Below are 72,089 nucleotides of genomic sequence, written 5' to 3'. Positions count from 1 at the left end.
GGGTTTTTTCACTTACTTACCCATATTGGTAGACTCTTCTTGCATTCTTTTCAGTGCACACCCAGAGGCACCAATGACTAGGAAGAAGAAAGAGCATAAATGTCACAAATTACCATATCCCACCTCTGGATATGACTACAGTTCTTTATAATAAATTCCTGTCTCTTTTTTAGGCTGCCCTCCTGTGATGGCATTTGCTTAGCCTAAACATTCCGGTCAATTAAAATAGAATGCTTTGTTTGGGTTGGATTTTTTTACTGGGGGAGTTTAATCTCAAAATTTCATTTAGTGTAAAGCTAAATATCACATTTTTCTTATTTTGGGAGAGGGAATAAAATATGTTTGCTTTGTTGAATCATGTTTGCTTTTATCTTTTCTGAAGCTATTTATCAAATGCATTAAGATAATAAATCAATATGTTTTGTGGGCTTAAAAGCCTTTCTCATGAAATGTTTTGGCTTGATCTAATTACAGCATCATTTAGTTTCTTCTAGAATCACAATGCTCTGACTAATTTCATTTAGTCTCAAACATAACTTTCCTTATTTTTCTCTCCATCATTCCCTCCTATAATTTTATGACTTGCTTTTCGTGTCTGCATGTGAAAATCACATTACGCTGTTGGGCCCCCTCAGTCAAAAACTCCAATGTTTTGTTTGCACATAGTTGGCAAAGGTTTAAATATAGTAAGAAACCTTGATTAAACCTTTTCTAGAAACCACTAAAAATAATCAATGATATCACTCAAACAGATCAGGACTGCATCCGTGATTTCTGTACATCCCTAAAATACAGAAGCAAATCCAACTTGAATAAAATCAGTTTGGGAAAAGAAGGGGAAATGTTTGCATTATAAAATAATCCTTGCAGCATCTACTTGAAAAGCTCTAAAATAAAACAAGTTATAACATTGACCTAAAAATCTCACTAAAAATACTTTCCATGTGAATTTTGTCTTTGGTGAAATTTGTTTTGCTTTTTTGAGGTTTATGGTATTAATACAATAGAACTAGCATGACTCCTAAAAATAAGAAAACTAGGAAAAACATCCAAAAGAAATCCACAGAAAGTGATAGTGAGAAGAGAAAGCAAACATTTGCTCCTGCTGAAAGATGAACTTTTTTTAATTAAGTCTACTTCATTCTTTCTCTTCTACTTTGAAATGCATTATTATATTACATACCATATATTATTATCTAACTGCAAATACCTGTTGCAGTATTTTGTGTATGAAAGGCTTTATTGCAATGCCTTCCATTGTAAAAACCACACAGAAACAAAACATTAACATTCCAAGATGAAAGTATTACACATTATGAACTGAACAAACCTGTTGTTTACACCCCACCAACTTGCACACCTATCCCAGTTAATGGCAACAGAATTATGCCAGGGATGATTTAGGGATTTAGGTCCAGTGTATATCAATTTAGTGGCCTCAGTGAAACTGGATACTTACAAAGTTTCTCACTCACTTTGAGGGGGACAATAATTTTTTGAAGTTGATGGGAATGGGACAAGGAATACAAGGGACAGGGACTGAACTTACAGAGAAATGGGGAAGGAGATGTCTTTCTACTTAGGAGTCTGAGTTATGTAAATAACTAGTCTCCCCTATCTCCCTGTACGATTAATTTGGACATCCTAACACTCATCTAATCTGTACACATCGAAAAACTCAAAACAAATGAAAAGTAGTTGTTCAAATGTCATTTTGCATAGAGATGGAGGGATCATTCAGGAGCTCTGTGAAGGAAGACCTGGCAGATCAATCAGTCTTTAACTCAGTTTTCACTACTAGGTATTCCTGTGAAAGACAGAAGGAAAATCACTACTGACACTGGAGTAGGTTGGCACCTCTCTATGTGAAAACCTGTGATTTCTTCCTACTCAAAAAGCATGCTCAGTTAAAGTAATTTCTGTATATTCATGCTGATATTTACAATGATGCTAAAAGATTCTAGGACAGCAATGCTGTCAGCAAGACAGTGCAGCATTTTCAAGTTCCTTGCCTGAATGTGAGAAGAAGTATTTAGTCTTTCCAATAAGCATAAATGTGAAGGAAAACCTGCAGCCTGAATGATTTTCCTAGTCAGAGATGATTAAAACACAGTATGAGCTCACAGCCATTAGCATTGGCAGAACAGGTGTTCATCTTTGTTTAAAAACACAAAACAATGGGAAGATACAATGAGACTGCAAAAGATGACCCCGGAATTAGGAAACAATAGCAGGAGCTTGGCCACAAGACATGGATTAAGTCCTACACCAAAAAGATGGGATGCTATTCCAAAAAGAAATCCTAAACTCTGTCACATACTAGGTCTCCATGCAACTATTAAGAAAGCCTTTTCCCAAGTAGCATATGCACTTTGCTATTGCTTGGTAATACCTCTCTAGTCTTTTACTCTGAATGAATGGGGTTTTTAATTTTACTGACATCCTTCACATAGCTCTTGGCACACAGGGCTGAAGGCTTTCCTCACCCAAGTTCACTACAGATGTTTGCCTTCCTGTAATCCCTTCCACAGCAGAAATCACCCTGTTTCTCTGACCATTTTATTATTTTTTTCTGTACAGTTTGAATGGCTCTTCAACAGCCGCTGTATATTTTGATCAACCCTGCAACAGGTCCTTTAAAGAGTCGCAGATTTTAACAGCTAATTTTAAGTGAGATCTAATCTATCACAGGTACCAAGAAGCCACAAACCACAGAGAAAAACATCCATTTGTGGCATCTGGCTAGGACCTTTGTTGACCTCCTTCCTATGGACTGAAGTTGCTCCTGAAGTGCTCCAACGTGGGTTTGTGCACACAGCACAGTCCTTCAGGAACAGACTGCTCCAGTGTGGGTTCTCTACAGTCCATAGTTCCTTCCAGCAAACCTGCTCTGCGTGGGCTCCACCTGGGCTGCAGCTTCCTTTATGGCATAAGCACTTCCTCCAGCCTGGGATCCTCCATGGGCTGCAGTTTGCAGCACATCTGCTCCACCCATGTGTCCCACGGGCTGCAGGGGCTTAACCTGCATTACCGTGTTCCAGTCCTTGGGATGCAGGGGGATCTCTGCTCTGACACCTGTTAACACCTACTCCCCTTCCTACACTGACCTTGGTGTCTGCAGGGTTGTTTCAACATTTTTTTCTCATGTCTCAGTCCTCTTTTCCACAGCTGCTGTGCAGCATTTTTTACACTTTCAAAAGTACATTTACACAGAGACACCACAACGTGGCTGTTCTGATCAGCTTTGACTAGTGGTGGGTCCATTTCAGAGCAAAAACTGACTCTGAGCAACACGGGGACAGCCAGAGGCTGTTCTCACAGAAGACACCTTTAAACAGCCCAAATCCTCATCCCACTGTGTACCAAGATGTGCTTTGCCCTGTTTATAACCTAGACTCTTTCTGAAAGTCACTTGGAATGTCTAATTGTTTTCTCAACTGTTGCATCTACAGATGCATTTAGAAATGAAAAAACAGTAGCAAACAAAACCTGGATAATTTTAGCAAGGCAAGGGAGCAAAATGCGTTTTGCAGGATAAACAATGAGCTAAGTTTTTACTGTAAAAAACAGGAAGTAAATTGTTAAAGAGCTGACAGGTCCTGACAAGTATGAATCTTGCTAAGAGTGAATGAAAACTGGGATAGACAAGATTGTAGGACTTCTTAATGGTAAACTGTTCTCATTTGATATTGAGAATCTATCATCAATATAAAAGTAGTAAGTAGGCATTTTTCTTCAAGTATTTTATGCATTAAAAATTATCCTTCATTTCAAAACTATCTGGTTATGGGAACTGATCAAAAATTGAATTAATGGAAATACAAATAAAAATACGTTTGACGCCTATAATCAAGAAAACCGAGCAGAAATGTTCATCTAATTGTAATTCTCAGCTGCATCCCTGTGTCTGCTCAGAAAGTCATCCTCAGCGAACTAAGCTGGATGTCACACATTTTCACATGAATATATAACAGTATTACTATAGCCAAACCCATATTTTAATATTGACTAAGAGTGAGAAGCTTGGGAGAAAAAATAAATAATAACAAACCAACACAAGTGAATGAAGCGTACAGGGAATAGTTTCCCACAGTGTGCTGCAGTTTTATACCTGCTTTGCTTTCAGCTGGATTTACAGTGAAAAGAGTGGAAGACAGCCTCCTTCTGTATTTTTCTCTTCTTTTAATTTCCCTAGCACTCTAAACAAGAACAGTGTCTCACCTTCAAATAATCACTCGGAGTCTAACCATCTCCAGCAGAGCACAAGGATGTGTTTTGCCATGGAAGTGGCAGCGCAGGAACCAGTTTTCAAAGGTGATAAAATGAGGTGGGCAACAAAAGAATAAAGTCACAGTTTACAACAAAGACAGAACCCAGGTTACCTGACAAGGAAGAAAATGTAGCTCCTATGAAAATTCAATGGCAAGGTATTGAGACAAATATCATAGGGGACAAAGCAAGGCAAATTACATTGTGTGCATTTCAAAGGTTTTACTTTATGAAGCTCACGAAGTAGGCAAGAAGAATACATTTCTTGTACTTGTCATGATGGGAGTTGGTCCTGAGGCAGGATTAACATTGCAAACTGATATCAAATACACACAAGAAATCATGAATATTTATGATAATGTATTTCATAAACACATAGAGCCAATAACTGCAATCCTAGATAACCTGGTGCTAAATCTAATCCTTACTTGGATGTTACAAAGAAACTGATGCAGCACTCCTATGTAAAATACCAAATGACATATTCAAATAAGCTGTAAGAGCTATTGTATCAGGTACAGAAAGTAAATTAAATAACTGTCACTCATTACAAAAGATTTGCTAATGTTTCAGCATCAGACTTCTGTGTCCTCTCAGAGAAAAACAGGAATTACCTTGAATGGTGGAAGAAAGCACAGTCTAAAACTTTGAGCAATAAACAGAAAATAAAGCACCACACAGTCATGTCACCAAATAACCACCAAACAGGTAAATAAATCAATAAGAAATGCTGGGTAGAAAAGATAAAATAAAGATAGAACATCTGAACAAAGTAAAGCTTTAGAGGCTGTCAGGATTTGTGAAGGAAACATGTAAAAATGAAAAATTAGCTCTAAAGGAAGAGTTAAATTTAGAAAGGGAAGGATAGTAGGTGACCAGTAAGGAGGTAGGTGAAAACCCTGACCTTTAGAAGAACCATGCCCAGAATCATGCATTCTGGAGAGGCTGCCACATACTCAAGACTTTGGGAAATCTAACCGAGAAGGAGAAATAAGTAAATATGCAAAGCAGGCAGAGTTTTCCGTGCCCCATTGGAACAAAACCAGCACCAAAGCAACCCAGAACCCTGACTCTGCCAGTGCTTCACTCCCTGCCCCAGCAGGGCAAGCCCAGAACAGAGGCAGCAGGAGAAAACAAAAAGTGTTCATTAAGCAGGGGGAAGAATCAACAGCAACCACAGTGCTAAAATATTAACTCCCTAGAACAGAAGAAATTGACCGAAATGAACAAAAACATCTACTACAATATAAAAGTGCTTATAATTCCAGGATTTCAGTTTCAAATTCTTCAATACTACAATGCTACTACAGTACCTACTTTCTCTGTCAGAACTTGGGGAGGCACCAAAGGCCTACAGTGCAAAACTATCTATAGTTTTCTTAGCACAGCATGACATGTTGTGACATCTCAGCTGCTCAAAGGAAGATGTTGATTTCTACAGCTCCACCCTATGTTTATTTTGTATTTTGTTCTGCATGAACACCATCCGAAAAATATTTGCAGCAAAATTTCCCTTCCTCTTAGGTCATTAAACTTTTGAAGTGTTTAAATATATCAGGAAGGCATAAATCATCACTCCTCCAAATCACTGCATTTAAGCACTTTTAACATAAAGCATGAAGTATTGTTCAAATAATGGAAGTATGTTAGATGACTTTATCTGCAATTGTTGACCAACTGCACTGAGCCCACAGAGTGAATTTCCACCAAAAACAAAACACAACTTGCTTTCTGCTGCCATAGTGATTAATGATTAATTTTTTATAGAATCTTAGGATGGTTTCCAAACAAATTTCCTAGACTAACCAGTACTTTGATTTTCTAAACCTCTTGGCTATACCTCATGGCAGGAATTTTTTATAATGTTTCACACATTCAGTGTCTATCTTATATGTACATATAGCCAAATGGTTTCCACCTAAACAATAAATGAACATGACACAGTTATTTTGAATTAGTATATGCTACCAAAAAAAAAGAAAAAGAAACTAAGCTAAAGTAACAAGCCAAAGTTTCAGTAAGTAACACGTAAGAATATGCACACTAACATACCTTTGATTAAGTAACTTCAGTACATTTAGCTGCAGTTCTCAACAGAGTCAAACAAAACCTTGAGGTTTTCAGCAATTTAATCTATTCCAAAGACTGCATAAGTGTAATGTGGCAGTTGCTATAGTAACCACATTTTTCCTTGGAACTCAGAGTAGATACAAGTGTAAGTGATTTCTCCATCTCACTGTCTAAGTTACTGCTGTACTATGACTCTAAGCAGCAACTCTACCCTAGAAACTATCCCACTTGCTAGTTATTTAAAATACATTTAACATTTTCTAAAATATCCCTTTCTGACTGCTTAATTCTACCCTATACTAGTCTGACTTCGCACCCTTTCATAAATCCTCTAGATGACAATTCAGAAAAATGAAAAAAATTTCAAGAATTGGAAAAAATAGTAAATAGATCAATTTATAATTTATTAATTATATTTAAATTATAATTTCCATATATAATATATAGAAATCTGTCAACACTTATTCTTAAAATTTCTGCTTAGAGCATTCTTTGAAGTATGTCTCGGTGGCAATGAATCCAAATGAACTGGAATTTTTTTTTAAAAAGTCATTACTTATTGATGGTTTCTGCGAAGCATTTTTCTTTTGTGCCACATTTTTACTTCATTCCTTCACAATCAAAACACTCCAGCCTTGAAACCAGGTTGGTATTTTACACCTCTGTAAATGCATTACAGATTCTGCTGGTTTGACTCCTGGCTTCCTGGTGTAAAAGGTGGAAGCATCATTCTACTTGCACTTAGTTGCCAAAGACTAAACCTGCTAAATATGCTAGAGGTCAAAACATACAGTAGAACAGGAATGTTTTTGTTAGCCAATACATCACCATAATAATGAGCAAAAATGTAGAGGACTATGCACTAAAAACTGTGTTGTAATAAAAAGAACAATCTGAACACACATCAGGGATTTCAGGGGTGCTGAGCATCTGCAGTTCCAAGTGAAAAGAATGGGAATTGACATCAGTGGAATTATACCAGCTTCCAGCACCTGTGAATTTGGCCTCAAGGTGACCTAATACGCCCTTTCCATCTTTCATTTCTGTTTGATAGCTACAGCACAAACAAAATATTTTCTCCACTTTACAATTAAACTAACCAAATAAGCTATGTAGAGCAGAGCATTCAATGCATTGAGGCAATCTCCTATGTAAGAATTTTCTTTTAAATATAATTATCTAGATTTTCAGCTATTCAAATTCTATTTAAAATTCCCATAAAATCCTCCCAGCAAACAAGAACATTTAAAACTCAGATAGTGAACAATCATTTCAGAGTCCACTGCTTGTATTTCATCTGTGGGCGAGTTAGTACAGATCTTCAACTACAATTTTTGGTCCCTGTATTTCCAATTATAAATTAATAATATCTCTTCTGCAAAGTGTCTTTTAATTTCAAGCTTGTCAGATGTACTAGCTTGGAACACTAGACCTGTAGTAGCAGGTAAAGTAGCTAAAGCTAAAAATCTGAGTACCATTCTTACCAGGTCTCAGTGCAATTGTTTGATGCAGATTGGGAGGGTTGGTCCCAAATTCTCAATGTCCCAAGGAGTTTCATGGGCTTCATCTGGAAAAGCTGGCCATGACTTCAAAGATATTATATGTATGTTTCATGTCAGCTGAGATTGTTTTCTACAAAGCACTCCCTCTGACACAAGAAATGCCTTCCTTTATATAATAATAATAATACAACTGATAGTGTCATGAGCTGTCATGGAGTGGGAAAAATTATCTTCATGTTCTTCACATTTTCAGATTATCCTTATCCCTGGAAGATCTCTTACAGAAGAGAAATGGACATTTTACCACTTCTGTTTAAACCAAACCAGTCTCCAGAAAATAATTCAAGTAGAAAAAACAAAAATGTAATTATTGCCTTTAAAACTCTAATTTTCAATTTTACCCATGGCAAAAATGATGGTGTTGGAAATGTTGAAAATAATGATCTATTTCACAGATTTATGACAAGGAATAATTAATTAATGTTTATACAGTATTTCAGAGGTAGCAAATAATGTTGGTAGGATATATGCATAAATACAGAGCCAGAACAGTCTCTCAAAGTTTTCCTACTTCTGGAAAATGAGGGTGTACTGATCATGCACAGTGTGACAAAACACTGTTAGTCCCAATGAATGATGGATAAGATAGATGTCTTTTTCTACTATGAAGACTGGTTGTGCATCCTTCCTAGCTACCAGTCTGAATTAAAATGCATTTTGTAATTTATTCATATGTGCAGTGAAAAGAGTAGTTATTTCTTATGTTTCTCAACTATGGCAAACCACCTGTCATCTTTTTTCTATTTGAGTTACTAGATAACAGCTTCTAACTGCACCAGACCTTTTGACAATTTCCTTTAAGTAAATTTGCTATTTCTTATCTAATCCAAATAGCAATAATTGATCACCATACCCATCCTATCATACTTAAAGTGTGGGGCCACTATTGTCAAACAGCATCTTGAGTTCCATGTAGGCAGAACTGTTTCTTGGTATAGAATTTCCATTCAGGAAGCTGCCTGTTTCCATTACTCACAGGTAAAGCTCAGATTCCATGTTGCTAGTCAGTCTCTCATTTAGGGCTCATTTAGGGCTTTTCCCTCTCTTCCTCTAGCTTCTTTCTCCTACTCCCAGTATACATGTATCTATTGAAGATTAAAAACCAACAGTAAAAAAACATTGCTTTGTTTCTTGTGAAGAACTTGGAGATACTGACAGATGAGTTAAAATTGAGCTGTCAGAACATTTGTTTTCCGCTTGAACCCAGGTCAGTTTTTCCCTTAACTTGAAATAGTATTTCTATAACTCAGGCCATTGTGGTAAATCCTAAGGAAATCACCAAGCAAGTACAACCAACATCCTAATGCAGCTTAAGTGCTTGTAAATGGATTTCTTCTGTGTCCTAAATTAAATTGAAGTGTAAAGATTTATAGCATTACCCTGTGACAACAGTCAGTAAATTAGATGTTCCATTATCCATTAAGCTCTAAAGATTTTATTTATATTGCTTTGTTTTTTAGAATTATATGATGACCTCAAACAGTAAATAAGTATTATGTCACCATAATGGATTCCACATGTAAATTGCAATTCTATCTTTAATACAGCTTTATCCAGTGTGCCCAGTTTTAGTCAAATAAATATTCTTACTAAAACAAGTAGGTTGTTCTTCTTGCTAAACTTGAAGATGGATTAAAAATTCAGATACCTTGAATGTGAATCTCTTTGTCACATTATGCTAATAGTTTCTGACATCCTCAGGGCCCACTGTTAAAGTTTTTAGGCTCCCACATGAATTTAGGGAATTTAGGGCTTTATTACATTTCAAAATTTATCCAGGCATATAGATCAGATTCATATGGCGTCGGTAGAAAGATTTTTGGTTCTGTCTTTTTTCACAATTTATAGAAACACCGGTTCAATCTCTACATATTTAAAAGCAACTGTGACAGAGATTTAGAGCTCCAACTTGGAAATCAAGAAGTTGTCAAATGGATAATTTTGTAGCAGAAAGAAAAAGAAGAAGAAGAAAGGAAATGGAAGGCAGGACTGATAGGTACATACATAATAACCACATTGGCACTGGCACTTCTCTGCACTGAGAGGATAGTTTCACCAAGCTATTTGTTGTGCTATTTGTCCTCTACTGCATTTTTCTCAGTTTGCAAACATAGGCAATGTAGAATTAGTAAATATGGATTTGTTTCAGAGTCCAGTGCAAATCAAAGATTAAATGCCATTACATTTTCTCACTCCTTTGTCAGAATGAATACAATGTGCTAGTAACTCAACACAGGAGCTGCTGTATTCTGATGTACATGTTACAGGGAAGTCACAAAGTGTTACCTCCAGCCTGGGAGTGTAACACTCAATGTCCGTAGCTTACTTTTTTAACCTTTTCAGCTTTTAATGAATGGAGAGTTCTGAATTTATGGAAGGTTTTTTGAGGTTTCTTCTCTTTCTAAATAGTAGTGTGAGCATTGAGGGATTTTAATTTCTTTTTTGCTTTAGTAAACCACATATATTACATTATCATCTCCAAGTAAATAAAACAAGAAGACTATGGGTATGATGATGCTTTTACAGAAGTTCTACTTTAGTTAGAGTGATATCATTAGTCAATTTGAATGCATATGTATTAATTGCCTCACAACTTGATTTTATGACGTCAAGCTGATTTGTAGGGGATCCCCATACACACAGAACAACAAAGGAATCATTTTGGTTTTTTAGAGGGTTATAGTGGTTGCCATCAACACCATACACAATACCATTTGGAATGATCTATCTGCTACTTCCTGATCATTAAGAGTCCAAAATTACATATAAGGTCCTTACACCACAAATTCAATATCAGTGTTTAAGCCATCTTACAGGCACTGCAGAGCATTTTGAATAGCAAGTCTGATTCTGATGTAAATGCATCTGTTTTAAATATCTCATGGCATTTACTTCAGTACACTTCATCCCAGCATGACCTGTTGGATGATATCAGAATCTATGCTTAACATAAAAGTAGAAGGTTTTGATTTAATTTTTCTGCCTTTTTCCCTCAAGTACTGCCACAGAATCAGCATCAACAGCAGAGAATTTTTTAAAATATATGATTTTTCAAACTGACATAAAATTTACTTTGAGATTGCTGTTTACAGACTATATTGCCTAAACCCTATCATTGTGATAGCTTGTTAAATCTCCCCGGTCATGTTTCTTGACTTTTCATTACCATTGGTTTTCTGGTTTCTTATTCCAGTATCACATTTTGGTTTTCATTCAGCAGGATTCTGATTTCACTCCATCACCTGCTAACAGCCAAAACAATGTTTTACTGATTGAAAAATAAAATTAAAAGACAAAAAGGCAACAAGGAGGGAAAGGAAAGGGCATTGACTGCTGGTCTCCCTAAATTCCTCTATAAGGCCTTTCTGGTTTGGATGTGTAAGAAAATCACAAAGTTACCATCCTTCTAGAAAGACATGAGCATACCCACTCAACCAAATTCGGCATGAATACACATTAGCACTACTTTGATTTCGGAAGACAATGGCCTGATAAAATCATACAATTGTAGTTGCATGATTTAGGTGATATTATGCAAAAACAAGGCATCATGCAGCAGTTGAGGGAAAAGCAATTACAAATCTAAATGCACCATCACACAATAACAGCGCAGAGAAATGTTTACTTAATTAGTGAAACACTCCGTGGCATTAGAAAACACTTCATTGTTTGGTTTCCTAACTGCCAAGGCTGTGACTACCAAACATCTTTGCTGTGTGTTTCTGGGAACAGTGAGAGAAGACTGCCTGACACAGCCTGATTCTAACACTACTGATATACCAGTCAATAATCCCAAACTTCCTTCTGTATGTGAGAGAAATACTAGCAAAAGTTCCACCGTTACACCTATGCAACCTTTGCTGATAAATATTTAAACTTCATCGTAAGATTTCATATGCATACCAATGCAAACTACTGCTCAAGGGTCCTGCAAATGAATTGGCAATATGAACAGAGAAGAAAGATTTCAAAGAGAAATTCATACCTGACTGTGGTTTTCAAACCTGCCAAAATGCAGAAGGCAAGACGCAGATAGAGAGGATTAAATCCAAGCCCATTTTGAAGAATTATTTTATCATGAAACTGCAGAGAAAAGAAAAAGAAAGAAAAAATACTAACAAGGATGAATCAGGGATAAAGAATACAGGAATATTTCTCTTTCAACTTTAATCCTACAAACTGCATACAAACATACAAAGCTTTGCAGTCAGACATAAGATTAAATTTCCTATATAATTGCATTCCAGACTATGTTTTTCTTTTCTCTCAGGTATTCATCCCCTAATTAGGCCTAGGAAGATGACTAAACATGTTTTTATTTCTATTACCACTGACTACATGTTGTTAACCACAGATCTTGTCAGAGCCATCCAACAAAAAATGTGTAGCTTACTTAAATTCTGATCTACACTTTTTTATTTTGTAAGTTATGTGGTGCAATTTAGTGTTCTGGAAATTTTCCATGTTTATTCATTTTATAAAAGATAAATTTAGATGTAATGTACAAATTCTCATTGATGGCCAATTAGTCTTAAAGCCATTTTCCTATGCTACAAATCAGCACAGGAATAAACAATCTGCATGTGCCACTTAAAATTGTTAAAAACATACAAAAGCCATGAGAAATCACTGTGATTGAAACTTATTTCAAACTTTTTTCTTTTCCAATGAGTTTTAATGGAAATGCAATGTTTCTTTGTGTAGAGATATGCAATAATGTAGTTCTAACACAACTTGGTATTTAACTCTTTGAAACAAAAAATTCTCTTTGGCATTCCAATTTCATAATTGTGGCTGTCAAATCAAAGCTGCTGAGCTGCTGTCTCAGACAGGAACAGCACAGAAATAAGGAAATAAAACAATTTTCCAATCAAAAATTCAGATTCTATTTCATTTAACACCATCTCCTCATGTACTTACCATTACCAGTTGACATCATGAGCAGCAGGGATTCAGACATAACTGTATCCTGTGTAAAAACTCTGGAAATTCCGGACAAACAGATCAAAGCACTCAGAAATCAAATAATATGCAAACAGACTTTTTAAATTCTAAATAAAAAATAATCAGCCATTAGGATAGGATTCTGAAGCATCTCATACTGCTTAGAACAAGACAGAACACTCACAGAATATATAATATGTTGGATTTCTCATTAAATCATTGAAGTTAGAATATACTTCTCTGTATTAACTTGGAATGTTAGTTGCAAGTGCTATAAATACACTGGTTTCTTTATTTTTGTATGTTCACAAAAAATAGTCACATTATTCCTATGGATTGCATGCAAAACCACACACAACAGCAGCCAGTCACTGCTGAGGGCACTGCATGTCTCTTCCAAGGTGCACATCTGTAAACTCAGCTCAGAGCATTGCAAAAAGACCTGGCCAGCACAGACAGAGAGCACAATGCTGCTGTGTTTATAACTGCACTGAATCTTACATTGTGTGCTGAGAAGCACTCATTAACCTTGATAGTGCCATGCTAACACAGATACTTTGCTTTCACAGTCCTTGACAGGATGCTCAAGTCTCACTGCAGCCTCTCTCTGCAGCTCTGTGCTGTGCCATACAAACACAGTCAGGAAGGAAACTTCACAAATCAGTGCCATTGTTCATTTTGGGCAGCTGTTTTCATTACAGTGCATGGCCAAACTTCTCCTTTGGCAGAGGTTAATCCTCTATATCACTCTACTTTCTACTAAAATCAAATGATATTACATGATATCTTGAATATTTCTCTTGATGGCATGTTGAGGAGCTTTGGTAATCATCACCTTTCTCTAATAACTTCCTTAAATTTCAAAATTATGCCTCTTTGACTGATGTAGAGTAAATAGGACTCTCTTCATGTGTAAAATAATCCCCCAAGTATTACAGCTCTTCTCAAACACTTAATTACCACTTTAAAACCCTCTTAAAGAGTCAGGTGAATTCTGAAGTGTTCTGTTTGCAGAAAATTATTCATTTTGACTATTTTTTGAATTATTTAAACAGTCCTTAACCTACACAACTGCAGTATCTCACTTTTATAAAAGTAGTTTAGCTCATAAACCTTTTCTTCACAATTTCAAAAAAAAACACCTATACAGTGCCCTTCAGTGCATGTTTACCAGTCTGTTTAGGTTCCTTCCAAAGTTATTTAACCATTGCCCAGCTAGAACACGTATGACCAAGGAGGTATCAAATTCTTCTCTTCCCCCTAATTTCTATGAGAATGTGCAGCAGAGTAGAGGATAGTTTGTGTTAATTTCCCAACTTATAAAAATAATAAATTTGACCTCTCATTCATTAACACTTGTGATCATCCTACAAGTACAGCCCCTCATGCTTATTTGTCGGTGCTGCTCGAGTGTGAGCACACATCCACAGAGGTGCTCACCTTCAAGACTTCACAAGAGCCAGGTCCTATTGCCACTGCTCATCCAACTACTTATTTTCTTAGAAAACTGTCTCACACAAATGCTGGCTTATGTTGAATATTCTTTACTAGAATATACTATGATATTCATAATATTGTAAGTAGAAGTATGAACCTAGAACTGTTTCATACTATTTATTGCTGCATATTTTGTGAGTGAACATAAAGATAAATAGACTCATTTTCCAAACTGAATGCATCTGATGAAAGATCCATGGTGAAATGCCAATACAGACAAATTGCAGGCTGACAAGCAACATATTCATTTCATTTTCTTTCTTTGTGGCTTCTAGGCATTGTATGAATACAACATCACCAGTTAAGAGAGCAAAATCCACTGATGACAGACTGTGACAACATAAGGCAGTAAAACATTTCAGCATCTGCTCTTTTTCTGTATGGCTGCTAAGGGTGATGTGTTAGGCTCTATCTCTCCCTTGCCCAGCAAAGTGAGTCAAGAGGGTGACTTCAGTGTAGGACAAAGGGAACTTACTTTGGATGCCATCTCCTCTGATATCTGAAAAACAGCTCACAAAGTCCCAACTGATCAATTTCACTGGTTTTCTGTTTGATTTGGAGTCTGCCAATCTTCTTACCTGCAACAGTTAAGTATATGAGACAAACAAAAGAAATTCTGATTTACCAATAACAGCACAGGTACTCCCAGCCCCAGCCACAGCTCAGTATTCCCCTTTGGATTCCCAGTCGCTCTTCCTACACCCAGGGAGCTCCTGACTCTTGGCAGGTATTGACACACTACAAAGAATTTTGTGTGATTTTCATTCTCCAGATCTGAAAGTTGAAAGAAAAATCTGAACTCTGCAGAGTTTCCACTGATCTGATGAAAGCCATTGTCACATCAATCTGACCTGGGCTTTAGAGTCTCACAGAAAGAGTATAAAGGTGTAGCAAACAGGGTCCCTTGGAAAGATATGCTGCCAGTAGGAAAAGCATGTCAGGTAGAGGAATCACTGTCAATGGATAATTTCAGCTGGTTGGGGCTGTCCCAAGGAACAGTGTAAACATTTCAGTACAGCAGTGAGTCAGGGAGTAAGTCTGCTGTGCTGATTCTAATGGCCTACAGACAAAATGGTGTTCTAGCTGATTCACAGTACTTAGAGAAAAAAGCTCACATTTCTGAATGTCTTTAAGGTTTTCCAAACAGTTTTTGATCTCAAGAGAATCAGGAAAAAAGGAAAGTTCCTTCCCTAGTCTGACAAGTGATTGGAGTGGAAAAAAATATTTTCAGCTGAAGAGTGAGCTCCATAATTTACAGGAGAAAAAAAAAATCAATTTTAACTATATTTAGTTTCTGTTTACAAGAAGAAATATTTGCTTTGCTTTACTAAATTATATTTGTGCAAGCCAAACATCATTACATGGCTTTGAATAACTCAGAAAACTATTTCCATAGCACTGAATGAATTAAGGAAATAATATCATCAGGATATTAAATACTTTTTTTCCTCTATTGATATAGCTTTTTTATTCTGTCCTTGCTGAACTTTTTGGTCATTCTTTATTCAGGTCATGTCAAACAAGAGAACAGAATGGACTGGTGAGTAGAAGCACTCTAACAAGCAAGATTAGATGCTCCATCACTTTGTGATTAAATATTCAAACACACTGCCCACTGGTATCAACTTAGTCATGACTGATTTAAATGATACACTCAAAAATGTGCTTTAATCTTCCATATAATAAGTTTTAAAAAATTAAAAGTGAAACCACAGTTTGAAGAAAAAGCTACCAGACACTTCAGTCATCATTTACTTGACTGTATGTTTTCTGCTGTTAAAGTGGCTGGTTTCATTAAAGAAGTGAATTCAGCTGCAAGTGCAATGCAGATTATGATCTAGAGTCAATAATTTGTGAGCTATTGAATGTCTTGGTGGATATTGACATCAGTACACTTTACATTAAACAAATTAATGTTCTTCCCAGTAATTTTTTGCCTGTGAAGAGCCTTAGAATGGTTTGGGTTGGAAAGGATCTTAAAAGTCATGTAGTTCCAACTCCCCTGCCACAAGCAGGGAGGCCTTCCACTAGACCAGGCTGCCCCAGGGACAGGGCATCCACAGCTTGTCTGGGCAACCTGTTCCAGTGCTTCACCACTCTCACAGGGAAGATTTTTTCCTTTATATCTAATCTAAAACTGCCTTCTTTCAGTCTAAAGCCATCACCCCTTGTCCTGCCACTACATCCCCTTCTAAAAAGGGGGCCTACCTTTAGGTAGTACGAGGCTGTCAACACCTTGCCAACGAAACTGAAAAAAGCAGTTAACCTGTTCTCTACCACTTCAAGCATCTTTCTCTAAAGCTTAAGTGAGAATATTCAGAATTAACAATAATGATTCAAAATACTATACCTAACTTAGAATACTTTCTGCCACTTTATTGTATTTCTGCAATATATACTCAGAATTACTTCTTTACCACAGGTTTAATCAATGACAATAGAAAAATATGAATTTAAAGAATTACAGCACATAGACAAGATAACTACATATGGAACTGATTTTTCAAACAGCCTTTTTTCTCTATGAAATATTTCCATTTTAATGAGAATTTTTGATTCCTGTTTAATAATCCATTCTTTTTCTCCCCAGCTATAGTGAAAGCAGAGAGAAGTTAACTGTGAAATTCACTGTGATGCTGGGAGAAAATTGATAGACCTTACTTGACAATTTATCAATGAGTATGTTAATTTCTCCAACCTCACTTATTTTTTGTTATTTAGGTGGATGATTTGAATATTTTTTTAAAGCATACATTTATGGGGACAACAATTAGAATTTACCTGCCTGCATTACACCACTGGTATACATAGATTCTTCCTTTCTTGATGAAAATTAGGATTCATCTTCAAGAATCAGTCAAATGAAAAAAAAAATCATTTATTCAAGCATGGAACTGTCAGACAGAAATTTGGAAGTTATGAGTTAATCCCATAACTTTCATCTGCTCATTGATTTATTAAAATTTCATAATAAGGACAAAAAATCTTCTTAGTATAAGACCCACAAAGCTCAACACTGTCTTCCTTAGAAAGTAAGTCACAATAATTTATTTTGTACTTGATTTTCCAAATACAAAAGAGAAACTACATCACAACTATGAATAGCCATTTCACAAATCAATAAAACCAAGGGCATGAAAACTAAGGGAATCCTACAGGTGTACAGAGCTTTTCAGTGCTACCTTTGCCAGCTAGTCTCAGGTAGGACTGACTGAAAGCTGTTTACCCAGAGCAATCACACCTATGAACATGAATTCAACTGGGAGTCTCTTTCAATTGTCCTTCCAGTACTTAGAAATACTGCCATGTATTTGGTATCCACACTAGTAATGGATGCAGACAGAGAAATCAAGGGCTGAAGAGGTGGAGTTTTATCTGATTCCACACATCCAAGTTAAAACAGGCTGAGTAAAAAAGTTGGTCTTCTGATTTCTTAAAGCAGCTCTGCACACATTAACACTGTTCCATGTTTAAATTACAAAACCTGTTTCTATAATCTTCTATAATCTTCTATAATCAGAAAGTTTTTTCATCCTTCCAATTAGAAGAGATTTTTTTTAAAAAATATGCTATCCCAGATCATTACAGTCACAGTAATATTACTACCTAAAATAGATCAAAACATTGTCAGAAAGTACATGAAGTTATTTGCCTTGGCAATACCAAGTTTTTTAGGTGAAAGGGACTCCATTTTCCGAATCTTAGACACTGACTTTACTTAAAGTGTGAATAGAAAAACGCAGTCTAAACCTCATATAACTTTGTGGATTTCACTTATATTTTCTTTCTGAAGGATAGTGACAGGTAAACAACTTGTGAAAGGCATAAGATAACAACAAAAATTCTCCAAGTGTGCCTTTCTGAAAAATCCATTGCAGATTTGACACAAGGGGTTTCCTTTCTTATTTTATCTGAATGTCTGTTTTCTTTGTGTATTAAATGCTCAACTATACTTAAAACTGTGTTTTCAATTATGTGATTATGCATTTGTGTAGACCCATTGAGCTTCATAGGATTACTCAAGCAGAGCAAAATTTGCAGAATTACCACTCCGGTTTGTCGATAAGAGTTTTTTCAGTTAAAAAAACAGACTTTGTTTCACAGTTAGTTCATTCATTGAGGAATATGTAGTTGCAAGTATTTAAGTTTTTTAATTACAGTACATTATACAATAGAAAAGATAATTTTTCCCTAGAAACAGTGTTTATCTCTATTCTTTAATTTTACAAGGATAGAAATGTCACTGTCTCTACTACAAGATTAGCCCTTCTGAATTGGTTTCCATGAAAGTAATCATTGAACATTACTCTGAATCACAACTTGAAGTAAATCATGCATTAAAATAAGCCCCAAAGTTTCTCTGAACAAAACACAGAAACACATAATGATTTTGCAATTTCTGCAGGTACAAAAACAATTTCACTTTCAGGAAATGCATTTTCCTTCTCATGGTGAAAACATAAGTTTTAATTTTTTTTAAAAAGGCATATTTTGTGAACAGTTTAATTTTTTTTTTTTAATTTTTGCCATTATTTAAACAGAGTTTCCCACAGAAGTCAGTCAAAAAATGATCTGACAAATTACTGTATAAGTTATAGTATTTTCTAATTTACAGATGTAACACAAATACAGACAACAAAGAAAAAGTGGTTATACCATAAATACTAACAATAAGAATAAGCTAAAACAAAAGGCAAATACTAGAATACATTCATTCTCTCAAACTAATTTTGGAAGCTAGGTAAATCAGTAACTACATAATTTTGTCCCAATCATGTTTCAAGCTGGAATCATATCCTACATTTTGTTCATGCAACTAGGGTAATTTGATCTTGATACAGAAACATGAGAATTTCTTTGAACTAAGTTCTGTCCCAAGACATAAGCAAGAATGTTTTTGCGTCCCCCTGCTTTCTTTTTGATCTGCTACTTGCAGGTTTATCTATCTATGCTCCAGCATGAACTCCAACAAAATTGACTGTTCTGGTATTGATAAATCTGCTACAAATAGTTCATTAAGCTTGAGATCACACTTAAACTCATAAAGGAAGCATATATTAAAAGTGGGAAGAACTTCCCTTTAATTTGAAACACACCGGACCAAAACTCAGATTTGTGTTTGTTCCTGACTCTGACAGATATCTTTTGAGTAATTTAATCTTTCTGAGTCTGAGATCTCCAAGTCTAATACATCTATTTATAATTCTTATCTGGAAGGCAAAGTTCCTTACCTCCAGGCTTGCTCCTTACTTTCTGTATGTACAAAAATTTTATACCACATTCTTGTCTGGTTGTTCCATACACTACCATAAGAAAAAAAGTACTTTTGTTCTCAGAAACAACATATAAAAATCTTGGTTTATTTACCTTTCATATGACCTCACATTTTAGGCACTGGATAAAATGTTTTCTTCTCTGAAGTTAATGGTTAAGCTACTCTTGCCTACAACAGAATGCATAATTTCACTGATCATGTTTGCAAAAGATCAATTTACTGGATTTTTCATGTTTTTCTCTTCTCATCTTAATTTGCCTGCAGTAGCTGTAGCACTGCTATTTCTGCATCAAGAGAGTTTGGACTTGCTCCTGCTTGCACTGAGCCAAGTCTCTGAAGTGGCCCAGTGGGAACAAAACAAATCCATTGTCAAATTCAAGCTAGGAAACTAATGATGAATCGTTATTAAGAGCTACATGCAGACACATCAGCAGGAAAAAAACAACTCCATTTTCAGACTGATTTAAAGAACAGTCCCTAACAAGGCTACCCTAATGACTGACAATTCACTTTATCAGTTAAAACTAAAGTAGGAATCATTATACCTGAGCATGATCATTAAGTGACAGTGATTGTCAGACTGGCACAATGTCATCTTATCTGGATATGCCTCTAAAGTGATTAGGGCCTCATTGGACTGTATAATCCAGATTTTTGGTCCCTGTACTGGCACTCAACCAAACATTTTATTTTCAGGAAACAGCCTGGCAATCAAGCACCCAGTTTACAATTTTCTGGGGCCAATCCATTCATATGAAGTACACAGAGAACACGTCAACTATACAAAAGCCTTTACTTAACATTTCTGAAGACCAATGTGTTCTAAACACCTTTGTAGAGGCTTTTAATGAGGAAAGTGCACAGAGCACCATTGTCAATTGACTTAGGTTGCAAGATGTGTCTGGGGTGTGTGTTCTATTGCCATCTGTTAGAGGTGGGGCAGCAATCTTCTGTTAATTGAGCCACCTGTTAAAACCAGGTGGGACAGTTTTCTTTATCTCTTCCACCACCCATCCTTCCTCCAGGAAATCTGTTAATGGGCCATTGAGTGTCACTGCATGGCTGATAAAATTACATCATCCCATTGTGAGATGTTCTGCCCAGGGGGAGGAGCCAAGCATTCCTGCCTGGATATAGTCTGAGCTTTGGAACACAGACAGCCTTTTCCCACTGGATTCCCAGAGGAGCAGCTTTCTTCTCCACTGGATTCCCAGAGGAAAACCCATCTACACCACCACTGGATCTGCAGTGGAAACTTAAACCCTTCTACAGGATCACTCCTTCAGCAGAACCACTCCAGGAAGACTGCAGCCACCCTTTAATGGCACTGATACCAACACCCTAACCAACAAACAGGGTGTCAGGTCGTATTCTGACTCTGTCAGTGTTGTTTAGTATTACTGCATTTTTTTATTTTTATTTTTTCCAAATAAAGAACTGTTATTCCTGCTCCCATATTTTGCCTAAGAGCGCCTTAATTTCAAAATTATAATAATTCAAAGAGAGAGGGTTTATATTTTTCATGTCAAGGGAGGCTCGTGCCTTCCTTAGCAGATACCTGTCTCTTCAAACCAAGACATCAATGCACAGGCCATCAGAATCTCATCGCAACATTTCAAAGAAACAATTTTCCACGAAAGATAAATTAAGTCAATGTTTACTTCACAATTGTGTCCTGAATTCTAGTTTTTCATGGCAGGTGTTAACTTCATGTTGTCCCTATGACTGACTTTCAAATGAGGAGCTGTAACTCTTTCACTCGTATGTAATTAAACAAGCTGTTTGTGGGACTTGTTAGTGAATGCTGCTCTCAACACCATCCACTATACAGAGACTAATTATTTTTAACACAGCATGAATGTTAATGGTACCTCTGTGAGTCTTACATGTGTTGGTAAAAGGTTAAAGGTAGATCTCACTGCATGGAGAAATCAAATCAATTTCAGAAAGGTGCCCGCGTTTGACATTAAAATAAAACAAAACATTGAGAGAACCTGGACACCATTGAGAGAACTTGGACTGCTTACCCACACCAGTACACTGTGGTGGAATACATCAGAATATATCTGCTGAAGAGCATGAAACTTCAAGTCTACAGGAAAAGCACCAGTACAGATTATTTTTCACAGTTTCCAACTGATTGGAGTCCCCATTAGCAAAGGTCAAGTTTAATTTGCCACAGCTGCATTCAGAAAGCCTGTGGTCCATCATAGTTCAGGGAAGACAAAAAAACCCTGCTTTACTCACTCAGTGGGAAATCATTCCATTAGATGCATACAAAATATGTACTCAAGGACATGAGGTTTTATTGCATAGCTACTAAATGTTAAGAGCATGTAATAAATGCTATACCTAGGTCATGAAAAGAAAAAGATATTTCAAAAGTAAAACTGGTATTTTAAGCTTATATGACAGAGGAAAGTCTAGCAAAACTTAACAATAGGTCTTACTACTGCAGCTGTCATATCAGGGGTTTGAATTTTTTAATATCCATTTCAAGTATTTCAGAGCTTTTTAAAAAAAATCCCAGTTACATAATTAGCTTTAAAAATTACCCAAGTTAGCATTTTGTCTAAAAGGCACAATTGGAAGTTTAAAATAATGCTGCCTGTTCTTTACACAATTGAAAAGCTGTGCCAATATTATCTTTGTTGCAGCAGCAGCTGCTTGCAAATGCCTTTAGAACTGATTTGGGTCTCTCTGTCATGTCCTAATGGAATCAGGCAGAGGCTTTAATTGTGTGTGTTCAGTGTATACAGTTCCTGGTGATCTTACCAGAGCAGATTAATTCCTAGTAGCTGAGTGTGCAATTACAGCATCATCATATCTTCATGGATTTTTTTTTTCCCCCAAGCATCTTGTCCTGGAAACCCTATTGCCAGGAAGTTCCACAGGCTGTAACTCTCACTGCTGCAAAATGTCTGACAAACTGGGCATGAGAAGCCCAGGGTGTGGGCACAAGGGACCACCCAAGCTCTGTTACAGCAGCAGAATGAAGAGAAGGTTCAGAGTGCTGCTCTGAGGAATAACACACCACACTTACAGGGACTAGCAGCATAAAGCAATCTAAGCAGTTCTTATTTATGATAGGTATTGCCACTAATTAATTGACTTTGGTCCACTTATTCCTTGCAAGTGGGAAACAACAAGGTAGACAAAACGGCACTGAAAAGGAACTGAGGTTTTAATGTGCAGTTACTTGCAGAGCGTAAGTATATCTGTCTAGGATTTGACAGAAATTGTTCCAAATTCTACCATACACTAAAGTAAATGTGTTTTATTCACAGACAGTCCTTTTTCTTATCTAAAAATAGCATTTCTAAAAAATGCAATCTATTGTCCAAAGAAAGTTAAGACAAGTAGAAAAATTCTTGTCACTCCACACTGGCAGAATGAGAGCAAAGTGAAAACTGGGACAGGGGAATAAATCACACAGTCATTATTTTAAATAAATGCTGATCTGGTTAAAGAAGCTATTGAAGGTAAATTAGGAGTGGGACTGGATGTCTCCTGTCTGTGTGGTCATCCCATTAGCACCTGCAGAGTTTTCCTTCAGAAAGTGTTCCTGAATGAATTCTTAATGTCATGGGAATAACAACAAAGAATAAATGGTATTGCATCAAAGCAACAGTCCTTCAAAACATAGTAGTTTGCTGTCCACCATATTTAAAGCACCATGCTCCACTACATGGAAAATGTTTTTCCTGAAAGAGTACAGCATTTTTCAAATATATATTTTTGGCTGAACCAACTGCAAAGCAATCACAGTATGGCAGCTGAAGTATAAAAGTACCAGCAGTTTTCTGGAAAAGTGATGACTCCACATGACAGCCCCCCAGACTACACTGCAAAATTGATGACCTTGTACAAGAGTTTAATGAAAACTCTTTTTCTTATAATATAAAAATTGAGATTTAACACATTTTACCTAGATATAGTCTAATACAGTAGATACAAATAGAATTCATTCCTTGAAAATTAAATAAGACTTGTGGACAAGATTATGAAAAGTGCTGAGATGGATTTTGAAGGAAAAAACCTCATATAAGCAAACAGCTACCTCAGGTAAAGCCATGGAAGTTAGATGTCCAGTCTGCTTTAGTGATCTTGAAAATCCTGTTAGGTACCTCTAAGTATCTAAATGTCTTTGAAAACATCTCTCTGTGCCTAACATTATTAGGAATCACTGGACTTGAAAGACTGAAGGGACTCAGCCTCATATGCAATACACAGCTGTACATTTCCAGCAGAATTCACACGATTCAACAGTACAGCTGTCCAATGAAAGATGCCTCCACCATCAAGCAGAAGATAAACACACATCATAAAATCTCCCATAAAGGATAAAGCACTCTCTGGAAGTACCTTTCTCAGACTTGGTATAAATTGGCCTCTGGAAGACAACTAGAGGGAGTTTAAATGCCTAGACACATAATTCATACCTGCAGTCTAGGAACAGAATGAAGAATGCTCCGTACTGATGATTTCAGAAAGTCTTTTTTTCAGCTTCTCCTCTGCCCCAAACACTAATTAGGTCCATGTTTTAACCTGTACAATTGTGATTACTGTCACATTAGAAAAAACCCTCAAAATAGAGGTATATTCCAGGTATCAACTTTTTCTACATCCTCAGGCATGAGTCCCCAATAAAATGCAACACTCACTGAATCTCTGAGCAAATGTACCAGGCCATGGAAAAGAACGAAGATGTGACCACACTGCAATCTGCATGTTTATTTTGAGACTCCTCTGAACACACAGGCAGTAAAGTGGTCTCACCTCTCTCTTACTCAAGAATTACACACTCAGCAAAGCCAGCCAGTGCACTGCCATGGGACAGCACAAGATCTGAATTACTTAAATTTGACAATACATTCATGAAATAAAAATAAAAATGAGGCCTCTCTGCTTGACAAAGGGGAAAATTTCAGAGTTCACTGGGTGAAAAGAGTTACACAGGGAATTCTCTGAAAATACTGATGGATGAGAAAAACATGAAATTTTCAGGTATGATGAGCCAGGGACAGTAGAGATATAAACAGGATGAAATGAAGGGAATTTATGAAGTGGCTTTGAGGAAAAGGCAGAGATAATAAGGACACAACAGCAATAAGAAACACCATTCTTTTAGAATGCTCCCTATGCTATGAAGTTGGGGGACAATTCATTCTGAAGGTACATAATATAGAAAGAACAAAGAGAAAGAACAGGCATTCTCATTCTTCCCACATGTTCCATGAAATCGTATTTGTTCACTAGCTACCCATCAATGGAGACGTCTTTGGCAGCCATTTGGTCTCTTTGCATTAACTTTTGTTCTGCTTCTAATCTTGAAAATGTGAGCAACCTGCATGCAGAATAGTAAGCCAGTGCCCTGAAGTAGCCCAGTTATTTTGTTACCAATTATCATTACAATGGCTCTATTGCATTTTGCTGAAAAAAAAATTATGTGGCATGAGCTACATTTATAGCATCAATATAAACACTGGAATTTTTAAATTTTACGAAAAATCCATTTCATATTCAACCACTTTTAAACTCTTTAGTGTCCATTAATTCAAGGAATATCTAAACAGAACTATATTATTCATCACTTACATTTTAGATTTATTGAGACAGACCAGAAATAATGGAAGGAAAAGATTCCTAGTGCAAGTTTATTGAGTATGTGGAATAGGACTTTTCACGTTCACAAAGAAACCCAGGAAAACTTTTGATCTGAGAGACTGCAAACGCTAATGATCAGAAAGAATGTCATGGAGGATTTGTTTATACTTTTAAAACTGTACATAAAAATTATTTATAAAGGAAACAAAATGCAGGCAAGAAATGAAAGACATTCTTTGATAAATTAAAAATGTTTGCTTTCTCCTATAATGTAAGAAAGCTAGATGTAAAAGAAGTATATTGTGTGTATGTTCAAAGTCTTAACAGCATGAGGTATAGAAGTATTTCAAGTGGTAACAGCTCAGAAAATAGTATAGGTCTTGAAATTAAATCATCCTCATAAATAAATCATCAAATAAAGATAAAATGACAAATTGGTATTAGTCTAATACAAATTTAGCTGAAGTATTAATATCCTTTTTTTCCCCCCTCAGAAGGAAACTTGCTATAAAACTATTCGGAAGAATGTCTTCAAGTGTAAGTATTTATGGTCAATTCTTCATTGTTTTTGGCCACTCATAAGAATTGTAGCAATGTCAAGCCATTGTTAAGATGTCAAATTACAGAGCACACGTTTTGATGTATCTTTGAAATCTGCCTACTATTTCTGAACATACAGTTTCCATAGTTCTCTTACATATTAGGCACTGCATCAAAGTCCTTGGGAAAAGCTGCCCCTGCTCCTTGATACAGACCCACACTCTTGGTGGCAGCTGTACATTTCCTCCATGTCTGAAGGATCATGCATCACCTTACAATTTCGTGTAAAAGTCTTGTCAGCATAATACACATGAAGGAAAAGATGCCCCCTTTGTACAACCAACTGAATCCAAGATTTATAGGAATTTTCCTATGAAAGACAGATGAACCTAAGAATATAGGGCATAATATTCAGAGCAACATCTCATCCTAAAGTCATAAAAATAAGGAAAATCACAGCTGCCTAGCTCTTATCAGAAAACAATCCTCCACACAGTGCACTGCTGGAAGAAAATTTCACATAATTTGTCTTTTTAGCATACTTTATAGCAGCTATTTTTCTTCACATTCATAAAACTCCTGTGACCCTTTTTACTTCCTCTGTCAGGCTTCTAATTGTTTGTACTGAAACTATCCTAATTAGATGGTGAAATTTCTAGAGTGTGGACCTTGTCTAATTGTTTTGTTTATAACACTGTGAGTGCACACTACTTACATTAATAATAAACTGCATCTTGTCCTGTATTTTATGATGCTTGTTACAAAGAAACAGACATCTTGTTTTCAGCCTCCTTTCTAAATTAAGCAAGGCTTATATGATCAAGGCTATGTATATCTCCATGTATATTTGTACTATCAAAATTTCAGTTCACTCTGCCCAAGTCACCTGTATTTACATTCCCCCCAAAATGGGAATGAACTCAGTGACAATAAATACCTGCCATGCCTCAAGTAAATGAGTGTGTTGAAGATGCTGCTTCCCTGAGAATGAAACCTGCAGTACATGCCCAGTACTTTTGAGACACTGTAAAACAGATAGGCTCACTATTTACTCCTCAAATCTGGGGGAAGAACATCAATCAGTGCTCACATCTTTCATTTGCCAGAACCGAATGTGTTTCACACAGCTGTGGAAAAGGAGATTCACCAGTTGTGATGCTCATAGAGTCACTGAAGAGCTCGTAAGCAGATCTAGTGGTTCATGCCAAAGGTCTCCTTTGTCAGGCACCCACTGCAGGCTGTGGCTAACAGAGGCATGCACTGAAAAGCAGAGCAATGGAAATGCACAGGGCAGTTTCCTGGGAATGCTGCTTCCAGTGATGTGCAAACCATGGACATCCTGAGCTTGGCATTATGTCTGTGTTCTGCCCCACTGCAAGTGTTTGTTCAATTGATTTTGGCATTTCTGTAGCCATTTGGCATCTCAAACTTCCCATGGCATTGGAGTCTAACATGCCACCTACATGCTCCACAAAGAAATGTTGCCTTTTGCTTGCCTTGTACTGCCACCTTTTAGTCTTACATGATAGTCCCTGGAGTTTGGTTCTGTTTTTAAGAAAACAGCTCTTCCTTGGTTACCCACAATTTACAACATGCTATTCTAATGACCTTGGTCATATTTTTTCTCAGTTGCTTATTTCCCAACTGTTCAGAGCAAAGATTTAAAACTAATTAAAAATACATTGGAGCTTCAGTGACTTCATGGCCTTTGGATCATTTTCAAAAGAGGTTTACAGTACACTATGCATATGATTGACTACCCTCTGTGCCAAAACCCAACCACTACCTCTTGAGGTATTTTTAGTACTCTACAATATATTTCTGGTTTAAAAAAAAAATGGAGATATTTCTGAATTTTACCTATGGAATTGATGTCAATTCAGGTCTTAAATTTGAAAATAATTGTACAAACATTGCAATAAAACTATTTTTACCCAGTTAAAAGGCTTTTGATATTTACTACTTGATGAGCAGAAAGGAAAAAGAAGGAGTGAACTCCTTCTACCTTTTCATCAGGGCATAAGGTGCAATGGAAAAGTAAATCCTATGATAAACAGAACAATGGGGATGGGGTGGTTTAGAACTGTTTCCAGGCTAAGTTCCAAGCCACTTCTATAATCAAGTTTCAATCCAAGTAAATGTTTGGCTCACTTCCTTTGTATCTGACAACCTAAAGTATAAGTAATTCAAGGGTTTAGTTTTTTTCATTTTCACTTTGATGAAAGCATTCTCACTTTTCATGCAGTTCTCAGATCAGATCAATTGTTTTATTTTTCTAAAATGCCAAAAACAGCATAGCTAGGAGGAAACTTATGCAGGAAAAAATGAGCTGTTCCTTCTCTACTTATTGCACAATGTTACTTGCTTTGCTCATGTGCTCTATTAGTTCTGGTGGATGCCATGCTGTCTAAAGCTTTATTTCAGAAAGGAAGAACTGCAGTAATTATGGCCAAAAATGTTAGGCTGTACTGCACAACTATTCTTTGCACCACTAGTCAAGAAGTATAGCATTCTTTTGTAACACACCTCTTAAACATATGTGTTCTGCAGTTTTTCCTACATCAAAGAACACTTCTTAATGCAATGCAAGAAGGCATTTAAAAGACAGTATCTGAAGCTGTGAGTCACTCAGTTCGGAAATAGATTACAGTATTCCTTCAGAGCAGCAGTAACAGAAAAGCTTCTTTAGATTGCTAAGGCCAAACACATAATACTCTAAAGGCATGGTTCTTGCTATGCCCTTTACTGGCAGATTGATTTTCATGTTCTCACTAAGCCAGCATTTAGCAACATTACACTGCTGGTTGGATAGCAATGGCAACCCAATTAGAGCACACAGTCAATGAACAGGTCAGGCAGCCACAGTCCAGATATCCTCAGCAAAACTAGTTGCAAAACTTTCTTCTTTCCTTATCATAAGTGGCCCACCATAAAAAAAGACAAAATTTTGTGAAGAAGCAAAATGGAAAATAAATTACAACTCATCCAAATAAGCAAACAGCTTAAGAAAACTTTTAGAGGAAGTGTCAGCATAGGAAAGAAAATAAATGGGTAATAGGGTGAGATTTCTGATTTCCCCATGCACTGTACTGCTTGTGGGCTTCAGGGAAATGTTTTTGGGTACCCTGTGCTAATCAGACATATATTCTGATAACTTAGAACCATCAAAAATAGAAAATGGTATGGCTGTGTTATTTAGCCAATTTAGCTTTCCATATAAACACAGATCATTTTGAATTTTGATCTCACTTGAAACAGATATAGATAGAAATAGATTAGATAGATAGATAGATAGATAGATAGATAGATAGATAGATAGATAGATAGATAGATAGATAGATAGATATGTAATTACATTTTACAAATAATTCATGTGAATTTGAGGTTATGAAGCCTGAAAACAGGCAGTAGAGATTTCTCAACATATGACTCACACAAAGCAGATAAATCTATGGATCAAGAAGGAAAGTACATAAATTGTTGTGCTTTTAAAGAGGGGCAGCTAGGGATGTTTTGATCAAACTGAGAGTTCAACTCTGAAAGCAAAGTATTAGCACTAGGGCTCTGAAATATAGCGTTCATCAGGTGTGAAGCACAGGTCTTTAGAGACAAAGTTACCAACTCTGCCAAAAACAATGCCTCATTGGACTTTCAAGATGGCCAAGATCTTTCCTGAAGTCTGTTGATATTTTCTAAACTCAAAATAATTCTCTCTGTAATAAACTAATGGAGGTTTTATTGTCATAATGATAGCTTTTCAACATTGCTGCTATTATATTTGTTAAAAACACCTTGGCTATGCCATTTTTCAAAGTTCTTCTGTTAAGAAATGCCTCTCCTTACATGTTCCATCATTGATGTTTCTTCTAGAACTATTAAATTGAAATTCAATAGTTCTTTTAATTTGGTCTTGAACCAAACTAGACTTAATGTTATACATAAGCAAGAACAGTTCTCAATTTTTATTTTGTCATATGTTTTGTTTCCAACTCCCACAGTTGACTAGTTATGTCTTTGCTATGCTGCAGCCTTTACAAGAGATGGACTTATTTGCCTCTAACATCCATGCTGATTTAACAGTTTAATATAAATATCAAATTGAAACAATACCAGCAAGTATTACTGGTCATTAAGCTCCTTTCAAAATGGTGTCAGTGAGGTTTTTTTTACATAAGAAGGAATGTCAGGATGCCATTACAAAATCTAGGAGCAGCATTAACTAAAACTGCACAAATGCATTGAAACTATGTGCATGAAGCTGTTTTCTGAACAGCAGTGTAGGCACATCTGAAATCTGCTTGCTCACACTACAGAAACTACTTATTAGCGTCTGTATATAACACATCATCACCACAGGGAAAGCTAGTTTCAAATCATAAATGTCAAGACATAATTAACTTAAAGGTCAGGTTTAATTACAGTTGTTGAAACTGAAATACACTAATTACCATTACTATGTCAGAAAATTTCTTAAAATGATTTGAAATGTTTTGTTGGTGCCTGTGCTTTTCTGTAATTGACATCTTTTGTCTCATGATGGAGATGTTTCAATGAGCATTTTTCACTAACTTTGAAGCAGAAAGAGAACAAACCAGAAAACTAATGAACAAAGCACCACCACAAATCTCAACAAAACCTGTTCTCTGCATTACAATATTATTAATTACTTTCTTGTAATTGGCACTTCAGATAATCATTTAGATAATGAAATTATTTGGAGAGTCTGGTACATGGATGAAACAGATTTAACTGTGTGGCTCTGAAGTTTAATGACAAAACTAATCAATAAGAGAAACAGACTGGTGAGAAAATAACTCAATATCTGAAAATTTCGCTCTACCTGTAGGCTTTTCCAAGGATTCTACTGGGAATAGTTATTGACTCACATAAGTATTTTAGTTCTCTCTTTCCCCCAAGGTACAGAAAGTTTGAACACTGTGATTTCATTTTCTCTTCTGTTATCTAGTGTTTATTCTTCCCTCCCCACCACAGCCAGGAGTTCCAACTTACCTCTCCCTACACTTTTAGCAGTCTGATAGACATTTTTTTCCCTGAAGAAGCCATTCCCTAGAATGCTAGAAAGCTAGCTAGAATATAGCAGAGAAAAGGTTAAGCTATGTAAAGTTCATTTCCTCACAACATTGATTTTATCTGGGTACGGCCCCCATGCAAAAATTCAGAATTCTAAAAGGGAATACAGCCAGTAACTCTGAAGGAAAATATTACTAAGTGATGAAGACAGGCCATCCAATGCACTGACAAAAGAGACATACTCATTTATTAAGTTTCATTCATTCTGCACCTGAGGTTGTAACAGCTGCCCCCTTGCTGCAGTGCTGATGTCTTCCAAAGTGCATTAATCACCTGAAATCAGCAGGAAATATTTCTGTTTCTGGAGGAAATATTTCTACTTGGTAAGTGGGCAGCTCCCACACCCCTTTCCCCCTCCTTTTCTACAATCCCCAGTACTTGGTGCTTCACAAAAACTACAGAAAAGAGCTCAAAAGTCTGAATATAAGGAATTTATACATCAACTGAAACAATGAAGGACAGTCTCAAGTACACAAGTATAGCAGGAAAGTGGCTGGCAGTTCAGAAACCAGCAAAAGATCAGCCTTGACTATGCTACTGCCTTGCATCTCAATAAATGGGAAAGGATAGCATTTAATTAAAGAAAACCTGCCTCCTAGGTACTGATGACATTGAAATCAGTGTGGACAGAAGGCATTAAAGCTAGTATAACCCAAAAATTCTCTTATTTAAGATTTACAGCTAACTGTTAGAGAAAAGTGAAAATTTATTAAAGGCTTCCATCTGGCAGAATGTATCATTAGTATTCAAACTGATAGCAGCAGTGATTTAAATTTAATAATCTGACTGAAGATATGCATCAAAAAAGAATTCTTTTAAAATATGTCTAATAGCAATAACTGACTTCTTTATTATAGTCTGCCTGGGAAAAATGCCAGATATCAAAGAACAAGACATCAAATGTTAATTTCAGTGTGTTCTTCTAGTTGAAACTCACATTAAAATAATATACTTGCTGCGAATCAAGTAGCACAAACTGTACCTGCTTGCACCTTCCTTGAGAAAGATTTTGAAGCATGGAGGCCCAGGAGAAGCAGGGGCTGGGCCATGCAGAGGGGAGCAGGGAGGCTGCAGCAGGGGCAGGGGCGGCCTCAGTGACTCCAGCCACTGGCCCCAGTGCGGGGCACAGCTGAGCCCTGCTGCCATGGGCGTGGGACCTCCAGGAAAATGAATCTAAGAAAGGGCAAAACGCTGTCCAGGAGAGCAGAGCAAGTTAAAAACGAGTGTAAGAAATAGCTCTGTGGACACCAAGGTCAAAAAGGAGGAGTGGGGAGGGGCTGTTCCCAATGCTGGATCAGAGACTCTCCTGCAGCTCATGGAAGAGACCACAGCAGAGCAGTGGTGAGATGTCCACACTGCAGACCAGGAAAACCCAGCCAAGAGCAGCTGGACGTTCCCGAAGGCCCAGCAGGCTCCGGACAGCTGATGCTGGAGCAGGCTCTCGTGGCAGGAGCAGCAGCCCCTGGGAAGGGCCCACAGTGCAGCCAGGGAAAAGAGCGAGGAAGGAAGAGCAGAGAAGGGCTTGGGACTGACTGCAGCCCCCAACCTCCCTGCAAACTCAGTGAGCGGGGCACAAGGACAAGGGAGCAGGGAAGGAGTGAAGCTGAGCCTGGGAAAAAGGGGTGGAGGCTTGTGAGGAGGGTGCTCTAGTGTCTGTTTCTCACTATCCAATTCTATCTTAACTCACAAAAATGATAGCAACTTTTTCCACAGACAAGACTCTCTCCTCTGATGGCAATCAGTAAGTGATTTCCCTTCTCAACCCATAAGCTTTTTCATCCTATTTCTTCCCATGTCCTATTTACAAGAAGTGAGAGAGTGGCTGGGTGGATATGTGGCATCTAGCCAAGATCAACCTAATCTTCTATTTTTATGGGCAACACGTCCTCTGAAGCTGTACTTGGGTATCCTATGTGAGAATTATGGTGAGGAAAGTACATGTAAAACAGAGAGATAATCTGTAATCTAATCATTTTTTTAAATATTATTACCATGCCAAGTTGCATTTTGTACTTGTTTTAATTAATTGCATGAAGTTACTGTTCTGCTTTCAATTTATACACCTGAGGTTTCATTTTTAGGTAACATTCACCTCTGATTCTCAATATGAAAGAAACTTTTTATACATTGTTCTTTCATGCCTGTTCTCAGCCCTCACTTCATAACATGGGATTCAAGAATAGTTCATATAAAGCTAAGGTGACAACAGAGGGCACAGTCTTTCGTTAATACATTCTGGTAGTGCCAAAAAACACTCCAAAAGTCACAGACAGAATCACTGATATGCCATCTAGCAGGCAAAGAAGAGAACAGACAATTTATTCAAGGAAAAAATAAACATGAAAATTAAGGCAAAGTCCAGGTATCACAAATTGAAAAGGCTGGAGAAAAAAAATGTTATGTTCATTATAAGAACTAGCATAATTTAACTACCTAGTGTGCAATTTACATCAGTGTTGGGCAGAAAAAACACCTACAAATTACTTACCCTTTTAATGATTTTTTTTCTTAATTGCAGAGTAATGGGCAGTTCAAATTTACAGGTTGGTAATTTGTCACTGATTTGCTTTTTAAAAGTTGAACAAGAAAACAACATTGAAATGCTTGAAATATGCTGTTGGCAAGAAGCCAGGCTAGGGTGTTTAAATGGGGCCAGGTGCTTTAAATATCCCAGGGCCTTCTTTTGCAGGAGGGAAGGCACTGGCTCTGCACTGGCAGTGTCACAACAGGAGATCGATGCCAGGACTCTCACTCCTTTGTCTCTCCTGGCTCAGCAGGGGTGAGCACAGCCAGAGTCCAAGGAGAAAGGCTTTCACAGTCCTCAGGCAGCTGTACAAAGCAATGTGGGCACATCTCACATGGCCTGGGGATAGGGGGTGAACGTGGCAGGGTCCCTGCTCCTCCCTCACAGAGCCGTTGAAGAAAGAAACAAACAAAACAACAAACCCACCCCAGTATTTTCTTTTTTTTTTCCTACGTCTATTTTTCCCCAGCAATGGATGTGGATTCACATGAACTAACTACTCCAATGGCAGATATACCAGAAAAACAAATTTTGATTTTCAATTTAAAACTCTGAAAATATACGCTGATTTCATTATTTAATTTTAATTTTTGGAAAGCCGTTTTGATTTTTGTCCCATAATGTTTTCTTCCAATTGATGCATTCTTGACAGACAGGAAAAAGTCTTTTTTGCTTTGCTCTATGTCAAATTTAGAGGAGGAAAAAAGCCAGCAATTCAGATTCTTCACTGATATTTATTCTACAATAAAATACTATACAGCAGCTCTGAAGGTGCTCATAGTATTCCGTGTATACATCTTAGCTGACAAATCACAAAGTTTCCACACAGTCTTTGAACTCAAAAGCTCATAATTTTATACAAACTGGACATTGAAAGCTGAGGCATTGTTAGGGAGATAACACATGATGTTACACTAGGAATAGCAAGTGCTTAAAGAACACGAATACATGGGGAATCAGTCATTCTACCTAATAATCAAATTCCTAAAGTTACTGAAAATGTTCCTGACAATAGCAGATCTCACCTTCTCCCAATTCAGAGCTTCTCAGCCAGACCCCACACCAAGGCATGGGAAGGTTTTACTTTATGGCCAAGGAAGATGTACCCTAATTGCCTCTGAATCAGTTATGGTCTAGAAATACTGGACTATATTTGAATTATTATGTTAATTTGTTAAAAAAAAAAAAAAAAAAAAAAAAGTCACTGGAAAAATTTTCTTATTTCCCATAACCTTAAAACCCCCATAATTATGCAAAAATATAGAAAAAAAACTAAGGTGCTCTGACTAAACTCCACTTTGTAGAGCTATAATTAGTTTACATTCAACTAAGCATCATGTTCCATGAACAACAATATGTCATTTTTCAGTGAAATTCATTAAAACTAAAAATCATGAGGGTAGAAATATAATGTTCATAAAAAGCAAGCCTTGGAGTACAGCCCTACTATCTGCTGTGGCTTTTTCACAAATCTTCTTCAGCCTTTTTTGCATAATTTCTAAGTTTTTTTTTAAATCCCCAAAGCGGATGGAATCAATAAGAATCTCATCTTTTCTTGAAAAAAAAATATTGTTCATGGCTAACCAGAACAGCTGTAAAGACAAATCCTCCTTTAACACCCCAGAAATTACAAGATAAATTAATAGAATCAAGCATGTATTATGTTGAAATAAAGTCTTGAGATTTTCATGCCGTATGTGTGGTTACTAACTATGTGACATCAGGGATACCGAAGCGGGGAATTTTTCTTTTGTAAGATCAGGAATGCAGAAATGCTCACTTTCTTTAAACCCATAAAAAGAAGAAGTCATATAAAGAAAAACATTTCATAGAACTGGGGCAGATGAAGATACCCACAGTTTTATAGTACCCCCAAATGAATAATACTGAGATGCCTTATATGAGCACGTGCTTCTGCTCATGCACATAGAAATTGGATAAATCCTCTACTGGACACAATCTGCTTACCCTTGACACTCTCTGACATCTGATGCAGTGATGTAAATATAAGCAAGATACATATCATCTGAAGTTCAATGAAGATGATAAAACTGTCTGTTATTACTATTATTAAAATCCCAGGTCTAAGGAGTCTTTCTGCACTGGAAAAGTTTGGAATTTATGAACGACAAATCAACCCAAAAAACAACCTTCTCTGAATTATTGGTTGCAACACAAATTTCAAGATAATGTATATAGGAACACAGAGCCAGATTCATCAGAGCTTTATTGACTCATTAATGTAGCTCTGAATAAATGAGATTTTGTGTGTAGATTTAGTTCAAACGATAATTGCTAGGATCAACAGTGTGATATGTATTTAAACCTGGGACTATTGCCACTAAATAAATGAAGAAATGATTACTAGTTAATCTTTGTAGGACAGTGTGTTCCTCGTTGGACCAAAAAGCATCAGCAATAATTTCAGCAATGACTGGAAAATACTCCATCATTTACAATCACTGAAGGATTTTACCATTTTGCTGAGCCAAAAATGGAGTAAAACTTTTGAAAGATTTTCTGAACATGCCATAGCTTAAATCAGCAGGTAATGTAGGAGTAGAGACTGCCCGAGTGCTTTAAAATGTTCCTGTGATGTAGACAAAAAAGTCACTATTTTTCAAATTGTGTGTTTTATACATTATTTCGATTTCTTTTACTGTCAGTCCCTAGAGGAATTATCTGAAGGTTCTGAGGAATTGGTTTCTTTGGACTGGAAACAATAATCATAATCTAAGAGAATTTTTGAAACTCCCTACTCTGGAATATTTTTTAAAACACACATTAACTAGATTGTAAAAAGTTTGCAGCTATATCATTTAATCCTAATTTTGGACATCACTCCATTGTAGACAGCTGGAATTTGGAGGATCACAGTTCAAGATAACAAAATTAATCTGATTAAATATGGATTTTCTGAAGAGTTTTTACTAGAACTCGAGAACTAAAATACATTTGGAATAAAACAGCAAAGCACTTGCCTTCTGGGTCTGAATGGTGGAAGTTACTGAGTCCAGACTAGATTTTCTGCTGCGAGGCAGATAATGAGTGTGAGATATCTCCTCTGATTCAGGCTAAAGATGTGAGAGCGGTACCTGTCCCTCCCTGTCTGATGGAATTAACTTTCTGTTGCTGGCATGACTCCACTCTTAACAAAGAATATATTGGTCGTGAACTCTGCCCAGATCCCACCTGACTTCCTGCCCACTAAACTACAGAAAGTCTTCCTTTCCCCTTTTTTCCACAGCAAATGATGCTGTAAATTATAAAGCTTTTGATTTAGACTGAGTTCACAGTAAGAAAACATTTATTACCCAGACTCAAGAAAATTACTGTAAACAAATTATAAAATCTAAAATACTTATTATAATTTAATTAAAAATTTATATTATCTACATTAAAACAATCGCTAGTGGAATATTTATCTTTAGGTAGTCACTACTTACATTCTACTGAGGTGGAACAAAGAGGTTCAGCCATTCTTAGATGACTAGTCAACAAGAGTTATGTTTGGAGTTGTGAACCTCATGTTTTTACATCTTTGAAATGACAAAAAATATTTATGAAATCAGTTGCTGACCTGCAGAACACTGACTGCACACATCCATAGGACCTGGGGGTTTGATCATAACAGTAAGGGATTTTAAAATACTAATTTCCCCTTTCAGAATAGCTACTTTAAGTGACAGTAATTTTTAGTTAAACATAGACTGTTCAAACAACTCAAACTTATGAACACTTTTACATTTCAAAGCTATGAGAAATATTTGAACTCTAAAATAAATAGAAATATACAGGGAAGACAAAGTAGAAAAGAATGGATTTTACTAAGTTGTTCCAGAAAAAAAAGATCATTTAGACCATTCTCTCATGACAATCAGGCAGAAATTATGTGAAAAAGGAAGAGAGATAAAGAACAAACACTGAGCAGTAAAATAAAAAGCCATAAATAAGCAAACATTTCTTATTCTAAATACATTTGGGTTTCCTGAACAAGCTAGAGAAGATTCTACTAGGTCAAAATAAAAAAACTGAACATCTAGATATGATTTGTGTCTTTGTGAAAGCATCCGTTATGTCTAAATTACAGTCAGTCTAATTTCACAATTATAATTAAATGTGTCCTACTCCTCATTTTTGTTGTACATTTCAGTAACATTTTTAACAGCTTCACTGTTTTCCCTGGCTCATCCAGAAGCACACAGGTCAAACTGTTTTTAAAAGTATTATTCCCACTAATGTGTGAAGGAAATAATTGGTGATGAAAAACACTGAATATATCAAACACCATTTACTGTCATTTAGATTACGTGCTAAAAGTTAAAACTACAGCATTTGCACTACATGTTAAATCTGGTTATATCAAATTGAAAGAAAATACTGTATAAGTACTTCTGGGATTTTGGCAGGGTTTTTTTACTAAGTCCAAAGTTATAATTTTAAAATTTCAATAAATATAACTGATTAATCTAGCTACAAAACATATTGGCATGTATCTAATGCCCAACATGTTACATAAGAGACATCATACAGGCACTGATTTATGGTGATTACAACGGAGAGGAGAATGAACAAACAAGCCCTTGAAGAGGAAAGCTGTCCAAATGACCTATTCCCTCTAGCTGTCCCTCCAGCACCCTCGTATTCAGTGCTGCCCTGGAGTGACTATGTTTGGCAACATGGAATATGGAGTGACTATGTTTGGCAACATCCCTGGAGCCATTTACAGAATTTCATATAAACTTGCACAATCTAGCTTGGGTGTTAAGGTTATATTCTATTCTTATTTTAACAAGTACCATGTTACTTCAGTTACTCTCCACCTCCATCATCAATGGTACCCTAAAAAAGGGAAAAATAAATCTTAAGTCTCTTCCTGTTCACTTCATAAATGATATATCTTTCTATTTCCTGTCATCAGATTTTGTTCATTTCCCATGTCTCCAGTGTCCGGTTGGGGTAATTTTTCTTGTATTTGGTTTTCTGGTTTTGTATCATTAAGCTGATCCCAAAGAAACAATTCTTTAATGCATTCAGAATATGTGTGCATATATATATATTATATATATATATTTATATATATGCCTGTATATGTGTATAGACGCTAACAATGCTCAAACAAGTTCTAAACCTCAGTGAAACAAGTTTTCCTGCTCTGATCAACTAATCTCAGCTTCTAAATATTGTTATTACTGTGTAATTATACTGTATTTTTTCCTAGCATCATTGTGGTAGGATTTACAAGGAATAAAAATCTTAGTCTGGGTACCTTACAAAAAAGCAGCCTGTCAGTCTTCTCTGGAAGTCTCTTCAGAAGTCCAGCCTGCTGCCTGATGGTGTGAAAAGGAAAATCTGTGCAGTATCAAAAACTGTCCCTGCACTTCACTGTTCTTCCCAGTATCTCACTGGATTGTTGTAACTTCCTGTAGTAGCTCTAGAATCCCATCATTCCAGTGAATTGTAGAGGTTTCCTGGGGCACTAAAATACATATGGCAACACATATTGCGCTTTCAAGATTAGATTTTTTTCTTTGCTTTTGTTTTTGCTCTTTTTAACTTTTTGTTGCATAGAGTGAATGCATTAACTGCACTCGAGCACAAGACATTGAACTGGTATCTTGGCAGGTACTGTGATAAAAGTGAAGCCCAGGAAACAAGCCTGTGGAGCAATTATGCATAAATGTCTTTTAAATATATTTATTCATTATTATTAATAAAAAACCTTGTCTGTAGATGATTCTTTAATTTGTTTCAGATGCTAATACTTCTAACTGTTCAAACCATAAGCATCTCCTGTTGAAAATTATGTTCTTATGGTCATTTAGAGAAAATTATTTCAGAATGTGAAGCTATGTCGTTCTGTTTAGGTAGTTACATGTAATCTCCAAAATAAAACACTGCAACATTTGTACACCATTTTTTTCCCCTTACTATTCAGCAGTCATTGACACTAATGAGGCAAACCTTCCAATCACACAGCAAGTATTATTACTGCTTCACAGGTGAGAGAATTGAGGTAAAGAGAAACAAACAGCTCTAGGGTCTCCTTCCCCTAGAAAAAGATTCCAAGTTAGTGATTCACCGGCCTTAAATAAGATCACAGCTTCACTTTTTTTTCTGTAGACTCCAAATTATTAATAGACCATTGTCATCACAGAGTCAAGTGTACTATTAAGGAAAATATGTCTGTTGCATTGATATTCACAGACAGTAACACACAATGTAGATTTCACTTGATAACTGTTTGAAAATTCCTGATGTAAAAACACAATCCCTATTAAATGTTGGATTTCATCCTCAAAATAAATTTGACCCTGATATAACAACATGTGGGGGGAAAAAAAAGGAAGAAAGAAAAATCGCAAAACCCAGCAGACTCTACAATGTAACAGTGCCTAGCTGGCTGTGGGGTGGAGTACATTGATTTAAACTTTCCATACATGTTAAGAGCCCAAAAGCCTGAAGTTTAAAAAATACAGAGAATTCATAACTAAAAAATAGATGTGAATCAATTAAGGATTCTCACTTAAGCCCAGTTCAATGATTGGAGACACTGCCCAGTAAAATAAAGTATGTGCCACAGCTCATCCTCCATGAATTTGTATTGTTGCTGTCACAGGAGTAATGCTGAAAATTTTCTCAGCAGGTTAAAAGCAGAAATATTCTAGGAAAGACACAGGAAAGGAAGCAAACCTGAACTCAGAGAATCCCAGGGCACTGATGACAATTTTCAAAGATCCCAGTGGAGCTGTAGGAACACTTGTAAATAACTGTGGTAACAAAAAGTACCAAATATAGGTCTGCTGGCTGCCAGAGTGAGCAAAAGGTTTCTCAGCCCTTAGAGAAAGGCTTCAATACTCTGCCAGGTAAGAACTTGCTGGTACAAGATCCTGTCATTATAGATCCTCTAAGTCAATTTTTGCCTTCACATTTTAACTTATGTTCATTTCCCTTGCGTTCTCTGTGAGCTGGAGTAAATAGTAACAGGGATTTTTGGTTGCTTTTCTTCCCTTTGGTAAACTACTATTATAATCATGCTGTAATTCAGTAGCTGCAAACATTTGTTTCTCATCTTTGTCTGCTTTCCAATTGCCATAACCATTGCATACATCTCAGTTCTCTGAACACCATAGCTGGAAGCAAAATAATCATATCAATAGTTGGCTAATTTTGGAGAAATCACAGGTATCTGGTATATAGCTAGAGTTGCAGCATCTCCATTTACTACAGAGAAATCAAGTTAAATCTGCTATTGCCTTTCAACCCTTTATGATCCTTTCCCAGTTGCCTCAAGGTTTAATGGCACTGAGTTCTTAAAACATCTGAGTTCCTCTCTTTGAAGAGCTATGCAAATTGCTGTTTGTGTGCAAACTGGAATTTACTCTCCTAATTTTAATTGGCACACCATCATGCAGATGTCTGCTAATAGTAGCTTGATTTGTAGATTAAGGTCAATAGATGCAAACAGCACAGTGCTGTTTGTTTCAACTAAAAAGATCAAAACCATAGAATAATGGTAAAAAGCAGAGAGTTCAAATCACAGGAGAGAGAGGTTCCTCATCTTCCTCAGGGTCCATAACCTCAGCTAGACATTAGTCTGCAACAGGAGTGTTAATTTTGTCTGCTTGGTCAGACAGTTTCTGAACAGCTGGCAAACTGAAATTATTTGTCATTTATATACAGATACTTTTGACAGATCCTGGGATCTTGCTGAAAGATAGGCTTCCAAGTGAAACTGTTGAAACTGATGGAACAGTTCCTAGTTCTGAAAAACAAATACTGGATGCTTTTCTAGAATCAGTCACTATATCAAGTGTTTTTCAAGGGACCTATAAGTTACTTTTCCACCTTTGCTCCTCATTGCAGTAATAATTCCAAGGAAAATATCTCTACAGCAACAAATTTGCTTCAAAATTGCATAAATAAAATTGGTAGGAGATGCCTATGGAAAAAGATATTCTTAGGAACTCAAAAAAGCAAAAGAAAGAAATTACCTGTGTATTAAACTGTATGTTTAATAAAGACATTAAAGTAAATATTTTTTTTTATTTTTTCTAATGGAAACTTATCTATTGACTTTAACAACAAGGAAAAATCAGATTTTATGTCTGATTGCCTGATTTGATCAGACAAATTGAGACAGCTAGAACATTGGTTGAAAAAGGATTGGTCCGTAGAGTCTCAAGCTTCGATATCATTATTTCTAAAATGGACAAAAAAAGAGAAAGAATGGAAGTGAACCATTCTTGTTTCCACCTAATTGTATCTCGTACCACAAGAAAAATTAAACAGTAAAAATAAACGCTGTGTGCTTCTGCAGGTCCTCAGTTAACATAAAACTGCACCTCTTCATCTCAGAGAAACAATTCGAGTTAAAAGGGCACACAGTAAAGAGCCTGTATTGTTCTGCCAGACAGGGCATGTAACAACATACTCACACCACACACACAAAGCCCACTTCAATCAGGAGAAGAGAATTCCTGAACAGAATGTAATTAATGTCACATGCCAAAACAATTAGTGAAGTGTCATTGGAGGCACAGCCGTTGCATCTACAGCTCCAAACTTCTGGGCCAAGATCCGGAAATTATATCACTTGAAAGCCCTTAACAGGAAATAATGAACATTTTTATGGCACCAGAACAATAATTCATATCAGCCATTTAATGTGTGAACATAATTAAGCAGTCAATATACTTAGATGTAATGGCTGCTTTCTAAGCTTTCCTCTCCCACTCTAAACATTACAAAAATAAGTTGAAGAAGTCATTAAGGAATTTAGGCAGGCCCTAGTGAGCTCCTAGACACCATGCTAGTAGGGAGATCATCATCAGTCAAGCATCCAGGGTTGTGTTGTCAGGAGGACAATATTATGCAAAGCTAATACATATTATCGTAGAATCATAGAATATGCTGAATCAGAAGAGACCCATGAGGATCCCTGAGTCCAGCTCCTGGCTCTGTGCAGGACACCCCACGAATGACACCATGTGCCTGAGAGTACTGCCCAAACACTGCTTGAAGTATGTGAGGGTTGCTGTGACCCCTTCCCTGGGTTGCCTGTTCAGGGTGCCCAGCCACCCTCTGGGTGTCCTAACATCCAACCTAACCTTCCCCAGACCCAGCTTCAGGGCACTGCTTTGAGTCCTGTCATGAGTGAAGAGATCAGAGCCTGCCCCCCTCTTCCCCTCACGAGGAAGCTGTAACTGCAATGAAGTCTCCCTTCAATCTCCTCTTCTCCAGGCAGAACAGACCAAGAGACCTCAGCCTCTCCTCATACAGCTTCTCCTCAAGGCCCTTCCCCATCCCTGTGCCTCCCTTTGGATTCTCCCTGATTGCATAATGTCTTTTTTCTGTTGTGGTGCCAAAAAACTGCACATAGGGGCTCAAAGTGAGGCCACTCCAGTGCAGAGCAGAGCAGGATAATCACCTCCTTTGACTGCCATCTCAGTGAAAAGAGTAGAGTTAAAAATTGAGTTAGAAAATGTAACAAAAAGAGGATAATTTTAACAGCTGAAAAAGAAAAAAACATCTGGAAGGTTTCCTTAAAAGTCATGTGAAAAATTATCTTTTTTTTTGTATGGAAGGCACTAAACTTTAACCATGTCTACAGTATGCCTGTAATTTTATTCTGAAGACTATTTTTATTCATATGACTTTATAATACAAGCATAGAAAGATGCTCTATGAAATTAAAACTAAGTAAATTTCATATATATAAAGGAGAATAGATTTTATGCACCATATAATTGCCATAACTGCCTCAGCCCTATAAGATATTACTAAAGAAATAGCTTGGTAAGAATAAATAAATTAAAAAGGTCACTACTCCTCATGTTTATAGTACAAACTAATAACCAGCTGAAAGAAGGAAATTATTCTTCCTCTACCACTTTGTATACAAACGAAATACAATATATAGGACTGTGCATGGCTGTGCTTGAGATGTGGCTTACCACCTCTGAAGCACATAAAATACACTGACCAATGTAAGAGGAAAGAGCACAGAAAATTACCCATGCAACCCATTTTGGAGTAGGAATCCCTGCATGCCCAAACTGGAATATGGAATTCAGACCTACATCGTAGAGAGCCATTAGTGCCTTGGCAGTGCCCAGACTACCTTCATTCTGCTGGAGTTGCAGTGATTGAGCCACTTGAGAAAAGTATGATCTCCATCCTAGTTCACCTTGGAGAAAAAAAACACATAAAATCAAATACTATTTACATATTAATACTGTAAAACAGGATGGTGGTAACATTTTCCTCATTCTTCTAGGCTGTGCAGTTTACCTTAACAGTTGTAGCTATATGCATCTCAGAGCACAGGCTTAGAAGTACATGTGTTGTGCCCTGTAACCCGTACTCTAAAGGGTTTCTGTGGGGTCACAGAACAAATTTTGAACCTCTGTTTATAAACTTTAAGCTGTTTAGTCCTTCTGGGAGGGAGTCTGCTTGCCCTGATTCTTCAGTGTCAAATCACAATGCATAGCAGCATTTGTGTTAAAGAAAGTAGTCAGATGTAGCTGTACCTTTGCACTTCCCGGCCCCATTGAAGCTCTAGCAAGACCTAAAAGTGCAGTGCTGAGGCACCTCCTGGGAGCCACAGGCCTGTCAGGGAAGGTCTGTGTGCCAGGGAAGGTCATGGAGCAGACATCCTGAGTGCCATCACGCAGCATGTGCAGCACAGCCTAGGCAGCAGGGGTTTGTGAAAGGCAGGTCCTGCTTCAGCAGCCTGATCTCCTTCTGTGAGAGGGTGACTTGCTCAATGGATGAGGGAAAGGCTGTGGATATTGTCTGCCTGGATTTTAGTAAAGCCTTTAACACTGTCTCCTGCATCATTCTCCTGAAGAAATTGTCTGCTCGTGGCTTGGATGGGTGCAGTGTTCATTAGGTTAAAATCTGGCTGGATGGTGAATGGAGTTAAATTAGTTGCTGGTCAGTCACAAGTGGTGTTCCCCAGTGTTGTGACCAGTTCTGCTTAATATCTTTATCAATGATCTAGATAAGGAGATTGGGTGCAGCACACTCAGCAAGCAGATGACAATTTGGGCAGGACTGTTGAACTGTTGGAGAGTAGGAAGGCTCTGTAGATGGATCTGGACAGGCTGAACTAATGGGCTGTGGCCAAGGGCATGAGGTTCTGTATGGCAAATGCCCTGTGCTGCCCTTGGGTCACAACAGCATGGAATGCTACAGACTGGGCAAGACTGGCAGGAAAGCTGCCTACCAGAAAAGGACATGGGACTGCTGGGTGACAGCCTGCTGAACATGATGCAGCATGTGCCCAGGTGGCCAAGAAAGCCAGTGACATCCTGGCCCCTGTCAGCAATAGTGTGGCCAGCAGGACCAGGATCATCCTCCTGTACGCAGCACTGATGAGGCTGCACCTCTTGTCCTGTGCCCAGTTTTCAGCCCCTCATGACAAGATAGGAGCTGGCATGTGTCCACAGAAGGGCAACAAACCTGGTGAAGGGTCTGGAGCAGAAGCCCTGTGGGGACCAGCTGGGGTTTTCAGCCTGGAGAAGAGAAGGATAAGTAGAGACTTTATCACCCTCCACAGATACCTGAAAGGAGGTTGTGGGCAGGTTGAGGTCAGTCTCTTCTCCCAGATAACAAGCAATATGACAAGAGGAATCATCCTCAAATTGTGCTAGGGGAAGTTTAGATTAGATACCAGGAAAAAATTCTTTACTGAAAGGTATGTCAGTGATTGGCATAGGCTGCCCAGGGAAGTGGTGGAATCACCACCCCTAGAAGTGTTCAAAAACTGTAGATATGGTGCCTAGGGACATAGTTTAAGTGGTAGACCTGGCAATGTTAGGCCAATGACTGGACTCAATGATCTTAGAGGCATTTTTCCAATTTTAATGATGATGTGATTCTATCACAAAGCTCAGTGTTTTTCCCTAAAATTACACCAGAGCTGGCTCCATTAAGGTCATACTTGATCTGCACTTTAAAATACAGAATAAATATACTTTATGTGCAAGGTGCTCTTCCACCATGGCATCTTCATTTCAGAAGGAAAATTAAGTTTTGCAATATCAAAAAATGACTGCATGAGCAGACACCTTAGCATAGCACACTTGCTATAGTGTGCATGGACTTGAAAGCTGGCTGATCCAAAGAAATATGCTGCTGTAGGTATGAAGAGTTTGAAAGACAGCAGTCAGCAGACAACAGGAATTCCTCATGTCTCAGCTATTCTCCTTAAACCAAAATTAAGAATATGACTGCAAACCACAGTAAAAATGGTCTACAGACAGAGAAGCTGTGTTCAATTACTCTCCTCTCTTCATCTCTTCTTGAATTCCACTGACAGAAGTCTGCCAGGTATTCAGAATCTTCTGGAGCACAGAGTTCTCACTGCAATCCTTTGTAAAACAGAATCCCCCCCTATTCCTCCATCTTCCAACATACCAGTTCATTACAGCCAGTTACTGATGTTCCTCTTTTCTGAACAGGCTGAAAAGCAAGGGAGCCATCACCCAGTTGGAAAAACACCAATGAAAAGTGTGATAATTCATTCTTATGTCAAAAACTGTGAAGAGGAGAGAAAATGTGATAAATTAATCCATTCTAATAAGGAGAGATTGTAATAAGAATAGGGACTCATTCAATTAATCCACTCTTAATATAATCCTGTAAGAATGATATGGACCTCCCTGGATACCATATCTCAAGATATGACAATTCTTTTTTCTTAGCCAGCAGTTCCTGATTACAGAAAAGTAATTAGGCAAAACTGTCTAATAAAGTGGTATTTGAGAGATAACCAAAATATAACCAATATAAAAATGTAGCAGATTAGTTTATAGAACCTTCTCAAAGAAGCCAGATCCTTGGTAGGGTAAGCAAACTCACCCACAGATTGATTCAGATTGTCAGAGGGAGACAAGATTTTTTTATTTTGTTTTTTTTGCATCCACTGAAATTACTTTGGGCATTCAGATTATCTGGTTGCTCTATATAAAAAAAAAGAACTTTAAGAATTATGTAGGAAAAATATTAGAAGATATAGGAGAAACTGTTTTTCATGCTCATTAGATATGACCCAGGGCCAATGACTAAGAGTCATAAAACTTTTCTACAGAATTTTATTAACAGTTACTTTCCCAGTGACCAATGTGTAAAGAATATAATGCCTGGATCTCTGTAAAAAGGTAAAATGCAGTGGTCTAACTGGTTAGCTGCACCATCAGTCTTCAAGGTCTGACCATATCCTAGCAAGACTTGCTATGCCTGCACCAGTCATTCCTGCACACCATGCCCACAGTTCAGTTGTCTTATATCTAATAAGTCACTTAAAATGAATAAAAAAATATTCTTTACTCCTTAATGTGTAGTAGCGCCATAACAAATAACCTCAAAGCTACAGTAACAAATCCCCTGCCAATTAAAAAGAAAACCATAACACCAGACTGTAATGGAATCCTGATAGTTCCTCCTCAAGAGCAAATCCAATCCTATCACCGCATTTTGCCTTATGTCTATAAAGCAAAACTGTTAGATTCTGCCTTTTTTTCCCAAATCTATTGCACTGGTTCGCTCTACATCCAAAAATTGTATTTTGCTTGGCTATTGCTTAGATATTTTTTATCTGTAGTTTGATGATACATGATAAGCACAATCTTTCAAATTCATCTTTATCTGCCTGGTTTCCACAATGCAAAGGTTATTAATGAGGGTTGGCATCTAATCTGCATTTCCTTTTTTTGTTCATGAAAATAAACAGTAGACCTGCGTTGAATCTCTTCAAGCTCCTTCAGACATGTTTGTGTCACTTCATGTAATGGATACAATATAACTTGAAATTCTAATTTAAACTTCAGTCTTCTTAAATGCTACTGTCTGCACCTTTTTACAGCCAGTTCTCCTTAGTCACATATTCTTCAACACCTTTTTAATGACATTTTTTCCTCCGAAAAACCAACAAACCTGATGTACTCACTAGGGCATATAATGATTATTCCTAGAGGATAGATTTTTGTATCATGAAAACTTGCTATGTACACAGTGTTGGTTTATAATTTAATATATCTTTGTACAGTGCTAAGTTTAATATTTACATTTAAGGTCAATTATTTTTCCTTTAATACTAGAATTTTTTTTTTTTTCAATTTTAGGGACACTTAGAGAAAAATAATACTTTGATAGTGTGTTTGGGTTTCCCAAGCACAAATCTCCTTCAGATTTTAGGATGTTTCACAGCATAGAGATTGCCCTGTGGAACATGGCTAACCACCTGCTTTCAATACCAACTGGCATTGCTACATTTATTATCTTAGATCTTTCAGTAGCATTTGACATCAGTTGACATTGCTCATCATGGGATTTTCCTGGAGCATCTGGAATCTTGTGTTGGCCTAAAAATCATTACTCTACACTGCCCAGAGCAGTCAGTTCTAATCTTTTTAATTTATATGTCTTCAGTGCAATGGGCTCTGCTGCTAGACTTACTTTTTGTCCCCAAGCTCCTGAAGTCTGCATAATGCTCTCAGCCATAGTGTTTAACTAACAGGGCACTTGCTACAGCAATTAGTTAAACAGCAGCATCCTAAAAGTGCTCACTAAAGAATGATAAAATAAGATTTTAAAATTATAATACAATTCATATTTTGCATTGCATCAAGTCATAGATGAACATTCTTGGACTTACCAGTAGAATTATTTCTTTGTAGTGACTCATTCAGGGAATAAAATATATTTTATTTTCTAACTATTCAGAGTTTAATCAATTTTTATTGATTGTACCTATATAATAGCTAACAGATTAATAGTGTTTAGAATAGGAGATGCATCATGTTCAGTCACTGTAATGTGTAACTTGTCCTTACACCTCAGGATAGTGAGTTACTATCTTAATAATTTTTTAATAATTAAGTATTCTTTTCTGAAGAACAGAAAATGGTGAGCATCAGATACTCTTCCTTGCACATACATAATTTATGCAGATATAAACACTAGCATTCTTATACTCTACTGCTTACCAAAGTCTGAAGACAGCACAGCCATTCCTTCTTTAAACTATTAACTCAGTGGCCATCAATTTGGCCAAGCCAGATGGCTTTGATTCTTTTTTGTCATTGTTACGAAATTCTGCATTGGAGATTTTAGCTTTGTGACTCTGAACTGGGTTTCTACTTATAGCTGTCAGTAGTTTTTACAGGCACAAAATGTTGCTGTAGGATTGGAGGAGAATTTGGGTTGCTAGCCTTTCGTAATGCAGATATAGTCAACAGACACACTGAGACTAACCTTGGGAATGGGGAAGGGGCAAGAAAGAATAGAGAAGTGAAGTAGGATGAAAGGAAGAGTTCAACAGATTTACCAGCAGAAAGACTGGAAATTATATTAGGATGCCATTTGACAACATGTCTTGATCAGATCTCAAACTAAGCTGGCATATCAGTGTATTAGCCCTCCTCTTAAAACCTTGCATTGGCTTCTACCCAAGGATCTGATTGATGTCATTACACCACCTCATCTGCCACAAAAATCTACAGCTCTTGTGGCTCTGGCTTTTGTAGCCAATAAAACTTTTTTTTTTTTTTAATGTTTCTTGCCAAGTCAAGAAATTTGATGATGTAATTTACCAGCCTGATTATTGTGTAATTTCAGTTTATTGTCTACTCCATTTCTGAATTTACCTGCTGCAAGGGCTTTTTACCATTATACGATTCACCTCTGCAACTCAGCTCCTTCAGACATCAGGAAGATGGATGCAGTAAGCAACTTTAAGGCTGTTTAATTCATTCTGCCTGGAACAGTTTTTAATTAGACATCATTTGAGATTTTTTTTTAATTACTTCTTGATGCTCCTGGTCACTGAACTCTGTAACTTGCCCTAGTATGATAACGAGAAGTATGCCTTAGAAGTTGAAATGCTGGAATAATAAGCACAAAATCCACTCAATATTATTCTTAGAGTCAGAAAAATGCTATGATTTGCCTTTTGCAAATTATTTTAATAAATTTTCTAAAATCATGGTGGGGGAAAAAATAGCACAACGTCTCCAAATCCAGAGATAGTCTTTTTACATTGCTTTTTCTTTTTTGGGGGGTAGGGGAGGGGAGGCCTGGGGAAAGACCCTAGAGTGGTATTCAGATGGCAAGGTAAAATCTTTTATTTAATGAAGAGGAAGCTGAAGTTAAAGACATAGCATCAGGGGAGGCTGAACTAACCATGAAAATAAATAGTAGCACAAAACCTGCCTCTGCCACCCCTTCCCCTTGAAAAAAACACAACCAAACAAAAAAACCCCAGCAAAACAAAAACAAAAAACAATCAAAAACAAACAAATAAACAAACAAACAACCCTTCCTCTCTCTTGTCTAGGACCATCTCTGTACAATTTCTTCTTGCAGTTAGGTTTGTAGAAATTGTAGTTAAAATACGATGAAGATAGAAGACAAGAAATTTGAAGGGCTTGAATAACTACTAAGAAAAACTTGTAATTTTTGGTTCTGAGTCTACTGACAAAAATCTATTTTTGATAATAAGTACATTGCCTTCACTAGTAGCTTTGGGTAACTGCAACTAGATATTTCAGGACTAAAGCCAATATATTGTATGGCTACTGTCATTACAACTTCATTATAGTAGCTCATTAGAACCACAGAAGCTAAACAAAAGTGCAGAAAAATTATAGACTCTCTTTCCTTTCAGCCATCTCTTATGCTAAAGAAGATGTTCTTCTTAGGAGAGTCAAATCTCCATAACAAACAGATAATAAAAGCAAGCACCTTCATCCAAACAACCAGAAGAAAAATCTTATTTTGTGCAAGAAGCAGGTATCATGAGTACAATCCTATCAGCAAAACACTCACAGACTTCTTAAATGAGCTTCTCACACTGCTGTCAGAGGCACCCAGAGCTCTCTATGATAAAATATTAACTCTTTATCATAATCCAGCTTGTGTGTTTGTATACTGTTATGGTGCAGATGCTCTCAAAGCAATGAGAGAAAAATACATTTAGACAGAAATTATCCAGAACAGGAAAAAGATCTACAACATGAGGTAGGGCTTCTCCATCTCTGACTTATATGACTCAGATATAAAATCTTTATCTGACAGCGTTGCTCATCCCTGCTCATACAATTTTGTATAGGAGTAAAGAGATTTAGTGAACTCCAGAGAACAGAAAGAGATGCTGCTGCACTCACATAAAGAAAGGGGGAAAGCAGTGCTTTTCTGGAAATGTCTACCTCAATCCTGTTACTATCTCCCCTAGTCTTATTCATATGTATACATGTTATGAGCACACTGTGTGTCAGTGACACCAGTTGGAATATAATCAGGAGCATGAAAACCACTTATATAGCTCATGCCACAATGACACGGTCACCCTGTAAACTCTCACATTTCAGACAGAAATTTTCTGTCTCCAAGAAAATTTGTATCTTTTTTGAAAGCTACGATCAAGGCATCTAGGTGTTAAATGCTTTCACCAAGACAAAATGTTAATTCCAGAAAAGAGATTAGAAAAAAATCATTTTCATGTAAGACATTGAGAAAGGCAAATCAATCTTCCTCGTCCAATAAGTATCACAGAAAAAAGGAGTACTTGGTCTGTAATAATTCTCATTCAATATCAGAAAATAAGGTGTTTTAGTAAGTACAGAGAAAGAGCTTTTAGTGGGAATTTATTTAAGTATATCTTTCTATTGACCTGAATGCCACCTTTAGTTGACATTGCCATCCTCTGGTTTGATCTCAAAATTCTTCTATATCAGTATTTAAACTACTTTGTCCTCTAGTCGCTCATCCCAGTTCTTTGGCCATCACATAAGATAGCTGAACTCTTGGGGTGCTATCTGTTAGTAAAAATACAAATGAAATGCAGAGTTACTTCATTGATCAAGAGCAAATTGCCATATTTGTGTAAAAACAATAATAGATATTTGTAAGTACATCTGTCATAAGAAGAAGCAGATGCTAATTATGGTAGCAACTGCAGTTTAATTGACTTGGAAGCTTAATATCTTTGTTTGATTCCATACTACTGACAAATAAATTGAAAAAAAAAATTAAAGAACCAGCATCAGGCATTTGGTTGGAATTGATTAACATTTAGATATGATCAATTCAAGATATGAAGCATCATTAATCCAGGTAGTGACCCCTAGTTATGTTGCTCAACTGCTCACAAATCCACAAACCTTGTAGCTGAATTAATAGCATTAATTTTATCTTTTCCAGCACTGGCTAACTACAATAACTGTACAATAGTAAGAGTTGCATAAGTAAAACCAGTGACACAAAGATCTTAACGCAATGGAAAAACATTTTTGCTTACTATATACGGCAGCATAAGCCAATGCTTTGGTCTTCTGTGGATCAGCTGCAAAAGTCTTCCTCATCTGAGAAATCAAGTGGCAAGCAACCATCACAGTTAAGACATTTTCACACTTTAACTCAGTTATATAGTTAGATTTCTGATAAATTTAAAAGCAGAGTCCCACATTTCTTTCCATTGTTCTCAAAGCAAATAATCCATAAATCTTTTTACCACACGGCTTGTTAAAATTAATTCCTCACAATCTTTCCCTTGAAACTCGATACTTGGAAATTTGCAGCCAAAGCATTTTGTTTACTCAGAAGAGAATATCCTCAAAGACACTAGAATTTCAAGAAGGCATTACTTTTTACTATGTAATACTAAGGAAAAATATTAGTCACATATTTTTCTATGAAATTCCCGTTACAGACACATAGGTCATGATACAAAGTTTAAAATAAACAACCACCACTGCAGCAAGGATGTACAAACCATGCAAGTCTCCTGGCTAGAAAATCCTAGGAGTTATCTCCATTAAACTACACTTTCTAAGATGCTACTGAGAAAATATTGAAGCATTTAAAATGCAGACTGAAAAGGCACTGATAAAGATGTAAGAAAAACAGGTATTTTATAGGAAGTTAAAAGGAAACCAAAACCAAGCAACCATCCAGAAAACTTTGGTATTCTTGCCTCACACGTACGCTCCAAGGTTTTGCTATCAAACTCAGGACAAGACAGAAATTTAAAAAAATTAAAATAAAATAAAGTGATGGGTCCACAGTAATATTAAGGCTGTCATTTAAAAAGCATATCTAAACACAGGTATGTAGATACAGAAAACTTTGGCCAGTCCTTTTGCTGCACAATCATGTTCCTGCAATTCCAGCATTTATAGTCCAGCACTGGGTTTTCCCAAGTTTAACTTGAGCTGTCTGAAGATCCTGCAGCCAAAAATCTGCTCAGTAAAGAGGCACTAGTAGAAACTTTGGAAGAACACAAATTCCATTCCTATTTACGAAATGGTAAATGGTCTGTTTGGGGAATAAATTCATTAGGGCCCAGATCCCTTATGGGACAGTACTGCTACAAAAGGTAGATAAGGAACTTGTTCTAAGTCTGGATTCTGTATGACAAAAACCACATCAAGAATTTTGTACTTCCCCCAGCCATTAGAATACCACAATGTATTCGTTCACTCTGGTCACTGGTCACATAAGAGCTAGAGGAGTACTAAGATGTGTTATCACAAGAGCTGGTCTAAATCTTTCTGGTCTTGCTGACAAAAGGGGATAAATAAATTCTCTCTCCACATATCTCATTTTCATTTCTAGCAAAAATTGTCAGATCCTGAAAGCATAGAAACCTGGGAAGTTCTCTATGACAGTGTCTGTCATTCTGGATAGTTTGGGAAATAAAAAGGTATAATCAGGTCAACTTCAAGTGTCTTGAAATTCTATCCTAGCTTCACTGAAGCCAGTCATCCTAAGAACATTAACATACTTCAGAATCCCAAATTAATTTGATGCAACTGCCACTCAGCTCCTGTCCTAGTACTTTCCATTTGCTAGGCACAACAAATTAATGACAAATCACGCAGGGCACAGTTAAGGAACAATACATAATGTTCTTTTCAAGAACTTTCATTATTGCCTAAAGCATCATTAGACTCAAACTTCTGAGTAGAAACAAAAATTTGTTCTTTACATTTACAGGAAATGTGAGCTGTGCTGTGTGAGGTGTATGTAATTCCCACTTTGTAGAGATAGTATTGTGATTTCATTTAACCTTAAAAACAATCATTGCTGTTATTAAACTTGAAGTCTTTTACAGTCTGCAGAAAGTTATTATTTTACAGCTACTTTGTATTTTCCTTTTTACCCCTCAGTAGTAAAAAAATCTAATATGCTGGCACATCTCATCTTCAGGATATAAACAACTCCCCTGAAGTATCTGTCATTAAGGGCTGTAAAGCATGAACAATTGGATGCAGATTACCTTGTCTATCCACAACACTTATGCATCTCCCCATTACCATGGTGCCTGAGCACTTCACAATTTTAAATGTGATTATTCTCATAAAACAAGAGAAGCGCTTCCATCAGCAGGTTCTGGAAAGAGAGCAGAGGCACAGAAAGTCTGTGGGACTTTCAGTGAAGTCAGTCACAGAGGCTAACGCTCAGACTAGTGGACTCACCTCTCTGTTGTTTTATTTTGCCCCAAGCAAGTATTCAGAGAGAGAGGCAGTCTGTATATGAAGCTGTCTGACATATTAATCTGTGTATGTGTGTGTGTAATGCAGAAAGCCTAGTGAAATTGTGCCCTGACCTAGTTAGGGGCTCCAGATGCTTCTGTAGGCTAAATAATTATGAGAGCAATTATGTTAATTTAGAATAAAGTTACTGAATTCAATCAAGTTATTCCAGCATTACATCAATCTGAGATGCGAATTGAGCACTGAGTGGCACATGCACTAATGGTTTTGGACCTTTTCAGAGTGTTCATAGCCCACACGATGCATTCAATGGCCTCCTTAAATCTAAAGTGTGTCCAGAGCAACGGGAAAGTGCTGCCCAAGCAGAAAGCTCCCCTGTTCAATAAACACTGTCCTCTGAAGTACTAGCATTACTAGAGGAGAAAAGCTTCTTTAAGCTTTCTTCTGTTATCTCAAATGTTCTAGAACTGTGTAAAATTGTTTAGAGGTTACAGCGGCATTTCTGCTTTTACAGCTCATTTAACTATGCAATTAGACATTACAATAGATATGGAAGATTTAAAATTAGATATGCTTATCTTCAGTGCATGGGTCAGTACTTTTAACTTTAAAACAAATTAACATTTTGCTTCTCATCCCCCTCCCCTCTCTACCACAAAATGAGGGTGTTTATCTTAACTCAGCAATTCTTATTACTTCCATCAGATGGTAGGAAGCAACGGGATAAGTTTTCTGGATTTAAAAAGAAAGTGCTGCTGTAAAGCAATTGCAAGATAGCCAGACCAATAATTCGTTTTGTAAATGTGGAGGAAAATATGTGCGAATACAAAATTTCCATGATAGGAAGGTGAACAGGCAGTCCAATGACTGGTAATTCAGTGCTGGAAATTACATCAGCCTGAACAGATATACAATATTATATTTCTATTCAAAATGGGGAAACCAAATGTCAGCACAGTGGGGGACAAAGTAGTAGAGGAATATTGCATCTTTAATAGGATTTTGAATTCAAATATGCTGAGTAAAACTGCTTAAAATTGTAATGGAATAATAAATAGATAACATTTTCATTTAAAAAACAAACCAGCTGCTGGATCAACACATAGCTATAAAATCCATTCTTTTATGAAGAGGATAAGAAAATATGCCCTGGAAATAGAAATGAGAAGTGAAATCTCAACCATGTGGCCTTCTTCAGACTATGGAAGGAAAAATATAACAAGGTTAACTTTGTTCTTTTTTGTCTGCAGCCCAAAGAGAGTCTCAAAACCACAATATCGTTTTTCATCATGGTTTCTATTTCTGGAATAGAAGAGGGAGGTTGGGGGGTGGAGAGGAGAGAGATTTAAGCTGCTTTCTTTTCTTCCCATTTTCTTTAACTCACAGAGTAGCATTATTTGTATTTAACATTCTACATAATGTTGGAGTATTTTGTGTGAGAAATCTTGCCTATTGGTTGTTACCCTCACCCACAATTAGTAAATGAGAACAATGTTACAGGCTAAATGTGTCACACACATTTCTGAGATCAAGAAGTCAATCCAGAAAGAGTACTTCCAGTGACCAATACCAAGTGTGACTGTAACAGAAAGGAAAAGATCTTCCATTCACTTGAGGCTTTCTTTAAATACAAAAAAATCAATAGAAATTGACTTATTATTATTATTTCAGTGAGAGGATCAGCTATTTATCTCCTATTATCAACAGTTTCAATGGCTAGAATGTCAATAATTAACCCTTTTTTCCTCATTGATATTGAGGCACCATTAGAAACAGATCATCCCTCTCTATGCAGAAAACAAAAAGCACCCTCTTAAAGCATCTCAAACAATAGAGAAAGTATAGCTTTAGGAATCAGAGCCTTTGTGAAGTTAGACACAGATTTTCAAACAGCTAAAGAAAGTCAGGGCTGAGTTCCCAGCCTCACCAAGGCCACCTACAACTTTACAACTGCTTGAAAGGAGATTGTAGCAAGCTGGGGGTCAGTCTCTTCTCCCAGATAACAAGTGACAGGACAAGAGGAAAAGTCCTCAAATTGCACCAAGGAAGGTTTAGATCAGCTATTAGGAAAAATTTCTTCACCAAGAGGGTTTTCAAGCATTGAAGCAAGCCACACAGGGAAGTGGATGAGTCATCATCCCTCCCTGCAAGTATTTAAAAGACAAATTTAGAAGATGAGGCACTTAGGGACATGTCTTGGTTGTGAACATGATGGTGCTAGGCTAACTCCATGGTTGGACTCAAGGACCTTAGAGCTCTTTTCCAACCTCAACAATGCTATGATTCTATTCTACGTTTCTATGATCTAAGATATTTTCCCAACCATCCATAATTCCTGATGTTTTTGTTTGTCATTATTCTATTAAATGCAGAAGAAAATGTTTTCTTTCAAAAAGACCTTATTTCAGCTATGGCTAGCAAAGGGATATGAGATAATGAGAAATGAGAATTTTTTTCATACATGTACAAGACCTCAGGTTTTCCTTACCATTTCCCTTTCCAAGTAAAACCTCCAGGATTTTTAAATTTTTTTTTCAATTAAATACTTGAAATATGCAGCTGTTTGGCTATATATTCAAACCTTAGGCTGGTAAAAATATTTGGAAGAAAAACTTAGTGCATGCTGAAGGTAAACACACTTTCATAAGCACATTAAACCTTGTCCCGTAGGATTGCAGAGGCACTGAACATAGAGAGCATTTTCATTTAAAGACTGGTAAAGCTCTTGGTGTTCTTGCTATCAGTGCTCACCTAGTTTAGCTAAGTTATTGAATTAAAAATTAATGAAGGACCAGGTTTGAAATTCTGCCCCACTGCACAAAGCTTATAAATACCCTACAACGATACTGCATCATCATGATAAATTATACATGTAATGGTTCTGAAAGTTATGTAAATTCAAGAAAACTTTAATAAAGTTGTACTCTAACTGACATTGATTGTGTACAGTTGCAGACACAACTTAATCAACAGATTCTGAGCTGCAGTAAAAGAGAAATATGTATTCTCTTCTCTTGTTTATTCCCTGGAAGAATAAACTGAAAATCACCAAATTATCCTCCCTTCACAACTGTCTGAATATTAATTGCAAGCTTGAAGGGCAACAAAACACATTCAGCATCGCCAGGACTAGTAATTAATTTGAAAGTTTCAGACTCTGACATATTGTGTACACAGTGCTGAAATGATAACCCAGAGAATGTATTCCTCCTTTGCTGCTTATGGTCTGTGATCATTCTTGTAGATACATTCAGAATTTAAATTTTTCAGACTACAGACAGAATACATTGCAGATCTTTAGGAATTAATCCAAGGCAAAAAGGTCACCACAGAACAAAGATTCTATGCTATGGGTAAGTAATTTTGGTGCTAAATTATTCATAAGGGATATTCCTACTTTTTTATGAAATTAAAAATTTTGTTTCAAATCATTATGAAGAAAAACTGTGGTTAAACCACCATGTCAGCCAGCAGTTTTTAGTGGTTTCACAATTTGGCAATACAGAGAGCTCACAGAATGCTGATAAGCAAACTCTCACACTTCAGGGAAAATATTTACACTTTTTCATGTTACATTTACCGAATCATTCCTTTTTTCCTTATGTTAATTATTTGCACAAGGTTTAGTCATTTACAAACACATTGTGAAGCTTAAAGGAGTTTACTGACACCATTCTCTCAGGAAAGCATTTACCAGAGGGCAAGTAAGAGTTGATGAGGACAGATAGAAGCATTCCAGTTTTCTCCAGACTTTTTAATTTCTTTAGATACAGAAGTTTACACCTGTGCAAATGGAAACTTGCTTCTTTCCCAAAGCTCTGCCTCATGTGTAAATTATGCCAATACCTCAAGGCTTGCAGAGTCTGCCACAACAGCACCTAGACATCAGCTTCACTGTGCATGTTATTGGAGAGTAGATCATTTTACTCATTGGGAAAGATGCAAAAAGAAATATGAAGACACAGCTCAAATGGCCAATCCAGCTCAGCTTTATTATGCCTCTAACAAGTACTAGAGGACTTGATTCTTGATTGAAGCAATTTTCTGAAGACGAGTTCAATTCTCAAAAATTGGAAAATATGCTGTGTAATTGGGTCAATGGTTATATGCACACTAAATTTTAGTATGGCCATATTTGTTTCACTTGCCCTGCCCAGTCTGTCTAAATGCAAGACATTTGTCATCTGGAAGTATCAGACATATTAGTGTGACCTTCAGAGAACAAAAATATCTTATATGCAAGATGCAGCATTTCCTTTCTAATCTTTCTAAACATCAGTGGCAGGCACCGATATTCTTAATTATCAGCACAAGATATTAGCTTTATCAGGGCACAACATTTTCCCACCTGTAATCCTCAGGGTGTATGACAAAACACATTCAGGGTTCATTTGGGCACCTTGCATGCCACTTGGTGTGGTCACAGCTAAACAGAGTGAGCCTGCTGACTGAAAATTGTAGCATTCACGGCTACAAAGAATTCAGCATTCAAAACTTACAGTTTTAAGTTCCAGGCTGTCTGAGGCAGAAAAAATTTTGTATTTGCTGTCTTACAAAGGCTAATATCACTAGAAGTTCTTCAACATAACAATCATCAAACAAGGAAATAAATAGATAAAAGGCAAGACACAAAAGCATCATCAGATCATTTCATCAAACCAATCAGGGATCAGTTATAAGAAGATCCAGAACTCAGGACAGCATCACAGTTCACTTATATTCAGGTAATGACTTAAATTATCTTATGAAGCCAAAGAAAAACAGATTGGGTCCAGAACAGAACATCTCCTTAGTAAAGAAGTATTCAGATACACATTTTTGGGGTTGAGTCATTTGTCCTTCTAGAGGAAAACAGTCCAAGTAGGCACATATCACAGAAGTTCTTAAATAAATGACAGTAAAACTCTTATTGACATTTTTACAAACAAAACCCACTTTCACCAGGATATTCTTTAATGTGATGTGCCAAAAACTCCCTTTAGTAAAATCTTCTAAGGAGACCTCCCTTCTTGCAATCGTACAGAGAAGTAATCATTCCCTTATTCTTTATGGTGGACAACTGGGAGTTTCAGGCTGACACTTGCAGTTGCCCTTTCCTTGCCCCCTCCCATGGGCAAATGAATACAAGCCACTAAATCTTTTCATCTTTATCTTTAGCTTCTTAAGGAAAGCTAGTTTCACCTGATCCTCCCAAGACCTGGAGTCAGAGTGGAGCATTTCAGCATTCAGGGCTGCTAAAGCAGAAATTCAAAGGACTTTCCTCCCACCTCTTCAAACCTAGCCACCAGCAACTCAGTAACCTCCGGCCTGAGACGCTTTGTATAAAAGCACTGACACATCAGCATGACACCTCAGTACTGTAACGCCTCTGGTGATTGTTTCTAAGTTTTGAGATCAGAAGTGCAAAGAAACTTTTGATAACAGAGTGTCAAAATAATCAGAGTAAGTATGTTGTTTGTAGTCCTAAATGATAAATTCTTGTCAGTAAATCCTCAGCAGCTGGTACAAATTCTCAGATGGTCAGCAATACCTTGAATTCCACACCAAATCAAATCAAATCTCCCTACCAGTCATATGTGTATTAATTCCTGGAGAGCCTGGGTGTCAAACACATTTTTTAGTGGGTAGAAGTATTCTCATTTCCTCTCCATACTTGCAGACACTGTTTTAGTTTGTTTATAAACCTTATCTCTTTCTCTCGGACATGAGCATTCACATTCGTCTATTGTGATTCTGAAAGTGTCTTTTAAAAGTGGAACTAGAGGAGGTGGGACTTCAGATACCTTAAAAGTGGGGATAGTTGAGCAATACAAAAAAAAAAAAAAAGCCAAAAAATAGGAATCAATCCTTCTTCCAAATATAGAAGTAGTACAATACAGATCTCTAGTGCTTTGTAGAGATAGTTCTAAGAACTTGTTTTGCAAGGGTAAGGCTTTTCCTTTGTCAGCTTTTGACTTTAGTCTTTCATTTTCTTTGTTTTCTCACAAGTGCCTTGGAACAAAATATTTGATTTCACGGTGAATGGAACCTTTTGTGTCAAGCTAAATTAAATGTTTCAGTCTTTCATTTCAGCAAGAAAAATTCCTTTCATTACTGTTTGAATAATTCTCTTCCTTTCTCTTTCCTTTCCCCTCCCCTCAATTTTATAGTCTGATTTGGCAAGGCTATATCTGACATGACTGCACAGGTTGTCAGACATTCCTCCCTTTCATTGACTATTTTTTATCCAATTTTTCAGTCATAATTCAAAGCTGCTACATGAGTTTTGTGAAAATTGGTGTCTCAAAAGATGGTAGACACCATACTAATACTCCTACTAAAGAAAAGGCAAACATAACTTAGTATTTGACAACCTGCTGGGCTGCTCAGCATATATTCACTATCTGATCAGTTTTTATGTGCTATTATCTACAGTAGCCACAGGATGTACACTATTTCTCACCCAGTAAGTAAACAGAAAGTAGGTTGAGATTGACAGAAAATGGAAACAGTATGATAGTCTTCAGGAACATAGAAAAGATCTAGAAATATCTCAGTGCTGAGACTGTGGTTCTTGCAGTGGAATGGGAGGCTGTTGTGGGAAACATAGTGTATAAACCCATCATAAATCAGGCTTCCATTGCTCCTTTGCCTGTAGACTGGCTGCCAAAAAAATATTTCCTGTTTACGCAACTTCCAAACTACACGCACCTCAAATGTTGCAAAATAGAACACTTACCAGCTGGGAAGGTTGAGGGTTTTCACTTCACAGCACTGTCTCTGGCTGACAATTTCTGGGGATGCTACCAAGAAGGCAGGAGGGAACCCCTGTAGGATTATCTTCTCTGCAGAAGCAGCTAAACCCATTTGTTGCCCCACAAGTCTCAGGCCCAGCACTTGATACCTACAAAGGAATTTACAGACCCAGTCAGTCCTGCTTCCCATGAAACCTTGCTGCACTGGTTTAGGAACTGGTCTGCATTCACTAAAATTCCCATCTCCTTATTTGCCCTTAATAAATAATTGAGGCTGGCCATTATTAAGGAGGCCTCCAGCTACCAAGTGTGAAATATCTGTCTAGAGGGCACATGATTAAGGACAAATTCATAGCTCATGTAACATACTCAGTTTTCTTGGATCCACCTGACGAAACATGTCAGTTTACTAAGGAAAATTATTTGTGTCTGCATCTGTATCCAAATTCTTCCCATGCCAGGTTGGAATTACGTGGAAATGTAAGCTCTCTTCTCTTTTTTGGAAATATTTTTGGTCTATGTATAAACCAAGGTGTAATAGAGGTCACTAGCTGATACATTCTTGAACTTGTAATTCTGCTGACAAAAAGCCAAATATGTCTTCTTCCTTCTTAGACTCACAACAGGACCAGGATCCTTTTAAAAACTGTTTCTCATGCAAATCTTACCAAAGTTATCCCATACACCTATAAACTATGGAAAAAACAGACCCTCAGCTTACCCATGGACATAATTATGCTTAACTATCCTCATTTGGGCTAAGCAACACATCCCATTACCCTATAGATAATTCATGTAATTGCTACTCAATGCAAGTAAGGATGCAGACTTCAAAACCTAGTATCTTTTGGGGGGCTAAAAGCCAAAAACAAAACAAGGTAAAAAAATAATTTACATTATATTGACATATATTTATGGATTCAAGTGACTAATTGAAGGGCTAGCATAAAAACATACTCATGATTGGAAATTGATTGTAGTTTTTTCAAACAGAGCCGGAGCTTTCCTGGGGTTTAACCTGTCATTTGCATAGGTTAATTTTAAATGGCAGTGCAAATTTAGCTTGAAAAGATAATTACAATATTTCACCTCTTTTCATCTCAGGTTATGTAAATGAGACTTTAATCTTTTTGCAGTTCATATCATATTAATAAGCAAAAAAATTTTTGATTTATGTTATGCTGTCAATCATTTGATAGCAGTGGACATAAATGAAAGCATGTGGGTACAAATCAGGCTAATTTCCAACTACTCTCTTAGGTCTTTCTTTTTATCTATAGGTTTATGGCACATATTCTAGATAAGAAAGTGAGCAGAGAGATAGTTTTGACAGGTATCTTGTTAGATTGATTTGTCATTTTTGTCAGTAGTAAATTAATTCATCTTTCTGATAAGCAAACTGTTTCCTAGACAGACAGTTCTTTATTCTTTTTTTCATTGTCTAAGATTCCACAGCTCTGCTCAGGTTCAACTATCTCTCACACATTATTATTGCTAAAAGTCTTCCTTACCACACTCTTTTTTTCCACAGTGAGAATGAGGGTCCAATAATTTTCTTCTGGTTTCCCTCTTCCATTTTCTTACAAGTTCAGAATTTGTTCCAAGAGTATTGCAACTCGGCTGGAATCGGGATGGTCATAGGCACTAATGACTTGGCTTTGCTTTCAACAGGCACTTTTATTCCAAGGATGTGAAATGGATGGAAAGAGCTCCAGTTCCTAACCACCTGTCACCATCAATGCCAGGTGATTCTGGTTTTTCACCCATATGTAAACTTTGTTCTCCATTTCACAGATGAAGTATTTTCTGGGTCTTGGGGCAATCAGCCTGTCCCAGTAGGAATCAGGACTGGGCAGTTGCAGATTTTCTTACTGTAATTTGATTTCTTTGTTCTACAAACTACAGACAGGGCCTGCTTCCTCCATGAGAAATATTGCAGAAATTATTTCCTGCATAAATCTTAGAAAACACCATCTCCCTCTCTCTCCAGAAACCCTGTAACAGCTTCAAAGCAGATCCAGCCAAACACTTCTGTCTCACTGAACCCTCCATTTACTCCTAGGAGATGGCAACATGGCCCTGATAAGCTGTGTCTCCATTCCCTGAGCTTCCCTGTGGCACTGAGGAAAACTGATGAGATCTAAAACTATAAAGAAATGTAAGTGACTAAATGCTCAAGACCAAGGCTTTTTCTTATATCGCTCTTCCTTTCTGTCAGACTTCAATGTACATCAGTATTATCAGCAGGCTAAGAATAATTTCTCATTTTGCTAAAAAATATTATCTTACCAGTTAAAAAGTCAAATTTTTAGGACTTGTATCCCATAGTTGTAGTTTCTTCAGACCTTGACACACTTACCTGTTACCTGAGATCATTTTAACATTATTCTTACTGCATATATGGCAATATTTGAGAGTTAAAATAATCCTCTGGCTGCCTACAAGTGTTAAAATCCAGATAATGTCCTTTTTTAAGATTTTCAAAAGTCTTTTTTAAGAATTTTTCAGAAGTTCAGAAGTGTGTAAAATAACCCTCAATAACCATTGTCCAGTCCTTGACATGTCTTTCTCATTGAAAGGAAATGGTGGATTTCCTGCAGCAATGAAAGATAACAGACACCTGAGAAAAGGGATCATCTAAGAGAAAAAAAAATTGTACCAACATAGGCTTAGTCGCTGTAAATAAAAAATAACTTTCATCAGTAGAAAGTTTGGCTTGTGGTTTATGTATGAACATTACTTGAGCCAGCCTCCATCTCTCTCTTACACCAAACTCAGTCTTTTTTCAAATTTCAAAGTGTTTTCTGTATCATTTTATAGATTTCAGGGAAAAAAACAAATAGAAATGCTGGTGTGAGAAAGTCTTTTTTCAATATCTGATCTCGATTGGAAGAAAAATCACCAAGAATATTCTTACATGCCTTGAGGGCTTTTGACTGCCATTAAAGATTGTATTGGGATATATCCAAACTACATCTGTAGTTTGAAATTTGCTTATTACAGTGCCCCTCTAAACTGAGCTCTCTTAAAATTTTCAGAATGGTTTTTTAAATTATGTCATTTAATAAAATGTACAGTAATGTTCTGCTTCCTGACTGCATGTGAGGAGGCTTCAAGTAATTACTTTTCCTTAGTTTTCTCCCACACATGTACAAATGCATGCACTATGCCTCCCACATTATCTTAAATGTGCAGTGTAAAATTACTGCACTGACAAGGAAATGGAAATAATTAAGTCCTCTGCTTTACCACTAGATCATCCAGGTCACATTCCTTGTGACTTTCAGTGCAAAAAAGCATTTTGACTCATTAAAATCAATAGGACTAGTGCTGGACATGCTTGATATTACATTTGCAGAACAGCATTTTTCCCCAATGAGAATATTGATCAGATTCTTTTAATGTCTTCTACTGCTTCCTCTTGTTTTCCCTGCTGCTCACATGAAAGCAATGCCAATTTTGAAAAGTTAAGTAGGGCTTTCCTTAGCTGCTACTCAAATAAGGTTGGTTTGGGGTTTTTGCTGAAGGATAAATTATGTTTGTTCACTTGACTTTGTCTTTCAGCCATAAAAAACAACCTAGTTTGTATGAAACATCTTCTTAGGCCTAAAATTCAGTGTAGCAAAAAAAAAATCTCCTTTTCCCTTCTCTTGCAAGGTGAAAAAAAGTACAAAAAATTTAAAGTTCAGCTTTGGTAATGACACTAAAATATTCACGATTGTAAAAAGGAGAGAGAGCACACACTAGAACTTTACTCCATGACTTGCAGTGAAAGTGTTTTACAGTAAAAGGTTGTTTCACTCTTGGGAATTCATCTGCTGTCTGGTTTTAATGTGTTACATAGTTACTCCAAAGTAGTAAAAGAGTAATTCCAGTACTGAAAGCATTTTTGTTATTTGTTTTTTCTCTAAAGAACATATTACCAGTTTTTACCTGGGAAAAGCTTCCAGCTGAAATGCTCAAACATTCAGTGGATCAGGTTTTCCAAAGCAATGTTCATTCTTACTTTACTTCTTTTTTCAATACAAAATTACTGTTGTTGGGCATTATATCAAAATGTAATCCTGCAAAGTAAACAATATATTCTATAGGAGATATTAAGAAAAAAAAAAAAAAAAACAAACAAATTAGCCCCTCATTCATGGGTTCAGAGTCCCCCTTTATAAAAGAAAAGTCTGTACCCTTTAGGCCTATCAGTCAAGTTCTTTCCTTGAAGCCAATCAGACTGCAGGTAGTGTATTGAATAGTCACACAACGAGCAGCTGTCACTTTACAAAACTAATATCCATTAAACAAAATGGTCATAAGCACATCAATCTAATGTAATAGCAAGAATGTCACTGAAATAGAAAGTTGTCGCAGGATCAATGTCCCCTGCCTTGAAAATAAACATTGTACTTTCGACTCAGCACTTATCAAGCAGCAGGAGAACATTATCCTGTGATAACATCCTATTCTATTGACATTATCTGTTAACTAGAGATACTCAGTGAAATATCAGCTTTTCTCACTTTGGATAAAATAAGCACTCATTTTACATCTGTTATACATAATTATTGGGCGCATGTATTTCCTATAACCTGACTTTAAAAAGGCAGAAATTATTTTAAAATAGTTTACAACTTATAATACTACTTACACAGCCATAGAATGGTCTTTAATGAGCGAGAGGCAGTGAAGCATGAGACATATAGCTATCTCCAGATTGCTTTCTACTGCTGTCAGACCCTTCCCTGGCTATTAATTATTTTGTCATTTTCTCACATTGTCAGGCTATGATTTTTCCTTGGCTATCCCCATGTCTGAACTACCTTTCCAATATCCAGTCTGACTGCTGTACTGTCTACAGACTTTTTTGGACAAGGAGGGTGAGGTGTGGGAAGCACTTTTTTGTTTGATTTTGAAGTAAATTTTTTCCCAGATCTGTTTTAAATAAGCAAGTATATCAGGACCAGATAACATTTTGACTGATAAATCAAAGATTACTGGTCCTAGGATGAAATCTTCCTCCCACTAAGACCCACATGCATCTCCCTTAGAAGTCAACAAATTATTGGAGCACTGCCAGACCCTTTATAGGCACCTGCTGAATTTCTTAATTCCATCTGTCCTTCACAATTTAGTCACTAATTTCATAGCTGAGGCTGCTATCTGGTATGTGAATTATTTCAAGTCATCATCTCATTCTCAAGCTAGGATTTTGGTCTCCATTATCCCATCACCCTTTCACTCAGGTGTCTATAGATATTCATTGACAATCATTGCCTAATGAGATTTTACCCTTCTTTTCTCTGATTTTTTTTACTGAGAAAACAAAAACTCTTAATCTTGCTCCCTGAAAGTATGGAAATTGCATAAAGCATCATGTAGTTTTCAAAAAAAAAATCCACCTTTTTAGACCTTAAGAAATTTGCTACATTATTGTGCAAAATAGGGCACTTAGTTTGCACATTTCAAGTGAAGTGCTCTTAATTTATTGCAAAATTGCCACATATTCCTATCTTTGATTAAATAACAAATAAAAGGGCCATATCAAATTATGTTAGCCTTTTGTCTAGGAGGAGTAGCTACTGCACAGTTTGTTCCCATGGAGGTGAAGTAGTTGGTCTGCTACAGAATAAGGTTTAGAGTATTGAAGTGGAACAGTTTTCCTTGTTGAAAGTTTAATGTCAGCTGTATTACTTTGCATGCATAATGTATTTTCTACATACTTGTCAATATCAGGGAAGAAACAGTTTCAGGAGTGGTGAATGTGAGGGAATTAAATTTTAAAAAATGAAAATCAAACCAAAAATAAGAGGACATCTCATAAAATGAAAGAAATGAAATTTGATGCAGTTGGCTAAGCAGCCTTCTATCCTGCTATATGTGGGCAAGCTGTCTGATGACAGCCCATCACAATGCCACATTGCCTTATGTGCTGCAGTTAAGCATGTTTGGCACAAGCATTTTGCCCTAGCTTTCCTAGCACTTAGGCAGCTTGGAGCTTTCCTGTGAATTGGCTTACAGTGTGCTGTGAATGTCTTTGCCTTTCCTTCAAATCTCCATGAGTCCTTGACCATTTTTGGAGCTTTTCTTAAGCCTGCATACTCCTTTCTTCTCTCCTTTCCCACTACCTATTCTCTTTCTCCAACTCCCCTCTCAAACAAGTTATTTTGTGGTCATGAGGATCCACAGAATGTTTTTCCTAGAATACTGATGTCTTAGACTAATCTCACAACAGGAGAGGTGTAGGCCTACCCTCTGCATCTCACAATTTCCATTGTGTCCACATTTCCATGTCTCTTTCTTGGACTATTTCTACTAAAGATCTCTAAGTGTCTTCAAAAAGAGGGAAAACAATGTAGGAACAAGAGTCCACAGTGTCAATGTTTGAATGGTAATATTCCATCCCTTAGAGCCTCCAATGAAGCAATGCTCCATGGCCAAAACAGAAGTCAGAGGCAAATAAGGAGTATCCTGTTCATACTGGAATCTCCACTTATCTTGAATTTGATCTTGCTTTTTTTTTTTTTTTGTCTTTCCTAGCTGATGCATCCTTACTATTTGAGCATAATTTTTACACTCTCTCCAAACACTACACATAGTGAGTAGATTCTCCCTGAAGTTCACACTTTATCATTGAAGGTTAATTACTGAATATATTCCAGTACATTTCTAATTATTCTTCAGGGTGGACAAGCCAAACTAACAGGTTTTGTTTCACCAGGGAAAAAAGTCTGCTCTCCCACTAAGGCAGAAGGGAGAGGGTGGGTGATGCTGGAATCAACTCACCAATATAGCAATCTCATACCCTGTGACTTATTCATTATTCTGTCATGTCCCAGTGTGTTCACTCCCCTCAGCAAGGCACTGAAGAAACCAGCCTGATTGTTACATAAAGCACAGTAGAACCACCCAGACATATGTGAGAAGAACATTTAGATGTTTCCCACTTCATAGAACAGCAGAGAGGGTAAAAATGGTATGTTTCAACTTTTTCATACATTAGAATACCATAATGTTGTACAAGCTAATTTATGCATCCCTACTGGGTCCTATTTCCACACAGGTACTGCAGAGAAGGACAAAAGAGTAGCTAAAATCTATTGCAATTATATATAGGCAAACAGTTAGGGGCGAGTTCTGTTTGCCCTCTGTGAGAGTTCACAGTAAGTGTTACAAGTATAAGAAATACCAATATTCCTTGGCATATTTTTGCTCAGTATCTCAGAGCTTGTGGCAAAATCTAGCACATGAGCAATTTCTAATATGCACTAATATATAAAATGAGGTCATGGCTGCATTTTTGTTGTACATGGGGGTTTTATTGATATTATTATTTTAAAATTGGTAGAAAGCTATTAAAAAACCCTGAAATATTAATTAGGATTGTAAAGGAAGATCCCTCTGAAAATATTTTCATTTGGCTTTGGCTGGGTGAGAAAAGGAAAAATGGATTGGAGTTACTAAGTTTTACAGTGGGTTCTGAAACCTTGAACATTGTTAATCGTGTTAATTATGCTGCTTCTTTCCCAGAAGGAGTTGCTTCTTGGGAAGTCCAGCTCTAAAAGAGCAAGTGGCTAAAGGGCTTGGCCATCCTTGCCTGGCTGCAGGTCTCTTGTATACCCTTTTCAGAGTGGGGATTTCAGAGACAGGGCTCCCCACATGAGGTTAGTACCTTGGCCAAACAAGTTGTTAGCGACTTTGACATAGGTCTCTCAAATGCTTTCTTGGATCTGTTCTACTTTATAAAATTAAAAATTCATCTAACCACATCAAGAAGCAGCCTGAGTTTGTTTGTGTGACAGAGATTAGAGCACTTTCAGATGCAATAGATTGATGTTCAAGTACTTGTTCAATGGAAGTTTGATTAGTTATTCAAAATGGAGCAGCCCCAACAAGGGAAATATATCCCTGGAAACAGTGTGTGGCAGTAAAGGCACTCAGATGACTGAAGTCTGTAATTAGAATGAATTGAGATTAATTCATGTAGCATCATTTGCAGGGAATGCCCTAATGTCTTGACCATTTCCTATTGGTGTGTACACATGTGGTTTCTCACTGCTTTTTTATGTGTAAGTTTGAAAGGTCACATCTTAATATTAAAAAGGAAACAAGACAACCAAAGAAAATTCTACAGCTTCTAATCAAGGTCTGCTAATCACTAAAATGTGCTCGAACTCCAGACCACACTTCTCAATATTTTACTGCTAACAGAATATGAACAGAAAAATTCTCCATCCTGTTCCAGCAAGTTTATCATATGGTTTCAGTGGTTCACAACAACTCTGTTCAGTAATCAATCATGATTACTAGCTATATACAGTACACACAGCAGAAGATATTAATCTGGGACAGTCTGGAGTAGTGTGCTAATTAGTGATATGCTGAAACAGCATTTGGGCATGGCTCCTTGAAATTGCAATCTTTCCATTGACACAATTACCTCACCCTAAGTATCTCACTTTACAAATGATGTATCATTTTATAAAATTAATTGGCCTGTTATATAAACACAGTCTGGAAGAAGGCTGGTATTGTGTATTAAATCTGAATAATGTTGTGCTTCATATTGTATGCTGCATTGCACCATGTCTTTCAAATATCACCAGATACTTTTCACTTTTTAAATCAAAATGGGAGAGCAACAACTTTTTCATATGATTATTATACTCTATAACATAGGATACATATTAGTATCCTAGTAGACTTTTGCTGTAGTATGTATTAATCATATCTGTCCTGATAGCAAATAATTTTTAACCCTGTTTTTGAAGATACTGGGTCTGTCTGAAGAAAGGACATCAGAGCAAGAATAAGAAATGAAAATTCCAGCCCCAGTGGCAGATTTCAACATCTACCCCTCACAGGAAATGGCTAAAAGTCTAACAGTGTAAATATAGTTAAGTCTGATTTGTTGGTTTGGCTTGATTTTATTTATCATCTCCTAGAAACAAAGGCTGGTCTTTAAACTACTAGAGAAAATAGAACAGCATTCGCAGTCATATCCCAAAGGTGCTTTTGTGCTGAAGAATCAAGAAGTAATCAAGAAGCTCATTTTCTATGTAGAGAAACAACAACTTCTTATGCAAGGAGTGATTATATACACTAAAATATTTTCCTCGAGATAAGGGCTGTTGGTCTAGATTTCCTAAAAAATGTGTAAATAGTGCGAGAGCAATTTTCCAGTAGAATTTAATGCAATATCTGAACCGGTACTACTGTATTACATCCCAAACTACACTGTGGTATTCATTTAAATCCTTAACCAATGGGCATAATAAACCATATCCAGAATAGATTTGAGCTAAGGACTTCCTGGCCTTAAATAAGTATGCATTATCAAAAGAATTACATCTTCTCGAAACATATTAGAGGACACATGAATTAGAGCTCATAAATAAATTTTTTTACAGAAACTTTCTTACCAGGTGGTCTTTTTACCTTGATTTTCTGCAAGACAGAGGGAAAGAAGAGTCTTTCAATTTTAATGCCCCTCCTTAGCTTCCTTCATTCTTTTTTCCAGAAGAAGGAAATTTCAAAACTGAAATATTAATTTCAATTTTTACCCTGCCCCTTCTTTTGGAAAAATAAATTTTCCTTGAAATCAGAAGGGTGTAAGCAATAAAGATGTTGGAAAAAGTCTAAAAATTGAAGCAGTTGAAATTTTATGTTTCTTCTAAAATTCTTAATTGCAACTGTATCACTTTTCTCTACAGGAAATATATAGCTAGAGAAGTCAGTTACTAAATCTAAAAAGCTTTTGCTATTTCATACAAATTAAACCCTACTAAACTTTAAATTTAGTGCTTTGGAGAAAGAGTCTGAGACATTTGAAGTCATGGTTCAACATTCATTGTTACTTAATATATGCATTGTCTGACCCACTGGCGGAACAAATGTGGTCTGGATCAAGTGCGGGCACACAATTACACATTTCTCCAGTCACCCACACAGCAAGCAATACAATGCTTATGTCAGATCTATGCCTGCTGTGGGAGGACAGGGGCTAAATGACTGGACAAGAACTGCTGAGACAGCAGAGAGAGGCTGTACTGTTTCTGTGCTTTGCATTTGAGCAATTTTTTATTTGTTGCTCTCCACTCAAAAGCCTGGCTTACCATTTGGTGGAGCTGCAGCCTGAGGCACTCTGCTCTTCACATCAGATAGCATACACATAATCAACAAATTATTGCTCTTCAGCATCCACTGAGACAACCACCTTTGGAGAGAAGAGATACCTAGTCCTAAGGCACATTCAGTCTCTTTTTACTGAGACTGTAAACAAGGGGCAATTGCAATCAGTTCTGACAATGGTCAGTGCTGCTGATGCCCATCACTGCAAAATGGTGTGAGAGCAAAGCTGTTGACAGAATTCAAGCAGCTGTTTGAGAGTAGATAATTTTCAGAGTCTAATTTCATTTCAAGGTCAACTGAGCTCCTTCCTGATATTTGTCCTCTGCAATTTCTATACAAAAACTTTTACACAGGTTTTTTCAGTTTTTAAGGGTGAGTTCTGCAGTATCTGCCCACATTTCATCAGACTGAAGGCAAAATCAACCTAGTATTTACATTTATGTCTCCCATCTTCCCCTAAAATACAAGTTTTTCTGGAAGTGATGGAAGTGACTGAAGGAATCCTGCAATTCCTCAGTGTGATTAAACATGAAATTAAGCCTTGGTCTTCTGCTAAGTAACTACAGTGTAGGCATTCACTTGTACATGAATTAACGTATTCAAAGGGTTCTTCAGCGTGGTTCACTGTGCATGAAAGATACAGCTTCAGCAGCTGTGCACTTGATATAGAATTCAAGCAATAGTCCAAGGATTGAAGTTCCCTGAATTCATTATCTGTGCTCAGAAATACCCAGTCACCTCCAGAAAGCATCTGCCTACTGAACTATAAACATGACCATCACGGCATTCTGAAAAGATAAGCTAAATACAATAGAAAGGATAAAGAATAGCTTCAGTTGAACAATATTGGGCACCTAAGCAAAACTGGAAGCGCAAATCTCATCTAAAATCTTGGGGTTGAAGAATACACAAAACACATGACCACCAAAGTTAAGGGTTTCTGTAATACTGAATTAATTATAGCTAAATAATTTTCATGCAGTAGTTGCTAATTTTCTGCTTAAGTGGCTACTCTAAGATAAATACATAGATACAAAGGATCACTTTTTGAAAAAAAACTCAGACAAGACATAAACAGAAAAGTGATTCCAAAGTACACAACTGCTAATACTTGGAGTGTCATTGCTTCACCTAACACAGTGACAAACTTATGATGGGAAAACCTTACTAAGTGGCTCCCATCTACATTTCCCCAGTATCAGCAAAGCACAGAAAGCATCCATTCCCTTGAGAAAGCATGGGAAAGCTCCATTTATTAGGAGACATGAAAAACACCTTGAGTAAAGAAAACCAAAATAGTAACACTAAAGTAGAGCAACTTAGTAGGCTGCTTCTGTCTTACAACTAAACAACCTC

The sequence above is a fragment of the Melospiza melodia genome, chromosome 5 (assembly GCF_035770615.1).
Source record: "Melospiza melodia melodia isolate bMelMel2 chromosome 5, bMelMel2.pri, whole genome shotgun sequence".
In the NCBI taxonomy this organism is placed as follows: domain Eukaryota; kingdom Metazoa; phylum Chordata; class Aves; order Passeriformes; family Passerellidae; genus Melospiza; species Melospiza melodia.
The sequence above is the reverse complement of the archived record's forward strand: the minus strand, read 5'-3'. Positions refer to the sequence as shown.